The sequence below is a fragment of the Elephas maximus genome, chromosome 7, assembly GCF_024166365.1.
Source record: "Elephas maximus indicus isolate mEleMax1 chromosome 7, mEleMax1 primary haplotype, whole genome shotgun sequence".
Lineage (NCBI taxonomy): Eukaryota > Metazoa > Chordata > Mammalia > Proboscidea > Elephantidae > Elephas > Elephas maximus.
The window spans coordinates 108,211,095-108,283,183 of record NC_064825.1 but is presented as its reverse complement, the minus strand read 5'-3'; the positions used below and the strand labels follow the sequence as shown (position 1 = coordinate 108,283,183).

General features: G+C 35.9%; 4 protein-coding genes across 4 annotated transcripts in view; 1 reads left to right on the top strand and 3 right to left on the bottom strand.

The window, feature by feature from the left end:
- LOC126079437 (olfactory receptor 10AG1-like) overlaps positions 1-915 on the bottom strand; it is a 957-nt gene extending 42 nt beyond the window's left edge. The window contains exon 1 of the mRNA XM_049890433.1: positions 1-915. This exon is cut by the window's left edge and continues 42 nt beyond it. Within this exon, the coding sequence (XP_049746390.1) occupies positions 1-900 (900 nt within the window). The 5' untranslated portion in view covers positions 901-915.
- A 17,290-nt stretch (positions 916-18,205) lies between these two features.
- On the bottom strand, positions 18,206-18,976 carry LOC126080278 (olfactory receptor 10AG1-like). The gene has a single exon (XM_049891534.1). It carries the CDS (start codon positions 18,974-18,976, stop codon positions 18,206-18,208), a length of 771 nt encoding a protein of 256 aa, XP_049747491.1.
- A 27,825-nt stretch (positions 18,977-46,801) lies between these two features.
- LOC126080277 (olfactory receptor 10AG1-like) lies at positions 46,802-47,743 on the top strand. The gene has a single exon (XM_049891533.1). It carries the CDS (start codon positions 46,802-46,804, stop codon positions 47,741-47,743), a length of 942 nt encoding a protein of 313 aa, XP_049747490.1.
- Positions 47,744-57,347: 9,604 nt separating this feature from the next.
- On the bottom strand, positions 57,348-58,289 carry LOC126080276 (olfactory receptor 10AG1-like). Its single transcript, XM_049891531.1, has one exon. The coding sequence runs from the start codon at positions 58,287-58,289 to the stop codon at positions 57,348-57,350; it is 942 nt and encodes a 313-aa protein (XP_049747488.1).
- Positions 58,290-72,089: the final 13,800 nt, after the last annotated feature.

Genomic DNA, 72,089 nt, shown 5'->3' with positions numbered 1-72,089 from the left:
GTTCCTTAGACTATATATCATGGGATTAAACATAGGAGTTAGGATAGTGTAGAAAAGAGATAAAACTTTGTCAGTTCCTTCTGAGTGCCTAGTGTTGGGTCTTAAGTATGTAATCATGCCTGATCCAAAGAATAACATCACAACCATAAGATGAGATGAGCAAGTGGAGAAGGCTTTGGCTCGACTTGTGGCTGATGGCAACTTCAGGATGATGGAGATGATTTTACTGTAGGAGCCAAGTATCAACAGGAAGGGAACCATGACAAATAACACAGAAACTGTGTAGACCAACAGCTCATTTACAAAGGTGTCCCCACAAGCCAGCTTGAGTATTGGGGGAATATCACAGAAGAAGTGGTTAATTTGGTTAGATCCACAAAAAGGCAGAGAGAAAACCTGATATGTCTGCCCTATCATAACTGGGATTCCAATGGTCCAGGAGCCAGTCACCAACTGAATGCAGACCCTGTGGTTCAGGACTAGAGGATAGTGCAGAGGGTTACAAATGGCCACATAGCGGTCATAGGCCATCACTGCCAGGAGCAAACACTCTGAACCTCCAAACATGAGGACAAAGCACATCTGTGTAGCACAGGCAACTAAGGAAATTCTTCTTCTCTGGGTCCCTAGATTCATCAGCATTCTGGGGAGAGTAGTTGATACATAGCAGATTTCCAAGAAGGAAAAATTTGCCAGGAAAAAATACATAGGGCTCTGGAGAGCAGGATCCATTTTTGTTATTAGAAATATGGTGCCATTGCTCATCAGGATAATGATATAGATGATTAAAAATAATCCAAAAAGAAACCACTGGAGATGGGGCATATCAGCAAAGCCCAAGAGAACAAATGCCATCAGTTCTGTTAAGTTGTCTTCTGGTGGTTTTACTTGATGATTCATCTGTGGAAAATGTAAATTTACGTGTGCATTTCCTTTATCTTTCTGTATTTCTTTGCCTCTTCTGTAAACTGTTTTGAGGTATCTGGATTGGATTTTATGATCACTGCTATTGTTTACCCTTTAAGAATGATATTATTTATGTATATCCCAGGTCCTCCTGTTAAATCACAGTAAACAGTCCCCTCAAATTTATTTTAAGATCATTTTACTATACTTTCCAAGCACAGCCCAGGAGAGGCCAAGCTATACCTGACTCAACACAGGCACTGGAGCAATTGACAACTGCTGGAGATGAACTCTCAGCTTTGCCATCTAATCTCACTTTAATTACATGTCTTGACAATCCTATTGTACTTCTCTATGCATTCTCTCAGTCAAGCTTCTCAAACACTATTCCATAAACTGTCTTCTCACATACATTTTCAACTGACTATGAATGCTTCACTCTCCCATCACTTGATGACTTTAAGCACAGAGGTTCCTATTACACAGTTCATATTAAATAGTTTTGAAAGAAAATTGAGAGAATATTTCATTTTGTATGGGGGAATAAAACAAATATCTTTTGGTAGTATATTAAGTAGGTAAGAGGATATTTTTTTTTCAGGGAAAGTAGCCTGGGTACACTGATTCAGGTAAAAAAAAAATGAATGTAGTCACCCTGGAAAAACAGGGGTAACATGGAGAGTATTTTTTACCTGTGTTTATGTGTGTGGGACAGGAGGAGGAAAGACATTGGCTGTTATGTTATTTATACCCATTGTGCTGTGTACACCTGCCATTATTTTTGTTGTTACTCAAAAAAAATAACACTTTAGTTAACTGTTTCTAAACTCATTTTTCTTTAGATATAAAAATATTGAGGCCCACTAAGTGAGGCACACAGGTTTTATGACTGCAAGTCAGTATTTTTTTAATTTTTTTTAATGGACTTGAGTTTGACTCCTATCTCCATGATTTATTATCCATGTGATATTAGGCAATTATTTAAATTTTCTAAGGTTTACTTCTTTGTGAGAATTAAATGAGATAATATTAGTAAGATCTATTCCTTACTTACGAATTTTAAGCTATTTACTTTTTAGTTATGTTTGTATAATTATGATTATGATAGTATGTTATTTAAGCCTGTAGCCCTAGGATTTAACAGATTGCCTCGTTAAGAAGGTATTTGAAAGAGTGGTTTTGAGCCATTGTTGGCAATTGTTTTTCCCACCATTCCCTTGCATCAGAGTCAGGACAAGAACTAGTCAGTGAAGCTCCTAAGGTGCAAAACGTAAGGAGGCTTTCAGGGCCATCTTTGCACTTGCACAATCCTGAAAGTGAGTGCCTCCTTAAATTTTACAAGAGTCAAGATGCCTTTTGGCTCACGCTGATTTTCATGTCTCCATCCTGATGGGTTTGGACCTTGTCCACTAAGGAAAGCAGAATATGGTGCCATGGTTAAAAATAGTAATAATAAAAAAAAAAAACCAAACCCATTGCCAAGGAGTCAATTCTGAGTCATAGCCAGGACATAAATCTTTAGGGAAGCAGACTGCCACAACTTTATTCCAAGGGGCAGCAGTTTGGTTTGAACCACTGGCATTTTGATTAGCAGCTGAGCACTTAACCACTGAGCCACCAGGTCTCCATGCCCATGATTAAATAACAGTGTTTCCCAGATGGACTGGAATTGAATTATAGCTCCAACAACATCTAGCTGTGTGATGACTTCATGCAAGTTAATTAATCTTGCTGCTTCACAGTTTTTTCAGCTGTTAAATGGCTAGCAACTATACCAACATTTAGTGTTGTTACATAAACTAAATCATTTAATATAAGTAAAATACCTTGAAGAAGTCCTGACATTAATAAGAGGCTATTATTACTGTTATCTACTGTTATCAACAGTTATATCATCTATTTATTATTATTATTATTAAAACTAATTGTAATTTATTCTTCTGAATGTTACTCATTATGCTATACAATGTGAACAATACTCTATTTTCTTTTTGTATCACAGGGTTATTGTGGGAATGAAGTGAGATCTTAAATCAATTATGAAAGTGTAATGAAACTTCAAAAAACATTCAGCTCTCAAGTTGCAGTTTTTCCATGATTTCTCTTCTAATATTTGGGTTTATAGCATTATCTCTAGTTTGTGGACAGTAACACCTATAGTACCCATCACTGCTCAGCACTTAGAATTGCAATTATGGTAATAGCCTTTGTATGCATTTTCTTTTACTGATACTCAACGATCTGACAGGTAAAGGCTGTGACTATTTTCCCACTTTAAATGATCCTAGAAAATGGGCGTATATCTAATACGTTACTCAGGATTTGTTTATGAACTGAAATAAAGAATAGGCATTATTAAAAGGAAAGCATCACTCCTAAGAGGGAGAGAAGAATTAAGACTCACAAGAGGGCAAGAGTCAAATATGTATGTATTATTTTATGAATGACAGCATTTAATAAAAAGTAATTTAATTCTTGTTAATTGAATAAAATGACTTTGAGTGCTAAATGAAATAGCATTTCTAATTGTACAAACTCAGCTCTTTGGTGATGAAATTACCCATGTATAACACCAAATACATAAGATTTGTCTGTGTTTTTCTTAAGAGGACAGGGTAGAGAGAGCAGTGATTTACCCTGTGTGTTCTCCCAAAACTATCGATCTTACTCTTCTTTCTTGGAAATATTTAAGTTCTCATTTAAGGGAAATACAACTCAATGTTACTATATTTTTATTCAAAATCTAAGCATCCATTCCCCAGAAAAAATAGAAATGATTAAGGAATGCATAACAGTACTCTGACGGAGTCCTGGTGGCACAGTGCTTAAGTGCTTGGCTGCTAACCAAAATGTCAGTGGTTCAAATTCACCAGCCACTTGGCCTCCATAAAGGTTTACTGCCTTGGAAACCACTGAGGCAGTTCTACTCTAACCTATATGGTCGTTATGAGTTTGATTCCACTTGAAGTCAATGAGTTTGGCTTTGGTTAATAATATCCTAATTTAGACAGATACTTATCACTGTCAGCATCCCCAATCTACCCTAAACCTAAGTTATGTTTGTAGTTTTAATACAAATTAGAAACTTACCCTGAAACTAATTTTAAAAACAATATAAACTTAAAAATTTACATTGCTTAATAAATTTTTTAACATAAATATATTATTTTCTTCAAAATAAATGTCTTTTGGATTCCTCAATTGTTGCAAATTTATTTCCTAGAATGTTTACTTTAAATATCTTATTAAAATATCATCAGAACTAAAATACATTAATATAATGCTCATTCACTACAAAGTCTTTTCTGGAATTGAAGTTTCCCTCTAATATCATTTAGTATTCTTACAAAAACATAGCAGTTTTTCAAAGTTTCAGTGTTTCAAAGTAATCAAACTTCACTATTTAAGTTCATTGTTTAAAGTAAGTTGTATTTACCAGAGATATAAAGGAGCTACTTTAATAAAGTAGCATATTTGCTACTCTATATTAAATATTAATTTTAATAATATCAGGAACTAAAGTTGAATATTAAGAAAACATTTCATATTTACCTTCCTGAATTTCAAAAATAAGAATGGTTAAAGGGCTCGGCTCTCTATCCAAGAGGTCAGCCGTTAGAACCCACCATCTGATCCATGGGAGAAAGTTGTGGCTGTCGGCTTCCTTAAAGATTTATAGGCTTGGAAACCTGATGAGGCAGTTCTACTCTGTCCTGAAGGGTCGTTGTGGGTCAGAATCTACTTGACCTCTGTGGGTTAGTGTTTTGGTTTGTTTGTGATAATCTTGTTTCTTCCCCACCGAAGAGGGTTTACATACTTAAGTATTTAAATTCTTTGGCTGAAATAACTTGTTTCATCAATGGTATTTAACTTACCTTTAAAACACTTTGTTCATTTTGAACATGGACTGCTCTTCATGTACAAAACAGTTATCTCTACCCCTGGGATCTCTTCCACATGACACAGTTAAATTTCTAATTAAACAAATCTCTTTGGCACTCTCTGATTTAGTTTATTTATTTGTTTTCCCAGATATCTCTCACTCTACCCAGAATACTTTTCCTCTGCAGCCTCTCAATGGAATAGAGTATGCAGAAAGTTTTATTTCTTAGATTTGAATAGGGTCCTGGATTACCCTTAACTGAATGATACCACAGAAGGCCATCCAAAATTGACTCAAATCCAGTTCTCCCCTTATCTATTATGACTGCTTCGTATGGATCCTCTATTCCTGTTAGACTAAGCTTCTGTCACATTTTCCCGAAGTTTTTGTGTATTTTGTCCTCTGAAATGTGTGCCTTGATCCAAATTCCAGAGCTGGCCTCTAAGATTTGCAATAAATATTCTGGAAACAAAGAATATCTTTACCTACAAATCATGTAATATATAATTTATTTCTTCAGGACTACCTGGGCAAACTGAGAACTGGCTTTTGGATATATTAAATCTAGTACAAAAGCTTTTTTTTTTTTTTTTTGCCCCAAGATTAATCCCAACAAAGTGACTTTTTCTTTTCCCTGCAGCATTCTACCATATTTGTCCAACATCATTCCCTCTGTGAACCCTCTTTTAAGGTGTAAATCCTATTAAACTTCATTTAGTAGAAAATAAGAATATGGTATAATTCCAGCTGAGATGAGAGGCAAGATTCTAGGAGAATAGTCAGTCTATTGTTACAAAATACTTCTTCAAGACTTCATATCTGAATAACAATTAGGTAGTGTGATCTTTAAGATTGTGCGCCAACTTGGCTGAGACATGATTCTCAGTGTCTTGGCAATTATGGAGTAGTTTGGCAGTCGTATAATGATGTAATCACCACCATGATGAGATCTGATATATTGTGATCACTTCCATGATGGGATCTACTGTAAGTAGCCAATCAATTAAAAGGGAGTTTTCTTAGGTTGTTACATGTATACAGTATATCTGGACCTTCTGGCAAAGCTTACTGGCTTTTACTCTGCCCTGGATCCAGTATTTGGCTCATCATCATCTGACCTCCAATTCTTGGGATTTGGGCCTGCAGCAGCCTGCCACCTCACCTGCCGGTCTTGGATTGTAGGCCTTTGCAGCTGTGAGCCAGCATGCTGTGGACCGACCTATGGATCTTGGGTTCATCATGCCCTGATGCTGACCCAGGTATTTGGGACTTGCCAAGAAAAGCAAGTACGTTGTTATAATAAAAGTCAAACTTGTGCTTATTGCTGGGAAGGAATGGTGGTGTGATCAGGAAAGTCTTGGTAATTGACTTCTATAGTGATGGTGATGTTCTATGAATCAATCTACTTGGGGGTTACACGGGTATTTAATTTTTTTTAATTAATTTGCAATAAAAAAAATTTGCAATATATATACATAAATAATGTTTTTTTTTGAATTTTTGGTGAAAGTTTACACTGCAAGTGAGGTTCCCATTGACAATTTCCATACAAATTGTTTGGTGACATTAGTCACATATATCAAAATACGCCAACATTCTCTTTGTGTTCTGTTTTTCCATTTCTAATAGTCTACTTTCCTTGCCCCCTTATCTTCTCATATTGCTTGTAAGTAATTGCTGACTTTTTGGTCTCAAACTGATGGTTTTTAAGCAGAGCACCAATCTTATACATAACTTCCTTTATTTTGTGTGCCACACTGCTTTTTTGCTAAATGCTAATCTCAAGGGATAAGGTCAGTGATAGGTTGGAAGAGTGTCTCAGGGTGATAGTCTCAGGGAATCCTCTGTTCTCCACTGTTCGGTTCTCTTTTTTTTTAGTAGGAATTTGAGTTCTGCTCCACATTTTTCTCCCATTCTATTTGGGACCATCTGTTGTGACCTGGGCACCATTTAATACTTCTGGTAGTAGGGTAGATGAGTTTGTGGCCCGTGTAGACTTGTTTGATCTCTGAACTTTTGCTTATTTTCTTACTGTTTTGTTTCTAGGGATTAGAGACTTGTAATTGTACCATAGATAGCTGTTTTGCAAGTTTAGGACCCCAGATACTGCTCACTTCACTAGGATGCAGATGATGATTTTTGTAGACTATGTTATGCCTATTGACTCAGTTGTCTTATAAGACTATGGTCCTAAGTTTTCATACCCAGAAAACCAATCTTAAAAGGAGGTTGGTTATATCTGTGGAGTATCTGTATTTGTGTCTCCAATGAGTATATGTGCCCACACCCACATATTTGTATTTACACATACTGCTGGAGCCCTGTTGAGCAATGGTTAAGAGGTCAGACTGCTAACCAAAAGGTTGTCAGTTCTAATCTACCAGCCACTCTTTGGAAACCCTATGTGGCTGTTCTACTCTGTCCTATAGGGTCACTCGGAGTCAAAAAAGACTGGATGGCAACCAGTATTTTTGTGTTTACAGATACATCTATCTGCTCTCGCTTACGCACACAGTTGTACCTACCCATATAGCAATATGCCTATACCCCTCCATATGTCCTCAAACACTCGTTTTTACTTCGGTTGTGCTGTGCTCACTACATCCATATTAGGTGCCACTTTTCCCATCACCAAAAAATAACTACAAATCTCTTTGATCAAATGTGTACTTTCCCCTCTCTCTGGTTACCTCCAAAGGACATTGCTTTCTCTGTATGTATCTTTCTTGTGTTCTTATAAGACAGGGAACACATAATATTAGTCTATATGTTTGACTTACTTTTCACTTAGCATTATGCCCTACAGGCCCGTCCATCTTATAATATATTTCACAGGCTCATCTTTGTTCTTTACGGTCATAGAGTATTCATCTTGGTTCTTTATGGTCATAGAATATTCCATTTTATATATGTACCACAAATTGTTTATCCATTCATCTGTTGATAGGCAGTATGGTTGTTTCTATTTATTTGCTATTGTGAATAAAGCAGCAATGAACATTGTTGTCTATACGTCTGTTCATGTCATTATTTTGAGGTCTCTAGGGTATATACGTGCAGACTTGGTGGTGTAGTGGTTAAGAGCTCAGCTGCTAATAAAAAGCTCTGCAGTTCGAATTCACCAGCCAGCCACTCCTTGAAAACTGTGTGGGGCAGTTCTACTCTGTCTCATGGGCTGGCTATGAGTCAGAATTGATTAGACTGCAATGGGTGTACATACCTAGGAGTGGGATTGCTGGATCATAGGTTAGTTCTATTTCTAGTTTTTTGAGAAAGTGCCATACTGTTTTTCACAGAAGGTGTACTGTTTTACAGTCCCACCAGCAGTGGATATAAGTTCCAATTTCCCTGCAAGTTCACCACAAGGTTTGTTGTTATCTTTTTTTTTCATCAGTGCTATTTTAGCTGGGATAAGATTGTATCTCATAGTAGTTCTGAGTTGCATGCCTTAAATGTGTAATATTTCTGAGTATGTTCTCATGTTTGTTTTCTGCTTAGATGAACTCTGGTAAACTGCTCATTTCCTTTGCCTAATTTGTGAATGTGTCATTTGCAATTTTTTTGTTGACTTATTGCAACTTTCTACAGATGTTAGGGATTAGACATTTATCAGGTAAGTCATTTCTGAAGATATTTACTTAATCTGTTATCTGCCTATTTACTCTTTTAATAAAATCTCTTGAGGATCAATAGTTTTTTTTTTTTTTTTTTAATTTCTGTGAGGTCCCATTTCTCTATTTTGCATTCTTTTATTTGTGTTTTTGTGGTTATATTTGTTATCCTATTTTTAGAAAAGCTTAGGTCCCACAGTTTTCTCCCTGTGTGTTCTTTTACAAAAATTGATATTTTCACTATAATAAGTCTACCAATCCATCGATATTCTAGGCTTTAGTGAGCTGAAATGGACTGGTATTGGTCATTTTGAATCAGACAATCATACAGTCTACTATGCCGACAATGACACCTTAAAAATGAATGGCCTTGCATTCATTGTCAAAAAGAATATTTCAAGATCTCTCCTGAAGTACAGCACTGTAGTTGGTAGGATAGTATTCATATGTATACAAGGAAGACAAGTTAATATGACTATTATCCAAATTTACACACCAATCACTAAGGCCACTGAAAATTCAAGATATTTACCAGCTTCTGCAGTCTAAAATTGATTGAACATGCAATCAGGATGCATTGATAATTACTGGTGATTGGAATGTGAAAGATGGAAACAAAGAAGAAGGGATGGTAGTTGGAAAATATGGCATTGGTGATAGACGCAATGCCAGAGACAGCATGATAGAATTTTTGCAAGACCAAAGACTTCTTCATTGCAAATACCATTTTGCACCAACATAAACGGTGACTATACATGTATGCTACGAGTTGGAATTGACTCTAGGGCACTGGGTTTTTTTTTTTTTTGGGGGGGGAGGTTTATACATGTGGACCTCTCCAGATGTAATACAGGGGAATCCAATCAACTACATCTGTGGGAAGAGACAATGAAAAAGCTCAATATTATCAGTCAGAACCAGGCCAGGGACCAACTGCAGAACAGACCATCAGTTGGCCATATGGAATTTCAAGTTGAGCTGAAGAAATCAGAAAAAGTCAACGAGAGCCAAAGTACAATTTTCAGTATATCCCACCTGAATTTAGAGACTGTCTCAAGAATAGATTTGATGCCTTGAATACTGATGACTGAGGACCAGACAAGTTGTGGAATGACATCAAGGACATCATCCATGAGGGAAACAAAAAATCATTAAAAAGAAAAGAAACAGAGACCAAAAGTGATGTCAGAAGACTCTGAAACTTGCTCTTGAACATTGAGCAGCTAAAGCAAAAGGAAGAAATGATGAAGTAAAAGAACTGAACACAAGAGTTCAAAGGGCAGCTCAAGAAAACAAAGTATTATAATGACATGTGCAAAGACCTGGAGATAGAAAACCAAAATGGAAGAACATGCTCAGCATTTCTCAAGTTGAAAGAACTGGAGAAAAAATTCAAGCCTCAATTTGCAATAGTGAAGGATTCCATGGGGAAAATATTAAAGAACAATGGAAGCATCAAAAGAAGATGGAAAGAATACACAGAGTCATTATACCAAAAAGAATTGGATGACATTCAACCATTTCAAAAGGTAGCATGTGATAAGGGACCAATGGTACCGAAGGAAGAAGTCCGAGTTACACTGAAGTCATTATGAAAACAAGGCCCCAGGAATCAGCTGAGATGTTTCAACAAATGGATACAGCACTGGAAGTACTCACTCCTCTATGCCAGGAGTTTTGGAAGATGGCTACCTGGCCAACTGACTGGAAGAGATCCATAATTCTTCCCAAGAATGGTGAATCAACTGAATGTGGAAATTATCAAACAATACCATTAATATCACATGCAAGCAAAATTTTGCTGAAGATCATTCAAGGGTAGCTGCAACAGTATATCAACAGGAAGCTGCCAGAAATTCAGGCTAGATTTAGAAGATAATGTGGAACCAGGGATCTCATTGCTGATGTCAGATGAATTCTAGATGAAAGCAGAGGATACCAGAAAGATATTTTCCTGTGTTCTATTGGCTATGCAAAGGCATTTGATTGTGTGGATCATAAGAAATTCTGGATAACATTACAAAGAATAGGAATTCTGGAATACTTAAGTGTGCTCATGAGGAATCTGTACATAGATCAAGAGGAAGTTGTTCAAACAGAACATGGGGATACTTCATGGTTTAAAGTCAGGAAAGCTGTGCCTCAGGGTTGTATCCTTTTGCCATACCTATTCAATCTGTATGCTAAGCAGATAATCCAAGAGGTGGCCTGTATGAAGAAGAACAGGGCATCAGGCTTGGAGAAAAATTCATTAACAACCTGCTTTATGCAGATGACACAACCTTGCTTGTTGAAAGTGAGGAGGACTTGAAGCACCACCAATGAAGATCAAAGACCACAGCCTTCAGTATGGATTATTCCTCAACATAAAGAAGACCAGAATTCTCACAATCAGACCAATAAGCAACATCATGATAAACAGAGAAAATATTGAAGTTGTCAAGGATTTCATTTTACTTGGATCCACAATCAACACCCATGGAAGCAACAGTCAATAAGTCAAGAGATGCATTACGTTCGGCAAATCTGCTGTGAAAGACTTCTTTAAGGTGTTGAAAAACAAAGATGTCACTTGAAGACTAAAGTGCACCTGACCCAAGCCGTGGTGTTTTCAGTCACATCTTATGCAGGCAAAAGCTGGACAACAAATAAGGAAAACTGAAGAAGAATTGTTGGCTTTGAATTGTGGTCTTGGAGAAGAATATTAAATGTACCATGGACTGCCAAAAGAACCAACAATTCTGTCTTGGAAGAAGTAAAATCAGAATGCCTCTTAGAAGCAAGGATGGTGAGACTTAATCTTGCATACTTTGGACATTTTGTCAGGAGAGATCAGTCCCTGGAGAAGGACATCATGCTTGTTAGAGTTCACGGTCAGTAGAAAAAAAGAAGACCTTCAATGAGATGCATTGACCCAGTGGCTGCAACAATGGGCTCGAACATAACAATGATTGTTAGCATGGCACAGGACCAGGCAGTGTTTCCTTCTGTGGTGCATAGGGCCTCTATGAGTTGGAATGGGCTCGATGGCACCTAACAACAACAACAAACAATCCATGGGCACTAGATGTATTTTCATTTTTGTAAGTCTTTTTTAGTCTCTTGAAGTTATGTTTTATAATTTTCATTACATCAGAATTTTATGTGCCTGGCTAGGTTAATTCCTAAGTATTTTTTCCGTTTGGGGGCTATTGAAAATTGTACTATTTTCTTCATTTTGTGGGGAAGGGTAGTAATATTTGTTAGTGTAGAGGAATACAACTGATTTTTGTGTGTTGATCTGGTACCCTGCAACATTGCTGAATTCTTTTATTCTATTAGTTCTAGCACTTTTCTTACATAATCTGTAGGGTTTTCTATGTATAGAATCATGTCATCCACAAATATAGGTAGTTTTACACTTTCTTTTCCTATTTTTTCTAATTCTCTTCTTATTGCTATTGCTAGGTTTCCAGTTTAATGCTGAATAAGATTTGACACCCTTGTCTCCTTCCAGTTCTCAAAGAGCAGGCTCGTAGCCTTTCTCTCTTGGGTATAGTGTTGGCTGTTGGTTTTGCACATATGTTCTCAATTACGTTGAGAGATTTTCCTTCTATACCTATTTTTATGAGGGTTTTATCAGGACAGGGTGTTGAATTTGATTGAATGCATTTTCTGCATCTACTAATAGGAGCATATGGTTTTTTTCTTTGTTATTTTTATTAGTGAATTAAATTGTTTTTCTAAAGTTGAATCACCCTTGATCATGAGTTCCACTTGATTATGGTGTATGGTTTTTTGATATGTGGCTGAAGTCTGTTGGCCAGAATTTAGTTGAAAAATTTGCATCTATTTTTATAAGGGATAAAAACATTTGCCTGTAATTTCATTTTTTGTGATGTTTTTGCCTGTTTTAGTTATCAGGGTAATGATGGCTTCATAGAAAGGCTTTGGTAGTGTTCCTTTCTCTTTCGTTTTTGAAGAGATTGAGTAGTATTTGTGTCAACTCTTCTCTGAATGTTTGATGGAATTATCCAGTGTAGCCGTCTGGTCCTGAGTTCTTTCTTTTTGTTGTTGTCACTCTCCTGAAGACAACTTCAACCTCTACTTTTGTAATGGGTCTGTGAAAATTTTCTACCTATGTTTGTGTTAATTTAGGTAGGTGGTGTGTTTCTAGGAATGTGTCTATTTCTTCTGGGTTTTCAGATTTGTAGGAATACAATTTTTTCATAGTAATCAATTATGATCTTCTTTATCTCTTTTGAATAGGTTGTTATGTCAGCAATTCATTCCTTAATTTGGTTATTTGCCTCTTCTAGGTGTTTTTTTTTTTTTTTTTCCAATCTAACCAGTGGTTCGTCTATTGATCATTTCAAAGAATCCGCTCCTTGTTTTGTTGATTCTTTCTGTTGGTTTTCTATTTTTTATTTAGTTTATTTTAGGCCTGATCTTTATTATTCCTTTATTCTGGTTGCTTTGGGCTTCTTTTGCTCTCTCTTTTCTACTTGTTCAAGTTGTTGGTTAAAGTTAAGCAGTTTTGGATCTTTCTTCATTTTTTAATGTAGGTACATCTTGCTATGAATTTCTCTCTGAGTACTGCTGTGTAACAAAGCTTTTTATATGCTGAGTTTTCATTCTTTCAATTTTGTAATTTCACTTATGATATTTTTTTATAACCCAATATTTTTTAGTAGGGTATAATTTAGCTCCCATGTGTTATTTATTTTTTCCTTGCTTTTTTTCTGTTATTGATTTCCAACTTCATTCTGTTATGGTCAGAGAAGATGCTTTGTTGACTCCGAATTTTTAAAATTTGTTGAGAATTATTTTATCCTACCATATGGTTTATTCCAGAAAATGACACATGTGAACTGGAGAACATGTATTGTTCTGATACTGAGTGGCATGTTCAATACATGTCCGTTAGGTCCTTTGGATTATGGTTTTATTTTTGTTCTTAATGTCCTTAGTGATCTTCTTTTTAGATGTTTTGTCTATAATTAAAAGTGGTGTTTTGAAGCCCCCTACCATTATTGTAGAGTTGTCTTTTTCATCTTTCCTGTTTTTCCGTATTTGTTTCATGTGCATTGCTGTTAGGTACACATATCTTTATAATTGTTATGTCTTCTTATTGAATTGACAGATTTATTATTATTTTAATATCCTTTTTATCTATTGTCATAGAATTTGATTTAAAATGTATTTATCTGATATTGGTATGGCAAACCCTGAACTTTTTTATTTATTCATTGCAGGGAATATTTTTCCGTACTTTTATTTTCAGTCCGTGTCCTTACGTTTGCTTTCTTTGTTCTTCTCCTTTGTTTCTCTTGAGACTTGATGAGTTTAATTATTTTGTCTTCTAGTTTATTTATTCTATCTTCTGTCTGTTTGATTTTACTGTTGAGTGTTTCTCTTGCTTTTTGTAAATGAGTTGCTTTCTTCTTCAGTTCTAATAGTTCTTTTTTTATGTTTACAGTTTCATTGTGGAATCTTATTTCCTCCCTCCATTTGTTTTCTGATCTCCACTAGTTTGTATTCTGTGTTCTTTATCTTTCTTTAAACATATTTAGCATCAGAGTCTAAAAATTATCAATTCTTTGCATTATTCTGACCTCCATAGGAGAAATCTCTTCTTCAGGTTTTGCAGTTGATAAGCTCTTCTTATCTTGTGATTTTGCACGCTTTACTATTTTTGTTGAACTGGGGCCTTTTTGTTATTTTTATTTTTTAACTATAAATTTGGTTTTCTGGTTTTTGTGGCAAAATTTTCTGATTTGGCACCCCTTTTGCACTTTAGCCAAGCTCCCGGCTGACAACCAAAAGGCCAGTGCCTTCACTGACCAGCCACTTCATGGGAGAAAATATTGGCATCCCATCTCCACAAAGACTGACATACCTGGGAACCCTTTGGGGCAACACACTTTGCCCCACAGGATCTCTATGAGTCATAATTGACCCAGCAGCAATGAACTTGGTGTCTTCTCCTGAGAACCACTAGAGGGCACTCTTATCATTAAATTTTCTTCAGTGTTTAATCATGAGTTCTGGAGGATTGATCTTTGGAAATCATTATGCATGCACAGAGAGGGGGTGATTAGCTGGTTGCCCATGATACGTAAGCTGTGGGGCTCAATTTTCCTGAGGAACAGCTGAGGGCTGTCTATGTCTTTCCCTCATGGGCATCCCCGCACAGACTCTCCTACAGTGTCCCCCTTTGGGCAGGGAGGCATTCCTTTACCTCTGTGTCACCTGTAATCTGAACTATTCCCCTCACCCTGCTGCTAGTACAGTATCTCCTGGTCCTAGTGCCCATCTGTCTTGGGCCTCATCGAAATTCAACAGCACTTGCTTGCAATGCCCCAGTCTCCCTTCAAGCCCTTTCAAACTCCCATGGACAAATTATGTTGCCTTAAAATTTGGGCTTCAGCTTCCTAAGATTAGTTCTCTTTCTGTGTTCACTGTTTGGGGTGTTGCCCAACAGTGTCCCAACATGGCTGACATGAGAAAGTGCTCCTGATGATAGAGAGTAAGTTCTTCCACTTCCGTGCCATCCCTGCTCCTACTCTCTCCTGCTTCTGGACTCACCCAGACTCTCTAACACCACAACTGCCATCTGGTTTTCAGATTTCAGTCTGTGATTGTTTTTATTCATTGTTCAGTATGCTAGTTGCCGGGTGAGTAAATGAGAGCATACACTCACTTTGTCACCTTGCTCAGCCCACTCCCACAATATATTTTATTTTAAAAAAAAAGATGAAGCCAGGGAGTTTGGCATTTTCTAAAATTTTCAAAGAGTTAGATTTTTGTCTTTAATGTAATATAAAATTACTGGATATTTGTAAATATAAAAATGAAATAAACCATTTCTTTATTATTTGAAAAAAAATCCTGTAAATAATCTGGGATTAATGGTTTCTAGGAAGTTAAGAAGTGAGACAAGTAGATTCCTTTGGTGATAAATGCTCAAGACCAACTTAATGACAATGATTGCTTAAAGAGAAAACACATGTAAAAGTGGCTGTGTTTTGGAGATATCTAGAGATACGTGTGACAGGTAATAGAATAACAAGTAACTTTTATACCTCTGTTTATGCAATTGAGCACATATGTAAATCATTTATTGATATGAAGAAGACTGATGGGAGGAATCAGTTTATGGGTGAGAATGAATCATCAAAAGGTATATTGTATTAATCTTGATTTTGATATCTCTGAGTTTTGCATGTAAGATTTGAAGAAGCAAACTGAGTTTTTCCAGATATACAGTATTATTTCCAATACTTAATTGAACTCTATTATATTTATACTCAAAAAATGAGGATACATATAGATAGTAGCTAATATTTTTAACATTTTCCTCATTAAGAACATGATAACATTTTCATAATGCAAATCTTAACTTTTCCAGTACTTGAAATAAAATAAAGTTAAGGGGAAGTAAGAAATTATGTCTATACAATTCCTGAATCAAAAGTGTTTGTTGTAAGGATACAGTAAAGGTAGTTACAATATGTTCAGTTCTTTTATTATTAACCATAACTTAAAGTAAAACAATAATAGGTACTGAGCCCCTAAATATAGACTTCTACTTCTCCATCCTGAGTGAGATAGTTTCCAATGGGAATTTTTTTAAATGTATTTTTTTTTGACACCACCTGAGAGCAAGTGAATCAGATGGATCATTTCTGTATTAAGCCAGAGACGATTGTAAAGCACGCAAAAGACTGAAAATCATAGAATAGGCAATGTTAAATTGATTTAAGGAGGAACCTAGATTGCATAAGCAGTTTACAATCAGCTGCTAGTGGAAGAGTTGGCACTCAGCAGCTCTGCAGAAAAGGCCTGCCTATCTACTTCTGTAAAGATCATCACCAATAAGACCTTATAGAGAATAGTTCTACTCTGTAACATATTGATTCACTGTGACTCAGGCTATGATTCCATGACAGCTAACAGCAACAGTAACAACTGACTTAAATCACACTTAAAAGAGAGAACAATATATATGATTTTTTTTTTTTTTTTGCAATAGAGCATAAATGAACAAGTACTTATTTGGATCATATTCAGTGTGAAAGTAGTTTGGTGATGATTAATTAACTTCCTAATTGTCTCCATGATATCTTTGTTCCTAAGGCTGTAGATAAGAGATGTTAAGGAAATTCCTTAATCGCAAATGTGATCATAATTACAGATGTAACAATGTCATATGGTAAACTAAATCAGAGGTAGGTGTGCTCTACATAATGTATTAATTTTCACACACAAAAGAAAAAAAGAATATATATATACCCATTGCCGTTGACTCCAACTCATAGCAACCCTACATAAATTTATATATTTATGCCTATACAGAGAGTCAAATATAAGAATTGACTTTGAAATATTAAAATAATTTTCCATGTCAAACAAAAACTAAAGTGATGAGGACCTAATTCAAACCCAAGTCTAGAAATAGAACATGGGTGAAAACCTAAAGTCCAAACCTGTTGCCACCAAGTCAATTCCGACTCTTAGTGACCCTAAAGGGCAGAGTAGAACCGCCCCATAGGTTTTCCAAGGGGCAGCTGGTAGATTCAAACAGCCAACATTTTATTTAGGAACACTCATTGTTTGAGTGTGGTTTACCTCATGTCTTGTCACTATTCCCTAAACAATAGTGTATAGCAACTATTTACATAGCATTTACTTCGTATTAGATATTATGAGTAACCTGGAGATGATTTATAGGAAAGGTTGTGCATAGGTTACATGCAAATATTGTGCTATTTTATATAAAGCACTTGAGCATCCACATATTTTAGTATTCTTGGGAGTCCTGGAACCTATCACCAGTGGATACCATGGGAATGCTGTATAGTTTTAATTAATGCATATTGTAAACCTGGTTTTTAAAATGGGTGTCACAACTGTATGGATACTCATGGAAATGAATGATATCATTTACACTAAGTGATACAACAGATTATACATTATAACCGACTAAATTAAATCAGCCCAAACAAAAGTTCTTAAGGAGGGAGAACATTGCACAATGAAATTATAGAGTTACTAATGGAATTATTTGCTGTCTGCTAACATGTATATTACTTAAATAATTTGAGCAGAAAGTTCTGACAGCATTGCAAGTAATTTTTAACTTGGAAATAATTTTCACTGCATGAAAAGAAAAGCTGTCTTTTTTATCAGGTGCTGCTATAACAGAAACACCAAAAGTATAATATAGCTTAAGAAAGAGAAATTTATTCACTCACAATCTAGGAGGCAGAATTCCAAACTCAGTGTGACAGTTCCAGGGGAAACTTCCTCTCTCTGTAGCCTTTGGGGGAAGGTCTTTGTCACCAATCTTCCCTTGGTATAGAAGAATCTTAGTGCAGGGACCAGGTTACAAAGGACAGGCTTCCATCTGGTTTCTTCATTCTTGGGTAGGAGGACCCCTTCTCTCTGCTCACTTCTCTCTTTTATATCTCTAAAGTGATTGACTCAAGATACAAACTAATGTTTTAGATTGAGTCCTGCCTCATTAACGTAACTGCCTATAATCCTGCCTTATTATCATTACAGATGTAAGATTTGCAATGTATAGGATAAACATCAAAACAAACCTTTTGCCTTCTATTCAATTCCGACTTATAAGACAAAACGGTGGGCAATCACACTATACTGGGAATTATGGCCTACCCAAGTTGACACACATTTTTTGGGGACACAGTTCATTCCATAAAAAAAGGTATAGTTAAACGTATACATTTGTTGAAATTTGATTAAAACTACATAAGATATCAATTTTATTACAATTTAATTGATTTTTAAATGAAGTGAATTATTTACATAACAATTTTCTCAGTGCCTTTATGACATCCTTATTCCTTAGACTATATATCATGGGATTAAACATAGGAGTTAGGATAGTATATAAAAGAGATAGCACTTTGTCAGTTCCCTCTGAGAGTCTGATGTTGGAAGTTAAGTGTGTAATAATGACTGACCCAAAGAATAACTCCACGACTGTAAGATGAGAGGAGCAGGTGGAGAAGGCTTTGGCTCGACTTGCGGCTGATGGCAACTTCAGGATGACTGATATGATTGTACTGTAAGAGCCAAGTATCAACAGAAATGGAACCATGCCAAATAACACAGCAACTATGTAGACCAACATCTCATTTACAAAGATGTCCCCACAAGCCAGCTTGAGTATTGGAGGAATGTCACAGAAGAAATGGTTAATTTGGTTTGGTCCACAAAAAGGCAGGGAGAAAATTTGGTATGTATGCCCTACCATAACTGGGATTCCAATGGTCCAGGACCCAGTCACCAACTGGATACAAACTCTGTGGTTCATGACTAGAGGATAGTTCAGAGGGCTACAAATGGCCACATAACGGTCGTAGACCATCACTGCCAGGAGCAAACACTCTGAACCTCCAAACATAAGGAAAAAGCACATCTGTGTAGCACAGGCAACTAAGGAAATTCTTCTCTGGGTTCCTAGATTCATGAGCATTCTGGGGAGAATAGCTGATACATAGCAGATTTCCAAGAAGGAAAAATTTGCCAGGAAAAAATACATAGGGCTCTGGAGAACAGGATCCATTTTTGTTATTAGAAATATGGTGCCATTGTTCATCAGGATAATGATATAGATGATAAAAAATAATCCAAAAAAAAAAAACACTGGAGATGGGGCATATCAGCAAAGTCCAAGAGAACGAATTCCATCAGTTCAGTTAGATTTTCTTCTGGTGGTTTTCCTTGATAATTCATCTGTGGAAAAGGTAAATTTACATGTGCATTTCCTTTACCTTCCTGTATCTCTTTGCCTCTTCTCTAAACTGTATTAAGGTGTCTGCACTGGATTTTATGATCACTGCTATTGTTTGCACTTTAAGAATGATACTACTTATATATGTTCCAGGTTCCCCTGTTAAATCACAGTAAACAGTCCTATCAAATTTATTTTAAGGTCATTTCACTGTACTTTTGGAGCACAGACCAGAATAAATTAAGCCATACCTGACTCAGCAGAGGGATTAGAGCAATTGTCAACTACTGGAGATGAGCTTTGCCATCTAATCTCACTTTAAATTAATAACATGTCTTGACAATCCTATTGTACTTCTCTATGCATTTTCTCGTCACGCTTCTCAAACACTGTATCATAAAGTGTCTTCTCACATACATTTTCAATTGCCTAAATCAATGCTTCATTCTTCCATATTTGACCATTTTAAGCATATACAACAAACAAGCATATAGGTTCCCCATATTAGGTAGTTTAAAAGAAAACTGAAAGAATATTTCATTCTGCATAGAGGAATAAAACAAATATCTTTTGGTAGGATATGAACTGGGTAAGATAAGAGGATTCTGTTCAGGGTACTTAGCCTGGGTACATTGATTCAGATATAAAGAATAAATGTAGTCACCCTGGAAAAACAGAGATAGCATGGAGGGTATTTGTTACCTGTGTGTATGTGTGTGGGACAGGAGAAGGAAAGATATTGACCATTATACCCATTGTGCTGTGTACACTTGCTATTATTTTTGTTGTTACTCAGAAAATAACACTTCAGATAACTGTTTCTGAACTCACTTTTCCTTAGATATAAGGATATTTAGATTAACTAAGTGTGGGCAATTCCAGCAATTGCATATACATTTTGTGACTGCATTTTTTTTTAATAGACTTGAGTTTGACTTCTGTCTATGATTTATTATTTGTGTGATTTAAAGCAATTATTTAAAGTTTTTAAGGTTTACTTCTTTGTTTTTGAGAACTGAATGAGTTAATATTGGTACAATGTATCGGCTACCTACCAATTTTAAACCGTTTATTTTTTAGTTCTGGTTCTATAGTTATGATTATGATAGCATGTTCTTTAAACCTGTAGCCCTAGGATTTAATAGATTGGCTAGTTAAGTAGGTATTTGATAAAGTGGTTTTGAGTTCATTTATTGGTAATTTTTTTCTCACCATTCCCTTCTTCAGCGTCAGCACAAAGACTAGTCATTGAAGCTCCTGAGGTGCAAAATTTAAGGAGGCATTCAGGACCATCATTGCACTTGCAGAATCGTGAAAACGAGTGCTGCCTTAAATTTTGAAAGAGGCAAGGTACCTATTGTCTCACCTGATTTTAACTTCTCCATCCTAATGTTCGCACCATATCCACTAAGAAGAGGAGAAGTATGGAGCCATGGTTAAAAAAAAAAAAAAAAAAAACTTGCCGAGGAGTAGATTCCAAGTCATAGCAACGCTATAGGGCAAACTGAACTGCCCCATACAGTTTCCAAGGCTGTAAATTTTGGGGAAAGCAGAACACCAAGTCTTTATTACAATGAGCAGCCACTTGGTTTGAACCACTGGCTCTTTTGGTAGCAGTGAAGTGGTTAAATGCAGATCCACCAGGGCTCCATGCCCACGTTAAAGAACAGTATTTCCCACATGTACTCGAATTATAGCTCCAACAAAATCTAGCTATGTGATGACTTCATGCAAGTTAATTAATCTTTCTGTGTCACAGTTTGGTCAGCTCTTAAATGGCTAGCAACTATATCGACATACAGTGATGTTATATGAATTAAACTATTTAATATATGTAAAACACCTGAAGAAGTCTTGGCATTTGTTAAAAAACTATTATTATTGTTATGAACAGTTATTTATTATCATCCATTTATAATTATTACTATTAAAACTAATTTTAATTTATTCTTCTGAATTTTACCCACTGTGCTCTACAACATGAACAATACCCTCTCTCTAATTTATTTTCCTTTCGTATCACAGGAATATTGTGGAAATGAAGTGAGACTTAAAAGTAATTATTGTAATGTAAAAAAACTCCAAAAAAATTCAACACTTAAGTTGTTATTTCTCCATGAATTCTGTCAATATTTGGGTTTATATCATTACTTCTACTTTATAGACTGTTACCCATCACTGCTCAACACTTAGAATTGCAATTAGGGTAATGGTCTTTGTATGCATTTTCTTTTTCTGATACTAAATGATCTGAGAAGTAAAGGCTGTGACTATTTTCCTACTTTAAATCAATATAGATCCTAGAAAAGATTTGTTTCTGAACTAAAACAAAGGAACAGATGTTTTTAAAATGAAAGCATTACTCTTAAGAGGGAGAGAAGAATTAAGACTCACAAGAGGACAAAAGTGCCAAATCTTTATGTATAAATGACATACATAATGAATGACAACATTTAATAAAAAATAATTTAATTATTGTTTGAATAAAATATCTTTGAGTGCTAAATAAAACAGCATTTCTAATTATACGAACTCAAGTTCTTAGTGATGAAATTACCCATGTATAACATCAAATATGTAAGATTCGCCTATGTTTTGATAAAGAAGACAGGGTAGAAAGTGCAGAAATTAACGCTGTGTGTTCTCCCAAGTCTATCTACATTACTCTTCATTCTTGAAGATGTTTGAGTTCTTTTCACTTAGGGAAATAAAGCCTAAGGCTATCATATTTTAATTTAAAATCTAAGCATCCATTCCCTGGAAAAAGTCCAAATGATTATGGAATGCTGAGCAATATTCTGACTGAATCCTGGTTGCACAGTGCTTAAGCGCTCAGTTGCTAACCAAAAGGTCAGTGTTTTAAACCCACCAGCCACTCTGAGGAAGGAAGATGTTGGCAGTCAGCTTCCGTAAAGATTTACAGCCTTGGAAACCCTAAGAGACAGTTCTACCCTAACTGTAGGGTCTTTAGGAGTCAGAATCCACTTGAAGACCATGGGTTTGGATTTGGTTAACAATATTCTGATTCAGCTAGGACAGAGTAGAACTGCCCCATAGAGTTTCTAAGGAGTGGCTGGTAGAGTTCAACTGCTAACCATTTTTTTTTTTTTTTTTTGGTTAGCAGCCTGAGCTCTTATTCACCATGCCATCAGGGCTTCCAGTTAGATATAAGTCACTGTCAATGTCCCCAATCTAGCTAAGCCTCAGTTATGTTTGTAGTTTTATATATATTAGAAACAGAAACTCTGAAATTAATTTGAAAAACATTAAGAATTTAAAACTTTATTATTTTATAAATTCTTACTTTAAAAACATTTTCTCTAAAATAAATGTTTCTTGGTTTTCTCAATGGTTTTAAATTTATTTCAAGGATTGTTTTACTTTCATATCTTATTGAAATATCATCAGAACTAAAATACATAAATATAAAGCTTATTTGCTAGAAAGTCTTTGCTGGAAATGAAGTTTTCCTATAGTATTATTTAGCATTCTTACCAAAACATAGCAATTTTTCAAATTGCCAGTGTTTCAGAGTAATTTAGTATCACTATTTAAAGTCACTGTTTAAGGTAAATTATATTTAATAGATTCAGAAATACAAAGGAGCTGCTTTAGCAAAATAACACATTCACTACTCTGTGGTAAATATTAATTGTATCATCAACTAAAAAAAAAGAAAAGAACTAAAGTTGAATATTAATATATAACATTCCATACTTACCTTCTTATTTGGGATACTAGGAGCCCTGGTAGTGCAGTTACTGAAGCGCTCAGCTGGTAGTCAAAAGTTTGACAATTCCAACCCACCAGCCGACCTGTGGGAGAAAGATATGGCAGTCTGCTTCCATAAAGATTCACAGCCTTGAAAACAATATAGGGCAGTTCTCCTCTGTCCTGTAGGGTCACTCTGAGTCAGGATCAACTCAATGGTAGTCGGTTTGGGTTTTGATTTATTTGAGATAATCTTGTTTTTTCCTCACTGAAGAGGGTTTATGTTTAAATTACTTTAGCTAAAATAATTTGTTTCCTCAAAGATATTCAATCCACCTTTAAAACAGTCAGTTCATTTTGAACAAGCAATGTTCTTTAAATAAATAAATAATAGTTATCTCTTTCCCTTTGGGATCTCTTCCACCAGGCACAGGCAAGATACTTAATTTACCATCCATTTATGATATTATTTCAGGAACTCTGCCCAGTTTATCTATCCTTAATGTCTTGCTATCTGCCATTTATTCTCATAAAATGTATCATTTCAATAATATGTCTGAAATGAAACACCTGGAAATCAACATTGTACTGTATAAACTATTATAAAATATAATTTTAACATCATTTTCAAAAAGGCCAATAGCAGAGAATACCCATTTTAACCAGAGACCATGTGAGCAAGTATATTTTGATAGGGAGTTATAAGACATGCAGAACTTCAATAACTTTTTCGGGTATTGAGATCTAGGTGGATAACACAGGAATTAAAGGAGGAAGGCAATTAATAACAACACAGCAGTAGATAAAAATATATATATATATAGCATCTGGGAAAAGAGAAGAGAAGCTGGTGTGTATGTCAAGTGATTACCATAATATTTTATCATTTATTTCTCAAATGCTTTTCTTTAGTTAAGTGTTAATGTTCTCATGTTATTTTTTAGATGAAGAAACATAGACTGAAAGAGTTTGCATATGTGTTGCTACGTCACACACATGCTAGAATTTCAACTCCCTACTCAAGCTCTTTTTCTAGACCTAGGTTAGAACTAGGCTTCCAGTACTTATAGTTTTTAGTTGACCTGGGCCATTATTTAAATATTTTGAGTCATTTTTTTATATTAAAAAAAGGACCTAAATAACTCATAGAATTGTGAGATTTAAGAAGTTATAAATATTTTATCTAAAATTTATTTAGTTTATTAAATGACATGTTATATTCTGTAATTACTATTACATTTGAGATTCAGAAACATTCAGGTCATAGCAGCATAAGACAAGTGTCAATAAAAAATTGTTGAACAAAATTGTTAAGTATTCAAATTATCCACTGTTGTCTTACCTGATACATCACTTCCATCCTTACTACTTTTTACATTGACTCTCACTCATGTTTTCTTTAGTTTTGCATCTAATATTTACCAAGTTGTTCTGTTTGCCATAAAGTCAGTTTTCTCTTTGCTTCCACATATCTATATAAAATGTCATTCTAAGACATGTAATAAAACTACACACTGAAGATATTGACTAATATGAGACCAGATGTGGTTTATATATGTGGGTCTCAATTATATACCTTATGTATTTAAATAGTATTACTCATGTTACATAATATTCAAAATTAAATAATCAGAAGTAAATAAATGTAAAATTATTTTACTCCCCAACTGGGATGACTTCCATCAATTTCTTAAGTTTCAGTGTGATTACAGTCTCTATCTTTTTACTTCTAAACTGTGTGTCACTCACTGACACTTGATTTTAGGGGAATTTATGCCTGTGTCTTATCTTTCCCTATCCCGACAACATTCCACAACACAGGAGTGTTTTTCATATTCCACAATGTTCCCCTATATTAAACTAACAGAATGTGGGACATGTAATAATTTTAAACTGTCATACTAAATTTAATTTAATGTAATATACTGTAAGATTCATTATCTATGCTAAAAAGAGAGAGAACAATAAGAAGTCCTGACTAAACTTATAATTTCATATAAGACTCAAGAAAATATCTATCCAGATATGAATAAAGAAAATGGTTTCCAGTGCTAGTTATTACAGAAAAAGGAGCCAGACCAAGAGAACCCACTTTTATGTCACTATCATTTTTCATTATGTGCCTGATGTCAGTTGGTTAGGGTTTTATCCTATCCGATGGCAGCTGTAACTGGAAACACTGGACATTGTCCCAATTTCGTCAACTCTAGTTTTCTGTAATTCCATAATTTGTTAATACTTCCCAAGAAAACTGAAGTGTTGGCTTAAAACTTTTTAGCACCTCTTTTAAGATATAAAGTACCATGCTGTCAGAAAAAAATAAATAAATAAACAAGAACTGCTATGTTTCTAAATTATTATTATTCCTTAATTCTGTCGTTCTAAACAGGAAAATATTTCTAGAAAGCAATATGTTTGAGAAAAATCAATGATTGACTTTCTATTAAAATAGCAAGCACATAATTGTGTAGTGGTCATACAAGCATATATAAATAAAGGTGAACTAATGTCTTGCTTATTAGAAGTGATTTACTCCAAATAACACTTTCAGTAATTTATTTGATCTATTTTATCATTAAATGTGATGTTTTAGTACCAATGTTGTTTTTATTTTACTTCATAATTAGAAAAGTCAGAAATTCTAATTTGCAAGCCCTGAGTGCCCATTTTTTAGCTTAAAATTATTTTTTTATGTTATCTGTTGAACTCTGATTCTCAGTTTTATAGTGTTCTAAAATAAACACAGAATACCAACACAAAAGTCATACCAACACAGAAAGTTTCATACTTACTCTGTTAGATTTGACTATAGTTGCTTTATTTTTTTCCCCAAGTAGAACTTAGTAAGCCCAATGATTTTAAATGTATATACGTATAGGTTTTAATAAATTTTTGCTTTATTAAGAATTTATTTTCTTCCTAACTGGAACTGACATCTCTTTCAGAATACATGTGCAATCAAATCAACAAGTTCTCTTCAAATAAAAATATCCACCCTGTTATAATAGTTTATCTCCTTTATCATATGTCACCTCAATATTTAATAGATGCCTCTTTTTTTTTTTTTTTCTCTGCTTGCCATTCATTCTGATTTGTTTTTCTAGAAACTCTGGCTAAAGCTGACTTTCTTATTGCTCCCCATGGAATTCAGGTCCTCATTCCAACTAGACCTTGGCAGAGTGCATGAATGCCCTAGACAGAGCAATACCACTTATCCACAGGAGGCTATTCACCATCAAAGTTGTATGTTTTAGGCCCTTTCTGACCTCCACTTTCTTAATATTGCTCTCTTGACTCCACTACTTGGACCTTGGAATATAGCACTCTAGGTTTCTCTCACAATTACATGTCCACGATTTATTTATTGTGGTCTACCTTAAAAAAAAAAAAAAAAAAAAAACTAACAATACCCTGGCTGGAGAACCAATAAGTTCATATTTTTTTGTCATGGACTGTATAGGTACTACATCAAAGTATGCCTCTAAACTGTGTTAAATATAAGTATTTTAAATCTGGAATATTGTATATCAAAGGAAAAAAATAACTGTAGAGTACACACTCATTTCTAACCAACTTTTATGATCAGTATAAAAATAACTTAGTAGACACAACTGAGGTTTCTGTACTTACACCTATATTTTATCCTAATTTGGGACCAAATGTTATTTGATCCATTTTCTCTCTCTCTCTCTATTTGTTTTTAAGACTAACTTCTCATATTTGACTGTCTCTTCTATCCTTGATTGTGTTTAGAAATATGCCTACTACATTTCCATTGTAATATATTATTTCTTAGTGCATTCATCAGTTTACAATGGAACAGATTATAAAATTCAAAAATAAATTAACATTACATGGTTAATCAATTTTCAACAAATTGCAATGGCAATTCAATGGAAAAAGGATAAGCTTCAATAATTTGTGGTGGAATAATTACATTTTTCTATTAAAAAATGAATTTAGAGCCATTCCTCATACCACTACAAAAGTAAAAATTAACAAGTTGGGACCAATGACTTAAAAACAAAGCCTAAAATTCTAAAATTTCTAGAAGAAAACATAGGAGAAAATCGTTGTTGCCTGGGGTTAGGCAAAACTTTTTTAGAAACAGTAAATAGCACTGTCCTTCTTTGGTTGATATCTAATATCTTGATTGCTGGTGTTTCATAAATTTTTTTCTGGACTTTAAAATATTTAAGTTTTGACATAAATCAGGTCATGTTACTCCATCTTTGCTGAAAGTAGAAGTCTCGCTATCACAAACTCATTAAGCTAGTTATATTCCCTTATCTTCAGAAGTTACATTATTATTACAACTGCAGCTACCCCACTTTGCTTTCAACACATTTTCAGACAACATAAGGGGATGTGTTTCATATAAAATTGAACTGGAAAATAAATAACAAATCTTTATAAAACACAGAATTAAGCATGTCACTTTATTGTGAAAAGATAGGGAAATAGCACAGAAGAGCAGTGTTTTATTTTGATAATGTAATCAATTTTGGGGGGGTTACTATTTTTTATATGAAAGTAAGAATTTTTTTTTCAATTCACCTTCACTATTTTGCATTGATTTATTATTGTGATAAATTATATTGTGCCCTTGAAATGGCACCTGACTCATCATCAACATCAAGTAACATTTTCTTGAATTCAAATGCATTAATAGATTTAAAAATATTCAGTTATGCAAAACTTTGGTCATGATGATAATTGCTGAGGGTTTCTACTAGAATTATATATGTATGTATGTATATGTCTATGTATTTGTGGATTTGATATTCCACTTTCAGTAAAGGACAGACTTCTAGAAAGAAACTTAACAAAGATACAGAAGAGCTAAAGGGCACAATCAGCCAACTTGACCACATATACGTATATAAAACGCTCCACCCAACAACTGCAAAGTATGTATTCTTTTCCAGTGCACGTGGAAGTTCTCCAGAATAGACCACATCTTAGGCTATAGGGCAACCCTCAACAAAATCCAAAACACTGAGATAATACCAAGTACCATCTCTGACTACAACACCATCAAAGTTGAAATAAGCAGCAGAAAGAGGAAGGAAAAAAAAATCAACTACATGGAAACCGAATAATACCCTGCTTAAAAACCACTGGGTAATAGAAGAAATCACAGCTGGAATAAAAAATTCCTAGAATCAAATGAGAATGAAAACACATCATACCAAAACCTTTGGGGCATAGCAAAGGCAGTGCTCAGAGGTCAATTTATAGCAATAGATACACACATCAAAAAAGAAGAAAAGGACAAAATCAAAATATTAGCTACACAACTTGAAGAAATAAAAAAAGAACAACAGAAGAAGCCCACAGCCACCAGAAGAAAGGAGCAGAAATGAACAAACAATAGAAAGAATCAACAGAACCAAAAGTTGGTTTTTTGAAAGGATCAACAAAATTGACAAACCATGGGCCAAACTGACAAAAGAAAAACATGAGAAGACACAAATAACCCAAATAAGAAGTGAAATGGGAGACATTATAACAGAGCCAACTGAAATAAAAAATATCATAATAGAGTGTTAAGAAAAACTATACTCCAAAAAATTTGAAAACCTAGGGGAAATGAACAAATTTCTGGAAACACACTACCTACCCAAACTAACACAAAGTCATGGTGAAAAACTGAACAGACTCATAACAAGAGAAGATATTGAAAAGGTAAAAAAAAAAAAAACTCACTCTCCAAAAAAAGCCCTAGCCCAGATGGCTTTTATTGGAGAATTCTTCCAAATATTCAGAGAAGAGCTTATGCCAGTGCTACTCAAACTATTTCAGAACATAGAAAAGAAGGTGATAACTCCAAATCAATGCTATGAAGCCAGCATAACCCTGGAACCAAAACCAGGCAAAGACACCACACAAAAAAAAGGAAAAAAAATTACAAACCAATATCTCTCATGAACATAGATGCAAAAATTCTCAACAAAATTCAAGCTGATAGAATTCAGCATCATATATATATATATATATATATGTATATACACACACACACACATCATGATCAAGTAGGATTCATACCAGCTATGCAAGGATGGTTCAACATTAGAAAATCAAACGACAGAATCCACCACATAAGTAAAAGGAAAGGAAAGAATCACATGATCATCTCTATTGGCACAGAAAAGGCATTTCACAAAGTCCAGCACCCATTCCTGATAAAAACTCTCAATAAAATAGGTATAGAAGGGAAATTTCTCAACATGATAAACGGCATCTAGCAAAGCCAACAAACAACATCGTTCTTGTTGGAGAAAGGCTGAAAACATTTCCCTTGAGAACAGGAAGACAAACATGTCCTTTATCACCACTCCTATTTAACATAGTGCTGGAAGTTCTAGCTAGAGCAATAAGGCAAGAAAAAGTAATAAAGGGCATCCAAATTGGTAATGAAGAACTTAAACTCTCCCTATTTGCTGATGATATGATTCTGTACCTAGAAAACCCATAAGACTCCACGAGAGAAATACTAGAACTGATAGAATCATCAGAGTAGCAGGATACAAGATAAACATAAAAAAATCAGTAGGATTCCTATACACCGCTAAAGAAAACAAGGAAAAGGAAATCGCACAAACAATACCATTTATAATGGACCCTAAAAAATAAAATACTTAGGGATAAATCTAACCAGGGATGCAAAGGACCTATACAAAGAAAACTACAAAACACTACTGTGAAACACTACTACAAAACCCAGAGCTCTATATAAATGGAAAACCATACCATCCCCTTGGATAGGTAGACTCAACATTGTGAAAATGATAATTCTGCCCAAAACAATTTACAAATAAAATGCAATTCCGATCCAAATATCAAAAGCATTCTTTAAAAGATAGAAAAACTTATCATTAACTTTATATGGAAAGGAAAGAAACCCCAGATAAGTAAAACACTACTGGAAGAAGAAAAATGAAGTAGGAAGACTCACAATACTTGACCTCAGAATCTACTGTACAGCTATGGTAGTCAAAACAGCGTGGTACTGGTACAACAACAGATACATGACCAGTGGAGCAGAAATGAGAACCCAGATGTAAACCCATCCACCTATGGTCACCTGATCTTCAACAAGGGCCTAACGTCCATCAAATGGGGGAAAGACAGTCTTTTTAACAAACGGTTCTGGAAAAACTGGATGTCCATCTGCAAAAAAATGAAATAGGGCCCATAACTCATACGGTATACAAAAACTAACTCAAAATGTATCAAAGGCCTAGATATAAAGCCAAAAACTAAGAACTTCATAGAAGAAAAAATAGGATCAATGCTAGAAGCCCTAATACATGGCATTAACAAGATACAAACAACAAACAACAACACACAAACTCTAGAATATAAGCTAGATAACTGAGATCTTCTAAAAATTAAACACTTATGCTCATCAAAAGACTTTACCAAAAAAGTAAAAAGAACCTACAGACTGGGGAAAAAAATTTGGCTATTACGAATCAGACAATGGTCTAATCTCTAAAATCTACAAGAAAATCCAACACTCAGACAACAAAAAGACAAATAATTCAATAAAAAATCGGGCAAAGGAAATGAACAGACACTTCACCAAAGAAGACATTCAAGTGGCCAACAGACACATGAGGAAATGCTTGCGATAACTAGCCTTTAAAGAAATGCAAATCAAAACCACAATGAGATATCATCTCACCCAGGCATTAGTGGCACGAATAAAATAAACAGGAAATAAGCAATGTTGGAGAAGCTGTGGGAAGATCAGAACTCTTATGCACTTCTCGTGGGAATGCAAAATGATACAAGCATTTTGGAAAACGATATAGTACTTCCTTAGAAATCTAGAAATAAAAATATCATAAAAACCCACCATATGATTCAGCAATTCCACTCCTAGGAATATATCCAAGAGAAATAAGAGCTGTCACACGAATAGACATATACACACCCATGTTCATTGCAGCATTGTTCACAATAGCAAAAAGATGGAAACAAGCTAGATGTCCATCAACAGACGAATGGAAAATCAAACTGTGGTACATACACATGATGGAGTATTAAGTAACAATAAAGAACAACAATGAGTCTGTGAAGCATCTCACAACATGGATGAATCTGGAGGACATTACGCTGAGTTAAATCAATCACAAAAGGACAGATATTGTATGAGACCATTACTGTAAAAAATCATGAAAAGATTTACGCACGAAAAGAAACAATCTTTGACGGTTATTACGGATGAGAGGGGTGGGGATGGAAAAACACTAAATAGACAATAGATAAGTAGTAACTTTAGTGAAGAGTAATACAGTACACAATACTGAAGAAGCCAGCAGAACTTGTACAAGTCAAGATCGTGGAAACACCACAGACACATTCAAACTCCCTGAGGGACCGAATTGCTGGGCTGAGGGTTGTGTGGACCATGGTCCCGGGGAACATCTAGCTCAACTGGCATAACATAGTTTACAAAGGATATGTTCCGAATTCTATTTTGGTGAGTAGCCTCTGGGGTCTTAAAAGCCTGTAAGCAGCCATCTAGGATACTCCAGTGGTCTCACCCCTTCGGGAGCAAGGAAGAATAAAGAAAACTAAAGACACAAGGGAAAGATTAGTCCAAAGGACTAATGGATCACACCTACCACAGCCTCCACCAGGCTGAGTCCACTAACCAGATGATACCCAGCTACTACCACTGACTGCTCTGACAAGGATCATAATACAAGGTCCTGGAGAGAGCTGGAGAAAAATGTAGAAAAAAATTCAAGTTTAAAAAGAAAGACCAGATTTGATGGCCTAACAGAAATTGGAGAAACCCTGAGAGTATGGTCCCTGGACACCCCCTCAGTAATGGAGTGACTTCTGAGGTTCACCCTTCAACCAAAGATTGGACAGACCCATAAAACAAAATGAGACTAACGGGACACACCAGCACAGGGGCAAGGACTAGAAGGCAGGAGGAAACAGGAAAGCTGGTAATAGAGAACCCAAGGTTTAGAAGGGAGTTGACATGTTGTGAGGTTCTTAACCAATGTCATAAAACAATATGTGTACTAAATGTTTAGTGAGAAACTAGTTAGCTCTGTAAACCTTCATCTAAAGTACAAATAAATAAAATATCACCCTTTTTTATAATGCTGAATGTATTTTCATACGTTTAAGTGATGATTTTACTTTTTATGTGAAGTGTTATATGTTTGATATATTTTTCTATTTTATTTTTCACTTCTTGATACTTAAGGTTATTTTATTTAAAAGGGAAATGAGCACTTTATCTGAGATATGATCTATAAACATTTTCCCCACCTTATTAATTATATTTTGGCATGACTTTTTCTACTTGTTTATTTTTAACCTGTGGAAATATTTACTTTTACATATTTGATTTCTGATCAATCACTTGTGTTCTTCATTCTAATTTTAGTCATAACTAGACAGACCTTTATTACTCCAAAATTTTATTTTAAGAAATCTTTCATTTAGAATTATTTTATTGTTTAGCTCTCTAAGTTATTTAAACAAATATACCATTTGGAGTCTTCCCTGCTATAGTGTAAAATATTAACAAAAATTTATCCTTTTTCCTCGAAGACTGCCCAAGTATCCAAATAACATTTATTTTAAAAGTCCATATTTCACCTATTTCATTTGCTATCTTTATTCTATGATCAATTCTCATTTGTATTTGAGTCTTCCATTTATGGAATCAGAAGATCTTGCTACTTACACACAATGAAACACTGATCAAGTTATGAGATTTTAGAATTCTCTTTTATCTGAATTACTTCTGGGATGTACATTATTGTAGTTCAAGCCTGGCTGACATTTCACCCCATTGCTATGCTCTGTCACACCTTATTCCCATGGAAGGCCTTGGTCACCACCCACTCTTCATTTATCATCCTAGTTTTCAAGTCATAATTCCTGATATCTTTCAATTAATTCCTCTAATCACTCTCTGTTATTAAAATATTATAGGGGTTTCCTATCCTGGAGATGGTAGATAGATAGATGATAGACAGACACTTTATACAACATTTTGGTTAGTAGTAGAAACATATATAATATGCCATAAATTTCAGGGTTGATGGTAAATATAAACTCTTAGAAATCACTATTTACTGAATTATAGGAAGTAGCATCCTATTTGCACAAGGGGAAATTTGACTTCAAGCCAACATTCTTAGAGTACTAAGTTTCAAGCAGATTTAAAGTCTTGAAGCTAAAGTATTTTATAACAATAGACATACTATTGCCCTGGAATCTTGCCTCTCATCTCAGCTGGAATTATATAAGAATCTAATCTTCTCCTAGAAAAACTCTGGCGATGTAGTGGTTAAGAGCTACATCTGCTAACCAAAAGGTCGGCAGTTCAAATCCACCTGGCACTCCTTGGAAACTCTGTGGGGCAGTTCTACTATGACCTATAGGGTTGCTATGAGTCAGAATCGACTCGATGGCAATGGGTTTAGTTTTTCTGGTTTTAATCTTCTCCTAAATGAAGTTTAATAGGATTCATATCTTAAAAATGGGTCCTGAGAGTAAGGAGAGGCAGAACCAAGATGGCGGAATAGACAGATGCTTCTGTCGAGCCCTCTTTACAACAAAGACCCAAAAAAACAAGTGAAATGAGTATATTTGTGACAAGTTGGGAGCCCTGAGCATCAAAGGCAAGCTTAGACAATGAAGTGAGGGGCAGGGGAAGGAAGAGACTGTTCAGAAGCGGAGAGGAGTTGCCAGACCTGAATCGCGGGGAGCCCTCAGGCACCATTCCCAGAGCGGCTGTGGCAGCGGCAGCGGCAGCAGGGGGCTGGTCCTAGCATTCAGCCGCAGTTTCCTCAGGGAGAAGCACCAGCCACACAGCCCACTCACACCTCCAGAACCTGAGCAGAAGGGAGCTCTCAGCAAAGCTAAGTACTTGCGTATATTTTACCGCTCCCCCACCCCCAACCCAGCTTCAGCGGCTGAATGTCTAGGCCTGAGATAGACCCTGGTGAGCACCTGGAGCCATCCTCCCGGCCTTGGGGAAGGAAAAAATTTCCAGCTGGGGGGAAAAGATAATTTGCTAGCTCCATTAACTGGAGGAGCTCAGGACAGAAGCAGCTCCTGTCCAGGCATAAACCATCCATGGACCTTGAGCACCTTTCCTTCTGCATGGATCTGTGTGGGCCTATTTTGGGAGAATAGGCCCTTGTTGGCAAACTCCAACCATTTCGGCGGTGTGGTGGAGAGGTAGGTGTTTGACGTTTGACATTGCTTTGCCTATTAAACAAGGTCCTCAACTACCCACAACAGGGACCTAAGGACTGATGGCTCCACTCAAGTCACACAGACACCCGTGACAGGGGTCTAGGGATAACTGGTACCTCCCAGTCCTTACAACAAAAACTTTGGGTGCCCATGGTCCCCCTGCAGAGCCCACCCACCAGCACACCCTAGGGAACAGAAATGCATTTTCCTCAGAGACACTTGGGGGTCGGTTCTCAGCCCCCTGCCTTGTTCAGAGCATGACCCACCTGCTGCAATCAGATACGGGTATATACGTCAATCACCCCTGCCCCTCTAAGACTGTAGGGCAGAGCCTGTACCACACACTTGATATCAGCTACCTGGAAACCTGAGCTGAATCCATACAGGAAAACTGAATGGACTCCTAGACTGATATACCTGATAACAGCCCTAGCCAGCTGGGAACAGGACACTAGAGTTCCAAAGGCAAAAATAATCAAGCTAAGCTCACTCAAGCAATCCATAGGGGTATACCAAAACAAAACAAAGCAAGCAGCTACGACACAGTAAGCAAGCATAAACTAATACAATAACTTATAGATGGCTCAGAGACAACAGTCAATACCAAGTCACATAAAGAAACAGGCCATGATCACCTCAACAGTCTCTCAAAACAAAGAATCCAGGGATCTTTTAGATGAAAGTGCATTCCTGGAATTACCAGATGCAGAGTACAAAAGTTTAATATACAAAACCCTTCAAGACATCAGGAAGGAAAAGAGGCAATACACATAACAAACCAAGGAACACACAGATAAAGCAACTGAAGAAATCAGAAAGATTATTCAGAAACATAATGAAAAGTTTAATAAGCTGGAAAAATCCATAGACAGACAGCAATCAGAAATTCAGAAGATTAACAATAAAATTACAGAATTAGATAATTCAGTAGAAAGTCAAAGGAACAGAATTCAGCAAGTAGAAGCTAGAAATTCTGAACTCGAAGATAAATCACTTGGCACTAATATATTTGAAGACAAATCAGATAAAAGAATTAAAAAAAATGAAGAAACCTTAAGAATCATGTGGGAATCTATCAAAAGAAAGAACCTAAGAGTGATTGGAGTACCAGAACAGGGAGGGATAACAGAAAATACAGAGAAAATTGTTGAGGATTTGTTGGCAGAAAACTTCCCTGATATTGTGAAAGATGAGAAGATATCTATCCAAGATGCTCATCGAACTCCACATAAGGTAGACCTTAAAAGAAAGTCACCAAGACATGTTATAATCAAGCTTGCCATAACCAAAGATAAAGAGACAATTATAAGAGCAGCGAGGGTTAAAAGAAAAGTCACCTACAAAGCAGAGCCAATAAGAATAAGCTTGGACTACTCGACAGAATCCATGCAGGCAAGAAGGCAATGGGATGACATATTTAAAAAATTGAAGGAAAAAAATGGCCTGCCAAGAATCATATAGCCATCAAAATTGTCTCTTAAACATGAAAGTGAAATTAAGACATTTCCAGATAAACACAAGATGAGGGAATTTGTAAAAACCAAACCAAAACTACAAACACTAAAGGGAGTTCTTTCGTTAGAAAATCAATAATATCAGGTATCGACCCAAGACTAGAACACTGGGCAGAGCAGCCAGAAGTCAATCCAGACAGAGAAATCCAAAAAAAACAAAGCAAGATTAAAAAAAAAAAAAAAAGCCCAACACAGGTTAACAGCGATGTTACATAAAAGAAGGCAACATTAAAATAATAAAGAGGGACTAAGAAATGTAATCATACATCTTCCATATAAACAGGAAGACACGGCGATACAAAGAAATAAAAGTTAGTTTTAAATTTAGAAAAGTTTTAAATTTAGAAAAATAGGGGTAAATCATAAGGTAACCACAAAGGAGACAAACTATCCTACTCATTGAAATAAAATACAAGGGAAAAATACAGACTCAGCAGAAACAAAATCAACAACAACAAATATGAGGAAAGGACAATATGTAAAGAAAATCTACTCAGCACATAAAATCAAGTGGGAAAAAGAAACTGTCAACACACAAAAAAAGACATCAAAATGATAGCACTGAATTCATACCTGTCCATAATTACACTGAATGTAAATGTACTAAATGCACCAAGAAAGAGACAGAGAGTGGCAGAATAGATTAAAAAACAAGATCCGTCTATATGCTGCCTACAAGAGACGCACCTTAGACTTAGAGACACAAACAAACTAAAACTCAAAGGATGGAAAAAAATATATCAAACAAAAAATAATCAAAAAAAGCAAGAGTGGCAATATTAATTTCTGACAAAATAGACTTTAAAGTTAAATCCATCAGAAAGGATAAGGAAGGACACTATATAATGATTAAAGGGACAGTACACCAAGAAGATACAACCATATTAAATATTTATGCACCTAATGACAGGGCTGCAAGATACATGAAACAAACTCTATCAGTATTTAAAAGTGAGATAGACAGCTCCGCAATAATAGTAGGAGACTTCAACACACCACTTTCGGTGAAGGACAGGACATCCAGAAAGAAGCTCAATAAAGACACGGAAGATCTAAATGCCATAAACAACCAACTTGACCTTGTAGACATACAGAACACTCCACCCAACAGCAACCAACTATACTTCTTTTCTAGTGCACATGGAACATTCTCTAGAATAGACCACATATTAGGTCATAAAGCAAGACTTAGCAGAATCCAAAACGTTGAAATATTACAAAGCATCTTCGCTGACCATAAGGCCATAAAACTGGAAATCAATAACAGGAAAAGAAGTCAAACACTTGGAAACTGAACGATACCCTTCTCAAAAAAGACTGCAGTATAGAAGACGTTAAGGATGTTATAAAGAAATTCATAGAACCCAATAAGAATGAAAACACTTCCTTTCAGAACCTTTGGGACACAGCAAAACTGGTGCTCAGAGGCCAATTTATATCAATAAATGCACACATCCAAAAAAAAGAAAGGGCCAAAAATAAAAGAACTATCCCTACAACTTGAACAAATAAACAGAAACAAAAGAAACACACAGGCACCAGAAGAAAACAAATAATAAAAATTAGAGCTTAACTAAATGAAATAGAAAACAGAAAAACAATTGAAAAAATTAACAAGACCAAAAGCTTGTTTTTTGAAAAACTCAACAAAATTGATAAACCATTGGCCAAACTGACAAAAGAAAAACAGGAGAGGAAGCAAATAATCCGAATAAGATATGAGATGGGCGATGTTACAACAGACCCAACTGAAATTAAAAGAATCATATCAGATTACTGTGAAAAACTATATTCAAACAAATTTGAAAACCTAGAACTGGATGAATTCCTAGAAACACACTACCTACCTAAACTAATACAAACAGCAGTAGAACAACTAAATAGACCCATAACAAAAGAAGAGATTGAAAAGGCAATCAAAAAACTCCCAACAAAAAAAAAGCCCTGGTCTGGACTGCTTCACTACAGAGTTCTACCAAACTTTCAGAGAAGAGTTAACACCACTACTACCAAAGGTATTTCAGAGCATAGAAAAGGAGGGAATACTACCAAACTCATTCTATGAAGCCACCATCTCCCTGATACCAAAACCAGGTAAAGACGCCACAAGAAAAGAAAATTATAGGCCTATATCCCTCATGAATGTAGATGCAAAAATCCTCAACAAAATTCTAGCCAATAGAATTCAACAACATATCAAAAAGAAATAATAATTCACCATGACCAAATGTATTTATACCAGGTTTGTAGGAATGGTTCAACATTAGAAAAACAATTAATGTACTCTACCACATAAATAAAACAAAAGCCAAGAATCACATGATTTTATCAATTGATGCAGAAAACGCATTTGACAAAGTTCAACACTCATTCATGATAAAAACTCTCAGCAAAATAGGAATAGAAGGAAAATTTCTCAACATAATAAAGGGCGTTTATACAAAGCCAACAGCCAACATCATCCTAAATGGAGAAAGCCTGAAAGCATTCCCCTTTAGATCAGGAAACAGACAAGGATGCCCTTTATCACCACTCTTATTCAACATTGTTCTGGAAGTCCTAGCCAGAGCAATTAGGCTAGATAAAAAATAAAGTGTATCCAGATTGGCAAGGAAGAATTCAAAGTATCTCTATTTGAAGATGACATGATCTTATACCCAGAAAACCTTAAGGAATCCTCCAGAAAACTACTGAAACTAGTAGAAGAGTTCAGCAGAGTATCGGGATACAACATAAACATACAAAAATCAGTTGGATTCCTCTACACCAACAAAAAGAACATCGAAGAGCAAATCATCAAACCAATGCAATTTACAGTAGCCCCCAAGAAGATAAAATACTTAGGAATAAATCTTACCAGAGATATAAAGGACTTATACAAAGAAAACTACAGTACCCTTCTGCAAGAAACCAAAAGAGACTTACATAAGTGGAAGAACATACTTTGCTCGTGGATAGGAAGACTTAACATTATAAAAATGTTTATTCTACCAAAAGTGATCTATACATTTAATGCAATTCCAATCCAAATCCCAAGGACATTCTTTAATGAGATGGAGAAACAAATCACCAATTTCATATGGAAGGGCAAGAGGCCCCGGATAAATAAGGCATTACTGAAAAAGAAGAACAAAGTGGGAGGCCTTACTTTACCTGATTTAAGAACCTATTATACTGCCACAGTAGTGAAAACAGCCTGGTACTGGTACAACAACAGATACATGGACCAATGGAACAGAATTGAGAATCCAGACATAAATCCATCCATATATGAGCAGTTGATATTTGACAAAGTCCCCAAAACAGTGAACTGGGGAAAAGACAGTCTTTTTAAAAAATGGTGGTAGAATAACTGGATATCCATCTGCAAAAAAATGAAACAAGACCCATATCTAACTCCATGTACAACAACTAACTCAAAATGGATCAAAGACCTAAATATAAAATCTAAAATGATAAAGATCATGGAAGAAAAAATAGGGACAATGTTATGAGCCCTAATACATGGCATAAAGAGTATACAAAACATTATAAAGAACGTAGAAGAAAAACTAGATAACTGGGAGCTCCTAAAATCAAACACTTAGGCTCATCCAAAGACTTCATCAAAAGAGTAAAAAGACTACATAAAAAAGACTACCTACAGACTGAGAAAAAGTTTTCAGCTATGACATTTCTGATCAGTGCCTGATCTCTAAAATCTACATGATATTGCAAACACTCAACTGCAAAAAGACAAATAACCCAATTAAAAAATGGGTAAAGATATGAATAGACACTTCATTAAAGAAGACATTCAGGTAGCTAACATATATGAGGAAATGTTCATGATCATTGGCCATTAGAGAAATGCAGATCAAAGCTACAATGAGATTTCATCTCACTCCAACAAGGCTGGCATTAATTCAAAATACACAAAATAATAAATGTTGGAGAGGCTGTGGAGAGATTGGAATACTTCTACATTGCTGGTGGGAATGTCAAATGGTACAACCACTTTGGAAATTGATTTGGTGCTTCCTTAAAAAGTTAGAAATAGAACTACCATAGGATCCAGCAGTCCCACTCCTTGGAATATATCCTAGAGAAATAAGAGCCTTTACACGAACAGATATAAGCACACACATGTTTATTGCAGCACTGCTTACAATAGCAAAAAGGTGGAAGCAATCAAGGTGCCCATCAACAGAAGAATGGATAAATTATGGTATATTCACACAATGGAATACTAGGCATCGATGAAGAACAGTGATGAATCTGTGAAACATTTCATAATATGGAGGAATCTAGAAGGCACTTTGCTGAGTGAAATTAGTCAGTTGCAAAAGGACAAATATTGTATAAGACCAGTATTACAAGAACGCAAGAAATAGTTTAAACAGAAAAGAAAATATTCTCTTGTGGTTACCAGAGAGGGGAGGAGAGAGGATGGGAGAGGGGTATGCACTAATTAGATAGTAGATAAGAACTACTTTAGGTGAAGGGAAAGACAACACACAATACAGGGGAGGTCAGCACAATTGGACTAAACCAAAAGCAAAGAAGTTTTCTGAATAAATTGAATGCTTCGAAGGCCAGTGTAGCAGGGGCATGGGTCTGGGGACCATGGTTTCAGGGGACATCTAACTCAATTGGCATAATAAAATCTTTTAAGAAAACATTCTGTATCCCGCTTTGAAGAGTGGCATCTGGGGTCTTAAATATTACAAGCAGCCATCTAAGTTGCATCAATTGGTCTCAACCCACCTGGATCAAAGGAGAATGAAGAACACCAAGGACACAAGGTGATTACGAGCCCAAGAGACAGAAAGGGCCACATGAACCAGCGACTACATCATCCTGAGACCAGAAGAACTAGATGGTGCCCGGCTACAACCGATGACTGCCCTGACAGGGAACACAACAGAGAACCCCTGAGGAAGCAGGAGAGCAGTGGGATGCAGACTCTAAATTCTCATAAGACCAGACTTAATGGTCTGACTGAGACTGGAAGGACCCTGGTGGACATGGCCCCCAGACCTTCTGTTGGCCCAGGACAGGAACCATTCCAGAAGCCAACTCTTCAGACATGGATTGGACTGGACAATGGGTTGGAGAGGGATGCTGGTGAGGAGTGAGCTTCTTGGATCAGGTGGACACTTGAGAATATGTTGGCATCTCCTGCCTGGAGCAGAGATGAGAGGGTGGAGGGGGTTAGAAACTGACGAAAAGGACAGGAAAAGAGAGAGTGGGGGGAGAGAGCAGGCTGTCTCATTAGGGGGAGAGTAATCGGGAGTGTGTAGCAAGGTGTATAGGGGTTTTTGTGTGAGAGACTGACTTGATTTGTAAACTTTCACTTAAAGCACAATAAAAATTATTTAAAAAAATGGGTTCAGAGAGGGAATGAAATTGGGGAATGGTAGTGGAATGCAAGGAAAATAAAAAGTCCCCCTGTGGGGATTAATCTTGGGACAAAAAAAAAAAAGAAATATATATATATATATATCCAATAGCTAGTTATCAGTTGGCTTGGGTAGTCTTGGAGAAATAAATTATACATGTTTTGCAGGTCAAAAAAGAATTTTGTTGTTGTTGTCAGAATATTTATTACAACTCTCTCATAAGCCAGCCCCTGAATGTGGATTAAAGCACTCATTTCAGAGGAGAAAATAAGCGAAATAACTTGAGAAAAATGTGACAGGAGTTCAGCCTGGTAGGAAAAGAGGGTCGATATGAAGCAGTCATAATAGATAAGGGGAGAATTGGTTTGTGTTAATTTTGGATGGCCGCCAATGGTATTGCTCAGTGAAGGGCAATCCAGGACCCCTTCCGAATCTAAGAAATAAAACTTTCTTCACACTCTATTCCATTGAGAGGTTGCAGAGGAAGAGTCTTCTGGGTATAGTGAGAGCTCTCTGGGAAAATATATAAATAAACCAAATCACAAAATCCCAAAGAGATTTGTTTAATTAGCAATTTAGTTCTGTCAGGTAGAAGAGATTCTAGGGGGCAGAGATAACTATTTTGTATTTAAAGAGCACTCCATGTTTGAAATGAACAGGCTGTTTTAAAGGTTGGTTGAATACCTTTGATGAAACAAATTATTTCAGCTAAAATAATTTAAATACTTAAATATACATACCCTGTTCAGTGAGGAAAAAACGAGATTATCCCAATTAAGCCAAAACCCAAACCCACTAATACTGAGTTAATTCCAACTCATTGTGACCCTACAGGGCAGAGTAGGACTGCCCTGTAGGGTTTTCAATGTTGTGAATGTTTATGGAAGCAGACTACCACATCTTTTTCCCATGGATTGCCTGGTCGGTTCAAATTGCCAATTTTTGGTTAGCAGTCGAGAACTTTAGCAACTATACCTTCAGGGCTCCTAGAATCCCCAACAAGAAAGGTAAATACGAATTTTTTCATATTAATATTCAACTTTAGTTCATGATGTTAAAATTAATATTTAATATAGAATATCCAATGTGATGTTTTATTAATGCAGCTTCTTTATATTTCTGACTCTATTAAATACAATTTACCTTAAACAATGATTTAAAAAAAAAACTTTTAAATAGTAATGTTTAATTACTTTGAAACACTGGAAATTTGAAAAATTTCTATATTTTTGTAAGAATACTAAATATTATTATAGGAAATCTGCAATTCTAGCAAAGACTTTTTAGCAAATAAACATTATATTTATGTATTTTAGTCCTGATGACATTTTAACAAGGTATTTAAAGTAAAACAATCCATGGAATAAATTTACAATCATTGCAAATTCCAAGGAAGATTTGTTTTAAAGAAAATAATACATTTTAATTTAAAGAATTCATAAAACAATAAAGATTTATGTTCATATTGTTTTTCAAAATAATTTCAGGGTTTGTTTCTAATGTATATAAAGAATACAAACGTAGCTGAGATTTAGGTATATTGGGGACATTGACAGGGACTAATATGTAACTGTAAACTCTGGTGGTACAGTGGTTAAGAGTTCAGCTATTAACCAAACGGTCAGCAGTTCAAATCCACTAGGCGCTCCTTGGAAACTCTGTGGGGCAGTTCTGCTTTTTCCTATAAGGTCGCTATGAATCAGAATCAACTCAAAGGCAATGGGTTGGATTAGTAATATCTAACTGAATCAGAATGTTGTTAACCAAAGCCAAACCCGTTGCCTTCGAGTGGATTCCAACTCAAAATGACCCTATAGGATAGTGTAGAACTGCCTCAAGATGTTTCCAAAGCTATAAATCTTTACAGAAGCAGACTGTCACATCTTCCTGCCACAGAGTGACTGGTGAATTTGAACCACCGACCTTTTGATTAGCAGCCAAACGCTTAACCACTGTGTCACCAAGGCTCCGTCAGAATATCGTTATGCATTCCTTAGTTACTTGGATTTCTTCCAGGGAAAGGATGCTTAGATTAAAAATAAATATGATAGCATTAAGTTTTATTTCCCTTAAGTAAAAAGAACTTAAACATTTTCAAGAAAGAAGAGTAATATAGTTTTGGGAGAACACGCAGAGTAAATCTCTGCTGTTTGTACCCTGTTCTCTGGAAAAAACAGATAAATCTTAAATATTTGATGTTATACGTGGATAATTTCATCACCAAAAAGTTGTTGGTATAATTAGAAATGCTGTTTCATTTAGCACTCAGAGTCATTGTATTCAATTAACAAGAATTAAATTATTTATTCATTCATTTATTTATTTATTAAATGCTGTCATTCAGAGAACACTATATAAAGATTTGGCGTTTTTGTCCTTTTGTGAGTCTTAATTCTTCTCTTCCTTTTAAGAGTGATGCTTTCATTTTAACAGTGTCTATTCCTTTACTTCAGTTTAGAATCAAATCCTGAGTACCTTGTTGTGTGAACACCCATTTTCTAGGATCTGTAATGATTTCAAGTAGAAAAATAGTCACAGCCTTTACCTCTCATATCATTGTGTATCAGTATGAAGAAAATGCATACAAGGAGTATTACCCTAATTACAATTCTACGTGCTGAGCAGTAATGGGTCCTATAGGTGTTACAGTACACAAAGTAGAGATAATGATATAAACCCAAACGTTAGCAGAGAATTCATGGAGAAATTGCAACTTGAGAGGTCAAATTTTTTTTTTTTTTTTTTGTGGAGTTTTGTAACAATTTGGTAACTGCTTTTAAAATTTCTTTGTTCCCTCAATAATCATGTAATACAAAAGAAAATTCAAGAGTATTATTCATGTTGTATAGAATACTGAGTAAAATCAGAAAAAATTAAAATTGTTTTTAATACTACTAATAGTTAACAGATGATAATAATAATGAGCAACTGTTAATCATAATAATTATAGACAATAATGATAATAGTCTTCGATAAATGCCAGGACTTCTTCAAGATGCTTTACTTATATTAAATGATTTAATTCACGTAACAACACTAAATGTTGGTATAGTTGTTAACCATTTAAAAAAAAATTTTTTTTTCTTAAAATTGTGACCCAGGAAGATTAATTAATTTACATGAAGTCATCACACAGGTAGATGATGTTGGAGCTCTAATTCAAAATTCCTATCCATCAAGGGAATACTGTTCTTTAACCATGGCCCCAATCCCTGGTGGTGCAGTGGTTAAGTGCTTGTCTGCCACCCAAAAGTTCAGGGTTTAAACCCACCAGCTACTCCAAGGGAGAAAGAGGTGGTGGTCTGCTTCTGTAAAGATTCACAGCCTTGGAAACACTTTGGGACAGTTCTCCTCTGTCTTATAGGGTCCCTCATGGTTGGAATCAACTCCCCTGAAAAGAATTTTTTTTTTTTTTTTTTAAATCATGACACCATACTTCTCCTCCGCTTAGTGGACAAGGTGCAAAGCCATTAGAATGGAGAGATGAAAAGGAAGGTGAGGCAAGAGATGCAAGGGATGCAAAATTTAAGGAGGCACCCACTCTTGGGATTGTGCAAGTACGAGGATGGCCCTGAATTCCTCCTTATATTTTGCCCTTAGGAGCCTAACTGACTAGTCTTTGTTCTGGCCCTGATGAAAGGGAACGGTGGGAAAACTAATCGCCCAAAAATGAACTTTAAAGCGCTTTATCAACCTATTTTACTAGGCAATTTGTTAAACTACATGCTTAAAGAACATATTATCGTAACTGTAATGATAGAGCCAAGGAAGGGAACAGTTTAAAATTGGTAGACAGGTGATAAATTTTACCAATATTATCTCATTTAATTCTCACAAAGAAGCAAACCTTAGAAACTTTAAATAATTCACATCAAACAGAGAACAGAGGCACATGTAGGAGATGCCGCGGCTTCCTTCCCGATGACCTCAGGCAGGCCTTCCGGGTAACTAGCTGCAGCTTCTACGCCGGCACCTGCTGCTCCACCTGGTGTTTTCATGTTGTGGAGCTGGCTTCTCTCCTTAAACCTCATGAACCAATCTCTGCTGGATTCGAACTTCTCTTCTGCAGCTTCCTCACTCTCTCAGGCTTCAGAGAATTTAGGTTAGAGACTTGCTCTGGATTAGGCTTTGGCTTAAGGGAATGTTGTGGCTGGTTTGATCTTCCATCCAGACCTCTAAAACGTCCTCCATATCGGCAATAAGGATGTTTCATTTTCTTATCGTTTATGTGTTCACTGGAGTAGCAGTTTTAATTTCCTTCCAGAACTTTTCCTTGGCATTCAGAACTTAGCTAACTGGTGCTAGAGGCTTAGCTTTAGGTCTACCTCAGCTTTCGACATACCTTCCTCACTAAGCTTAATCATTTCTAACTTTTGATTTAAAGTGAGAGACATGAGAGTCTTCCTTTCACTTTAACACTTAGAGGCCATCGTAGGGATATTAATTGGTCTCATTTCAATATTGTCGTGTTTCACGGAATAGTGAGGCTCCAGGAGAGGGACAGGGAAGGGAGAATGCAAGGTCGCTGAAACAGAACACAGGATTAAGTTCACGGTCTTGCATGAGTGCAGTCGGTGGCACCCCAAAACAATTGCAATGGTAACATCAAAGATCACTGATTACAGATCACCATAACAGATAAAATAATAATGAAAAACCTTGCAATATTGTAAGAATTACCCAAATGTGACACAGAGAAACAAAGTGAACACATGTTGTTGGAAAAATGGTGCAGATAGAGTTGTTCCATGCAGGGCTGTCAGAACCTTTCAATTAAAAAAAAATGCAAAATATGCAAGGTGCAATAAAGCAAAGTATAATAAAACTAGGTACACCTGTAAATCATGGAGACTGGAGTCAAACCCAAGTACGCTGAAAAAGAAAAACATATACTGACTTGTACTCACAAAACCTATGCGCAATTGGTCAAATTATTCACACTGAGTTAATCTCAATATCTTTACAGTACAGAAAATGGAGTTTAGAAACAGTTATCTGAAGTGCTGTGTTTTGAGGAACAACAAAAACAAAGGCAGGTGCACACAGCACAATGGGAATAACATAACAGCTAATATCTTTCCTCCTCCTGTCCGGCACACATGCCTGCTGGTAACAAATACCCTCCGTGCTATCCCAGTTTTTCCAGGGAGACTACGTTTATCATTCATGTCTGAATCAATGTTCCGAGGCTAATTTCCCTGAATAAAATCCTCTGTCTTATCCACTTAATATCCTACGAAAAGATATTTGTCTTATTCCCCTATGTAAAATGAAATAGTCTCACAATTTTCTTTCTAAACTATCTAATATGAATTGTATAATAGGAACTTATATGCTTAAAATTATCAAATGATGGGAGAATGAAGCGATGAAAGGCAGTTGAAAATGTGTGTTAAAAGACAGTTTATAATATAGTGGTTGGGAAGATTAACTGAGAAAATGCAGACAGGTACAATTGGATAGTCAAGGAGTATAATTAATTTAAAGTGAGATTAGATGGCAAAGTTGAGGGTCCATCTCCAGCCGTCATCAATTGCTCCAGTGTTTGCGCTGAGTCAGGTATAGCTTGATCTATCCTGGGCTGTTCTCCGAAAGTATAGTGAAAGATCTTAAAATAAATGTGAGGGGACTGTTTACTGTGATTTAATAGGGAGACGTGGGATATACATAAACTGTATCATTCTTAAAGTACCAACAGTTGCAGTGATCATAATTTCCAACCTGGACACCTCAATACAATTTAGAGAAGAGACAAAGAGATACAGGAAGGTGAAGGAAATGCTCATGTAAATTTACCTTTTCCGCAGATGAATCATCAAGAAAAACCTCCAGAAGATAATCTAACTGAGCTGATGGATTTTGTTCTCTTGGGCTTTACTAACATGCCCCATGTCCAGTGGTTTCTTTTTGGATTATTTTTAATCATCTATATCATTATCCTGTTGAGCAATGGCACCATATTTCTAATAACAAAAAGGGATCCCACTCTTCAGAGCCCTATGTATTTTTTCTTGGCCAATTTTTCCTTCTTGGAAATCTGCTATACATCAACCACTCTCCCCAGAATGCTGATGAATCTTGGGACCCAGAGAAGAAGAATTTCTTTAGTTGCCTGTGCTACACAGATGTACTTTTGCCTTATGTTCGGAGTCACAGAGTGTTTGCTCCTGGCAGTGATGGCCTATGACCGCTATGTGGCCATTTGTAACCCTCTGCACTATCCTCTAGTCATGAACCACAGAGTCTGCATCCAGTTGGTGACTGGGTCCTGGACCATTGGAATCCCATTTCTTATAGAGTACACGTATCAGATTTTCTCTCTGTCTTTTTGTGGATCTAACCAAATCAACCACTTCTTCTGTGATGTTTTCCCAATACTCAAGCTGGCTTGTGGGGACACATTTGTAAATGAGATGTTGGCCTATACGGTTGCTGTGCTATTTGGCATGGTTCCATTTCTGTTGATACTTGGCTCCTACAGTAAACTCATCTCCATCATCCTGAAGTTGCCATCAGCCACAGGCCAAGCCAAAGCCTTCTCCACCTGCTCATCTCATCTTATGGTTGTGATATTATTCTTTGGATCAGCCATTATCACATACTTAAGGCCCAACACTAGACACTCAGAGGGAACTGGCAAAGTTCTATCTCTTTTCTACACTATCTTAACTCCTATGTTTAATCCCATGATATATAGCCTAAGGAACAAGGATGTCATAATTGCACTCAGAAAATTGCTGTGTAAATAATTCACTTCATTAAATAATGAGCTAAATGTATAAGAATTGTTTTCTTATATATTTTAAATCAAATTTCAATAGCTATATATACATTTATCTATACCTTGTGTTATGGATTGAATTATGCCCACAAAAATGTGTTTTAACTTGGCTAGGCCATGATTCCTAGAATTGTGTGATTGTCCACCGTTTTGTCCTATGAGTCTGAATATTCTAGAAGGCAAAGGGTTTGATGTGGATATTTTCCTTAGGGTTGTAAATCTCAAGTCTATGTTGTTAAAGATAAAGAATTAGAGGCAGTTATGTTAATGAGGTAGGACTCAATCTACAACATTAGGTTGTATCTTTAGTCAGTCTGTTTTGGAATAAAAGAGAGAAGTGACTGGGGAAATTCCCACCACCAAGAATAAAGAACAAGGAGGAGAGTGCATCCTTGGTCCTGGAGTCCCTGCATTGAGAAACTCCTAAACCAGAGGAGGATTGATGACAAGGACCTTCCCCCAGAGCCAACAGAGAAAGAAAGCTTCCCCTGGAGCTATCCCCCTGAATCTGGACTTCTAGCCTCCTGGGCTATGAGAATAGATTTTTCTTTGTTAAGCGATACACTTGGGGTATTTCTTTTATAGAAGCAAGAAATTACTAAGGTACCTTGTCTTTCCATGCAGTGAAATTATTTCCAAATTTAAAATCACTTCTAATGTTGTCAAAACTTTCTGCTCAAATTATATAAGTAATATATGTATTAGCAGATAGCAAATCAATCCATTAGTAATTCTATAATTTCTTTGTTCCATCAATTTCAGACTGCAGAAGGTGGTAAAAACCTTCAATTTCTTCTTCTCTGGCCTTAGTGGTTGGTGTATAAGTTTGAATAAGAAGTCGTATTAACTGGTTTTCCTTGAAGGCCTATGGATATTTTCCTATCACTGACAGCATTGTACTTCAGGATAGCTCTTGAAATGTTCTTTTTGAAGACGAATGCAACACCATTCCTCTTCAACTTGTCATTCCCAGAATAGTAGACCATATAATTTTCCAAGTCAAAATGGCCAATATCAGTCCATTTCAGCTCACTAATGCTGAAGATATCAATGTTTATGCATCCCATTTCATTTTTGATGACTTCTAATTTTCCTAGATTCATACTTTGTACATTCCACATTCCAATTATTAATGGATTCTTGCAGCTGTTTCTTCTCATTTTTATTCGTGCCACATCTGCAAATGGAAGTCCCAAAAGCTTGACTCCATTCACATCATTAAGGACAACTCTACTTTGAGGAGGCAGTCATACTTTGAGTGCCTTCCAACCTGTGGGGCTTGTCTTCTGGCATTATAACAATGTCCTGCTGTTATTAGTAAGGTTTTCACTAGCTAAATATTTTCAGAAGTAGACTTCCCTGTCCTTCTTCCTAGCCTGTCTTAGTCTGGAAGCTCAGCTGAAACCCATCCACCATGCATGACCCTGCTGGTATTTCAATGTTGGTGGCATAGCTTCCAGCATCACAGCAACACACAACCCCACACAGTATCACAAACTGGCAGACATGTGTTGGCAGGGAAATTAGAGTACTGGAAATGGAATAAACAACATAATTAAAGGGAACGTTGACATATTATTGTAATAAATGTACCTAATGTCACTAACAATTTGTGTGGAAATTGTCAAACTGGAACCTAACTTGCTATGTAAACTTTCATCAAAAACTTAATAAAATATTATTTTAAAAAATGTGTATTGCAAATTAATTGAAAAAAATCTTAAAAAAAATACTCATGTAATTCTAAAGCAAATGGATTCATAGAACATCACCACCCATCAATTACCAACCATGTCCTGGTCACACTAACCCCAACCCAACAGCAATCCCGAGTTTGACATTTATTATAATCATGCACTTATTTTTCTACATATATTCCACTATGTAACTATGTCTATGAAAAAATACAAATCAATATTCCCTCTGCACTTTATGTAAAACAAGTCGTGTGGTTTGTGTTCTGTGCATTTTAATTTCATCAATGAGCATTGTATTTTAGAAATCATTCATATTATTGCACATGCTTACAGCTTGTTCAGTTTTGTTCCTATCATTTCAGGTATAAATATTCAGAGTTTTGAAAAATTCCTTCTACTATGGTGAACATTTGGGATGTTTCCATTTTGGGACATGCGTACTTTTGCTTTGCACATAAGAACTCATTAGAATGGGGTTTTTACCTAAAAGTATCAGGCATTTATTTAGCTCTCAAATAATTTTTCAGAGCAGATGTATCAGTTTATACTTGTAATAGCAACGTTTGTAAGTACCAATGTGATATTCCACTTCATGACCAGAACTCACTATTATCATCCTTTACAATTTTTACCCATTAGCTTGATATAGGATGTCATTGTAGTTTCAATTTGAATGGTTATTGATGTTGAGGTAGGACGTATTTTAATATGTTTATGGATTTTTCTCTTTTAAAGGGCATGCAAGTGTCAATTGATCAATTTTCTTTTGAATTATTTGTCTTTATTATTATCTATTTGACCTTTTCTTTTATATTGGGGACATAATCTCTTTGTCAGTTATATATCCTAAAACTATTTTCACATTCATTAGCTTTACTTTTAACTCCCTAAATGTACTTTAATAAATAGCTATCTAAATTTAAGTTTAGGCATATGAATCAATTTGAAGAAACAAACTAAAATGTTTATGAACGAGTAGACTTAAAACCAAATCTCATATAGTTTCCAACATTTAAAACAAAGAAAACACTTCCATTTCTGATTAAGTTTCAGCGGCTCACAGAAAGCCAGTATTTCTGCTTCAGCCACTAGAAAAACCTGGATACATTTTTTTTAAATTATTTTAAGAGGCATCCTATAGATGTGAAAGAAAAAAAGGCTTATGAGAATATTATAATGAAAACTCATAAAGTCGGAGAAAGACAAACCATTTAACAATTCTAGTTTAATTGGCTTACAATCTTTTGCAATTACAAACAATGTTGCAATACAGATTAATGGGATAATTTCATATGTGTGCAAGTTCTATTGGTTCAAAGACTAAATAAAACAAAAAAACACTTATGTCAAATAGATTCCAAATCATGGACACCCCGTGTGTTAAAGAACAGAACTTCTCTATAGGGCTTTCTTGCTTGTACTCTTAACAGAAGCAGATCGCCAGACCTTTCTTCTGCTGTGTTGACAGTGGGCTCAAACCACCAACCTGTAGGTTAGTACCCAAAACAACTGAGTGTGATTAGGTTATGCCTGGAGTTAATCTTTTTGTGTCTCTTCTGATTGGGATTTGTGTAGCTTCCTATAGTTTCAGACTTGATTCTCTGTTTGGATTTGGGAAACTCTCTCTGATTATATCTTGGAAAATCATTTCTATGTTTCTATTTTTTTCGTGGAGTTCTGGGACCCCAATAATTCTAATGTTAGATTTCTTCATTGAATGCCATATTCCTTTTTGGTTTTTTTTTTTTCGCTTTTCTTTTGTTTCCCTTCAGACTTGATAAGTTCAGTCATTTTGTCTTCTCTTTTATTCCAGCTTCTGTCTGTTCAATTCTATTGTTGAGTGTTTCTCTTGCTTTTTCTAAATCAGTTGCTTTATTCTCCAGTTCCAATGGTTCTCTTTGTTTTATTTTTTGAATGTTTTGATTTCATCGTTGAATCTTACTTTGTTCCTCCATTTGTTTCCGGATCGTTGCTAGTTTGTATTCTGTATGCTTTTATCTTTCTTTGAACATATTTAGCACCATCGTCTGAAAATTATTAATTCTTTGCCTTAGGCTGACCTCCGTAGGGGAAATTTCCTCTTCTTCATGTTTCGCTTTGGATTGGTTTTTCTTATACTGTGATTTTTGTGTGCTTTACTATTTTCTGTTTAACTTGAGCCTTTTGTTATTATTTTTTATGCTAAATTTGGTATTCTGGTTTTTGTGATAAAGTTTTCTGATTGGGTGCCCTGGTGGTGCAGTAGCTAGGCTGACAATCGAAAGGTTGGCACCTCCATCCACAAGCCACTTTGTGGGAGAAACATGGAGAATTCTACCTCCACAAAGACTCACAGCACTGAAAACCACTTAGGGCAGCTCCACTCCGCCCCACAGTGTCACCGTGAGTTAGATTCAATCCAGCAGCAGTGAACTTGGTGTCTTCTCCTCAAAACCACTGGAAGGTACTCATCCTTACGTTTTTTTCAGTGCTTATTCAGTTCTGGATGATTGTTTTTGGAAGTCATTACGCATACATGGGAGAGGGAGGGTTAGCTGGTCGCAGACACTGACGTAAATAGTGGGCCTCAACTTCCCTGTGGCAAAGTTTAGGGCTCTCTATGTGTTTCCATCATGGGTGTCCCTGTACAGACTCTCCCACAGTGTCCCCCCGTGGGCAGGGAACCAACTGTTTCCCTCTGTGTTGCCTGTCAGGCTAAAGTATTTCCCTTGCCATGCTGCCCATTCAGTTCCTCCTGGTCCTAGTGCCCATCTGTCTCAGACCTCGGTGAGATTCAACAGCTCCCTCTTGCAGTGCCACAGTCTCCTTTCACAGCCTCCCAATTTGAGTGGCCAGGTTGTGCTGCCTTAATAAATCTAGCTACAGCTTCCTAAGATTAGCTCCCTTTCTGTGTTCCCTGTTTGGAGTGTTGCCCAGTCCTTTCCCAAACTGACTGCAATGAGCAAGTACCCCCAATGGTAATAGGTATGTTCTTCCAGCTTCTGTGCCAGCCCTGATCTTCTCTCTTGCTTATGGACTCACCCTGACTCTACAACACATCAGCTGCTGTCCTGAGTTCTGAATTCTCAGTATGTGCTTGTTTTTATTCATTGGTCAGTATGTTAGTTACTGGGGGAGTAAATGGGAACATCCCCTCATTTCATCATCTTGCTCCACCCCTCCTGATTGTTGGACATTTTCTCAATTTTGCAAAGAGGTTTTTGCCCTTAATGCATTACAAAACTATTGAGTATTTGTAACTAGAGAAGTGAAATAAATTATTTCTCTAGTTTTCTTTAAAATCCATATAGATAATCTGGGATTAATGGCTTATAAGAGGTTAAGAAATAGGACTCTTCGAGTCTCCATTTTATTATCTATAAACTAATGTGAGAACATTAACACTTTATATATAAATACATGTAAATGTATATATTCGAATACCAAAGCCACAGTCTTCAAGCCAATTCTGACTTATAGAGACCATACACACACACACACACACACAGGTACATATACATGCATATATAATCAAATATCATTTATCATTACCATTTATAATTAATAATATAAAGTATGTATACTATGTACTATATTATATATCATATATCATACATTATTTATTCATATATATGTGTGTGTGTGTATGTGAGTGTGTTTCTGGGCATATACAACTGGTCCTCCACATCTGTGCATTCCGCATTCACAGATTCAACCAACTGTGGAATGAAAATATTTGAGGAGGAAAAAAAAGGAAGTTCTAAAGAGCAAAGCTTGAATTTGCCTGGAGCCGAGTGCTATGCTGAATCCATGCTAAAATAATGATGTGTAAGCATACCTTGATGTAGCCTCCCACCGTTTCACAGATTCTCAGTCTCTCTTCTGTACTCGTCTGAGCACTGTTCACCTTGCATCTTGTCGTTATTCTCTAAAAAATACACTACTGTATAACGACTATTTACATAGCTTTTACATTGCATTAGGTATTACAATGATTTAAAGTATACAGGAGAATGCATATACATTATATTCAAATACTATGCCATTTTATAGCCACGTGTATCCTAGAACCAATCCCCTGCAGATACCAAGGGACAATTTAATATCTATCTATCATCTATCTATCTATCTATCTATCTATCTATCTATCTATCTATCTATCTATCTATCTATCTATCTATCTATCTATCTATCTATCTATCTATCATCTATCTATCTATCTATCTATCTATCATCTATCTATCTATCTATCAATCATCTATCTATCTATCTATCTATCTATCTATCTATCTATCTATCTATCTATCTATCAATCATCTATCTATCTATCTATCTATCATCTATCAATCATCTATCTATCTATCATCTATCTATCTATCTATCTATCATCTATCTATCTATCTATCATCTATCTATCTATCATCTATCTATCATCTATCTATCATCTATCTATCATCTATCATCTATCATTTACCTATCATCTATCTATACATCAAATCAAATACCACCATAAAATGCAGTAGATTGCTGCTTAATATGCTTCCCATTCCATATGATTCTTGTTTCAAGGCTGGGTTTGTAATTTTAAGTTACTTAAACACATGAAAGATTCATTACCGCACCCATCACCCTCTACACTATTGTTCTAGGAGCTTGAATTCTTCATTATTTCTTAAGTATTCTCTGTAAAAACAAACAAATAAACAATGAACTCCTTGCTCTTGATCTGAGTCAAGCTCATAACTACTCTGTAGGACAGAGTAGGAATGGTTGGTGGATTTGAAGCACTGTAAGTGTTCTCTAAAGAAAATCTTAAGCATTTTCATGGATTACCATTATATTTGGAATAATTCACATTTCTTTCCAGGGAATTGAAAACTGCTATATAACTTGGCCCCTGCCTTTATTTCCAGTCTTATCTGCAGAGACATTTTTCCCTAGGCAATCAGTTCTTCAGGGTTCCGAGAATATAAAGGGTCTTCCTTTGCTTTTTCATCTGCCTAGAATGTTCTTTGCATAGTTCCTTCTAACTATTTAGGACTCAGCTCAAATGTTACTTCTTCAGAGACCTTTCCAGGTTTATCACAGAGATTGTATTATTGTTGTTATTGTGTCACTGAATCCATGTGAATGATGTGATGTGCAGGCATACCCTGCTGTAGCCTCCTGCCATTTCACGGATCTTCAGTCTCTCTAGCACTTGTTGGCACATTTTTTTGCCTTGAATCTTGTCGTTTCTCCTAACCTACACTGTGTAAGAACCATTTACACAGTATTTACATTGTTTTAGGTTGTTGTTAGGTGCCATCGAGCCGGTTCAGACTCATAGCGACCCTATGCACAACAGAACGAAACACTGCCCAGTCCTGCACCATCCTTGCAATCATTGTTATGCTGGAGCCCATTGTTGCAGCCACTGTGTCAATCCATCTCATTGAGGGCCTTCCTCTTTTCCTCTGATCCTGTACCCTGCCAAGCATGATGTCCATCTACAGGGACTGATCCCTCCTGACAACATGTCCAATGTATGTGAGACAAGGCCTCGCCATCCTTGCCTCTAAGGAGCATTCTGGCTGCACTTCCTCCAAGACAGATTTGTTTGTTCTTTTGGCAGTCCATGGTATATTCAATATCCTTCGCCAACACCACAGTTCGAAGGTGTCAACTCTTCTTCGGTCTTCCTTATTCATTGTCCAGCTTTCACATGCATATGATGTGATTGAAAATATCACGGCTTGGGTCAGGCACACCTTAGTCTTCAGGGTGACATCTTTGCTCTTCAACACTTTGAAGAAGTCCTTTGCAACAGACTTACCCAATGCAATGTGTCTTTTGATTTCTCTACTGCTGCTTCCATTGCTGTTGAATGTGGATCCAAGTAAAATGAAATCCTTGACAACTTCGATCTTTTCTCCATTTATCATGATGTTGCTCATTGGTCCAGTTGTGAGGATTTTTGTTTTCTTTATGTTGATGTGCAGTCCATACTGAAGGCTGTGGTCTTTGATCCTCATCTGTAAGTGCTTCAAGTCCTCTTCACTTTCAGCAAGCAAGGTTGTGTCATCTGCATAACGCAGGTTGTTAATGAGTCTTCCTCCAATCTTGATGCCATGTTCTTCTTCATATAGCCCAGCTTCTTGTATTATTTGTTCAGCATACACATTAAATAGGTATGGTGAAAGAATACGGCCCTGACGCACACCTTTCCTGACTTTAAACCGATCAGTATCCCGTTGTTCTGTCCGAACAACTGCCTCTTGGCCTATGTAAAGGTTCTTCATGAGCACAATTAAGTGTTCTGGAATTTCCATTCTTCCCAGTGTTATCCATAGTTTGTTATAATCCACACAGTCGAATGCCTTTGCATAGTCAATAAAACACAAGTAAACATCCTTCTGGTATTTTCTACCTTCAGCCAGGATCCACCTGACATCAGCAATGATATCCCTGGTTCCACATCCTCTTCTGAAACCAGCCTGAATTTCTGGCAGTTCCCTGTCGATACACTTTTGCAGCCTTTTTTGAATGATCTTCAGCAAAATTTTGTTTGTGTGTGATATTAATGACATTGTTCTATAATTTCCACATTCAGTTGGATCACCTTTCTTGGGAATAGGCATAAAGATGGATCTCTTCCAGTCAGTTGGCTAGGAAACTGTCTTCCGTATTTCTTGGCATAGACCTCCAGCACTGCATCTGTTTGTTGAAACATCTCAATTGATATTCCATCAATTCCTGGAGTCTTGTTTTTCGCCAATGCCTTCAGAGCAGCTTGGACTTCTTCCTTCAGTACTATCAGTTCCTGATCATATGCTCCCTCTTGAAATGGTTGAATATCAACTAATTCTTTTTGGTATGATGACTCTGTGTACTCCTTCCATCTTCTTTTGATGCTTCCAGTGTCGTTTAATATTTTCCCCATGGAATCCTTCACTATTGCAACTCGAGGCTTGAATTTTTTCTTCAGGTCTTTCAGCTCGAGAAACGCCGAGCTTGTTCTTCCCTTTTGGTTTTCTATCTCCAGCTCTTTGCACATGTCATTATAATACTTTACTTTATCTTCTCAAGAGGCCTTTTGAAATGTTCCGTTCAGTTCTTTTACCTCATCAATTCTTCCTTTTCCTTTAGCTGCTCGACGCTCAAGAGCAATTTCCAGAGTCTCCTCTGACATCCAACTTGGTGTTTTCTTTCTTTCCTGTCTTTTTGGTGACCTCTTGCTTTCTTTATGGATGATGTCCTTGATGTCATTCCACAACTCGTCTGGTCTTCAGTCACTAGTGTTCAGTGCGTCAAATCTATTCTTGAGATGGTCTCTAAATTCAGGTGCGATATACTCAAGGGCATTATAAGATAGAGGTGGTTTAAAGTATACAGAAGGTGGTGTGTGGGTTATATGAAAACATTTAGCCACTTTATATAAGAGACTTGAGCACCAACAGATTTTGGTATTCATGGGGATCCTGCATCCAGTGCCACTAGGGACCACTGTATATTTTGATTAATGCATATCACCAACCTGGCTTTTAAAATCTGTGTCACAACTGTGTGGACACTCATGGAAATGAATTGAATGTTTTCCAATAAGTGATATAATAAGTTATATATTACAAGCGACTGGATTAAATCAATCCCTGCAAAAGTTTTTATTGAGGAAAAACATCATGCAATGAAGTTTTAGATTTACTAATGGAATGATTTTCTATCAGATGACACATATATTATTTACATAACTTGAGCAGAAAGGTCTAACAATATTACAAGTAATTTTTAGTTTGAAAATAATTGCATCAGTATGAAAGACAAGGTATAGATAAGGGTATACATCTATTGAAATTGGACAAAAAATATGTAAGAAAGCAATTCTTATACATTTAACTCATTCGTTAATGAAGAGAATTATTTACACAGCAATTTTTTCAGTACTATTATGTCATCCTTGTTCCTTAGACTATATATCACGGGATTAAACAAAGGTGTTAGGATAGTGTAGAAAAGAGAAAGCATTTTGTCAGTTCCATCTGAATGTCTGGTGTTGGGTCTTAAGTATGTAATAATACATGATTCAAAGAATAACACCACAACCATAAGATGAGATGAGCAAGTGAAGAAGGCTTTAGCTTGACTTGTGGCTGATGGCAACTTCAGGATGATGGAGATGATTTCACTATAGGAGCAAAGAATCAACAGAAATGGAACCATGACAAATAACACAGTAACTATGTAGACCAACATCTCATTTACAAATGTGTCCCCACAAGCTAGCTTGAGTATTGGGGGAATGTCACGGAAGAAATGGTTAATTTGTTTAGATCTACAAAAAGGCAGAGAGAAAATCTGATACGTATGTCCTATCATAACTGGGATTCCAGTGGTCCAGGACCCAGTCACCAACTGGATACAGACCCTGTGGTTCATGACTAGAGGATAGTGCAGAGGGTTACAAATGGCCACATAGCGATCATAGGCCATTACTGCCAGGAGCAAAGACTCTGTACCTCCGAACAGAAGAACAAAGCACATCTGTGTAGCACAGGCAACTAAAGAAATTCTTCTTCTCTGGGTCCCTAGATTCATCAGCATTCTGGGGAGAGTAGCTGATACATAGCATATTTCCAAGAAGGAAAAATTTGCCAGGAAAAAATACACAGGACTCTGGAGAGTAGGATCCATTTTTGTTATTAGAAATATGGTGCCATTGCTCATCAGGGTAATGATATAGATGACTAAAAACAATCCAAAGAGGAACCACTGGAGATGGGGCATGTCAGCAAAGCCTAAGAGGGCAAATTCCATCATTTCAGTTAGATTTTCTTCTGGTGGTTTTTCCTGATGATTCATATGTGGAAAAGGTAAATTTATATGTGCATTTCCTTTACCTTCCTGTATCTCTTTGCCTGTTCTCTAAACTGTATTGAGGTGTCTGAGCTGGATTTTATGATCATTGCAGTTGTTCGCACTTTGAGAATGATACTAATTATGTATGCCCCATGTCCTCCTGTTAAATCACAGTTAACAATCCCCTCAAAAAAATTTTTTTTAAGATCATTTCCTTAAACTTTTGGAGCACAGCCCGTGATGGATCAAGTTACACTGACTCAGCACAGGCACTGGAGCAACTGACAACTGCTGGAAATGGACCCTCAGTTTTGCCATCTAATCTCACTTTAAATTAATTACGTACCTTGACAATCTTATTTTATTTCTCTATGTATTTTCTCATCAAGCTTGTCAAACACTATATCATAAACTGTCTTCTCACATACATGTTCAAATGCCTGTTTCAATGCTTCATTTTCTCATCTCTTGACGACTTTAAGCATATAGGTTCCTATTAAAAAAAAAAACAAACCTATTACACAGTTCATATTAGGTAGTTTAGAAAGAAAATTGACAGAATATTTCATTTTGGATAGGGGAATAAGACAAATATCTTTTATCAGGATATTAAGTAGATAAGAGGTTTTTTTTTTTTTTTTTTTTTCCAGGAAAATTAGCCTGGGTATATTGATTCAGACACAACAATATATGTAGTCACCCTGGACAAGCAGGGAAGTATGAAGGGTATTTGTTACCTGCGATTATGTGTGTGAGTCAAGAGGAGGGAAGATATTGGCTGTTACATCATTTGTACCCAATGTGCTGTGTGCCCCTGTCATTATTTTTGCTGTTACTCAAAAAATAACATTTCACTTAACTGTTTCTGAACTGACTCTTCTTTAGAAACAAAGTTATTGAGACTCAATAAGTGTAGACAATCCGACGAATTGGGCACAGGTTTTATGATTGCAAGTCAGTATCATTTTTTTTTAATGGACTTGAATTTGACTCCTATCCCTGTGATTTATTATCTGTGCGATATTAGGCATTTATTTATATTTTCTAAGTTTTACTTCTTTGTGAGAAGTAAATGAGATAATGTTGGTAAAACCTATCCTCTACCTACCAATTTAAACTGTTTACTTTTTAGTTATGGTTCTATAATTATGATTATGACAGTATGTTCTTTAAGCCTGTAGCCCTAGGATTTAACAGATTGCCTAGTTAATTAGATATTTGATAAAGTGGTTTTCAGTTCCTTTGTTGGCAATTGTTTTTCCCACCATCCCCTTTCATCAGAGTCAGGACAAGAACTAGTCAGTGAAGCTCCTAAGGTACAAAATGTAAGGAGGCATTCAGGGCCATCCTTGTACTTGCACAATCCTGACAGTGAGTGCCTCATTAAATTTTTCCAGAGTCAAGGTGCCTCTTGTCTCACCCTGCTTTTCATCTCTTTATCCTAATGCGTTTGCACCTTGTCCACTAAGAAAAGAAGAATATGGTGCCATGGTTAAAAAAAAAAAAAAAAAAACCAAACCCATTGCCAAAGAGTCAATTTTGAGTTACAAGGACCCTATACAACAGAGTAGAACTGCCCCATAGGGTTTTCAGTACATAAATCTTTAGGGTAGTAGACTACCACATCTCTATTCCAAGGGGCAGCAGTTTGAACCACTGGCCTTTTGGTTAGTAGCCGGATGTTTAACCATGGAGCTACCAGGTCTCCATACCCATCATTAGAGAATAGTATTTCCCAGATGGACTGTAGCTGAATTATAGCTCCAGCAACATTTAGCTGTGTGATGACTTAAAAAACAAAAACTCAGTGCTGATGACTTTACGCAAGTTAATCTTCCCACTTCACAGTTTGCTCAGCTGTTAAATCATTAGTAACTATACCAACATTTAGTGTTGTTATGTGAACTAAATCATTTAGTATAAGTTAAAAACCTTGAAGAAGTCCAGGCATTTATAAAAGGCCATTATTTTTGTTACCTATTATTATTATTGCTGTCAACAGTTGCTTATTATTAAATTTTTTTTATTATTAGCATCCATTTATTATTATTATTAACACTAATTTTAATTTATTCTTCTGAAAGTTACTCAGTATGCTATATAACGTGAGTAATGCCTCTAATTTATTTTCCTTTTGTATCACAGGATTATTGCAGAAATGAAGTGAGATCTTTAAAGCAATTATCAACTTGTACCAAAACCCAAAAAACATTCAACTCTCAAGTTGCAATTTCTCCATTAATTCTCTGCTAATATTTAGGTTTATATCATTATCTCTACTTTGTGGACTGCATACCTATAGTCCACGAATACAGTTCACTATAATACCTATACTTCATGAATGCCAGTATTTAATAAAAACAGTTCAATTTTTGTTAGTTGAATAAAATTACTTTGAGTGCTCAATGAAATAATACTTCTAATTGTACAAACTTCACTCCTTGGTGATGAAATTATCCATGTATAACATTAAATATGTGAGATTTGTCTATGTTTTTCTCAAGAAGGCAGGATAGCAAGAGCAGAGATTTACCCTGTGTGTTCTCCCAAATCCTTCTATATTGCTCTTCATTTTTGAAATGTTTTAAGTTCTTTTTATTATAAGGAAAATAAAACTCAGTTTTATCATTTTTTTTTTTCCAATCTAAGCATCCATTCACTGGAAAAAATCCAAGTAATTAAGGAATGTGTAACAAAATTCTGACAGACTCCTGGTGGCACAGTGGTCTCATGCTTGGCTGCTAACCAAAAGGCTGGTGTTTCAAATCCACCAGCCACTCTGTGGGAGGAAGATGTGGCAGTCTGCTTCCATAAAGATTTACAGCTTTGGAGACCATATGAGGCAGTTCTATCCTAACCTATATGGTCATTATGAGTCTGATTCCACTTGAAGTCAACATATTTGACTTTGGTTAAGAATATCCTGATTTAGATAGATCTTTATCACTTTCAACATCCCCAATCTACCCTAAATCTGTTTATTTGTATTTTTGATGTAAATTAGAAACATAAACCCTGAAATTAATTTGAAAAACAATATTAATGTAACCCTTTAATTTGTTTCATAAATTCTTTAACATAAAAATATTATTTTCTTTCAAACAAATGTTTTTTGGATTCCTCAATGTTTATAAATTTATTTCATGGATTGTTTTACTTTAATTACCTTATTAAAATATCATCAGGACTAAAATACATAAATATAATGCTTATTTGCCACAAAGTCTTTGCTTAAATTGAAGTTTCTCTACAATATTGTTTAGTATTTTTACAAAAACCTAGCAGTTTTTCAAAGTTTCAGTGTTTCAAAGTAATTTAATATCCCTACGTAAATTCATTGTTTAAGGTATCTAACAGAGTCAGAAATATAAAGGAGCTACTTTAATAAAATAGCATCTTTGCTGTTCTACATTAAATATTAATTTTAGTAATACCGTGAACTGAAGTTGAACATTAATATAAAACATTTCATATTTACCTTTCTTAATTTCAAAAATAGGAGACCTGGTCGCACAGTGGTTAAAGTGCTTGGCTGTCTGCCCAAAAGGTCTTCAGTTAGAACCCACCATCTCATCCGTGGGAGAAAGCTGTGGTGGTCAGCCTCCTTAAAGATGTATAGCCTTGGAAACCTGGTGGGGTAGTTCTACTCTGTCCTGAAGGGTTGCTGTGGGTCAGAATCTATTTGACTTCCGTGGGCTTGTGTTTTAGTTTGTTTGTAATAATCTAGATTCTTCCTCAATGAAGAGGGTTTACATATTTAAGTGTTTAAATTACTCTGGCTGAAACAACTTGTCTCATCAATGGTACTCAACCTAACTTTAAAACACTCAGTTCATTTAGGACATGGAGTGCTCTTTATATACCAAATAGTTATCTCCACTCCTGGGGTGTCTTCCACCTGACACAGTTAAATTTCTAACTAAACAAATCCCTTTGGTACTCTCTGATTTAGTTTATTTATTTTCCTATAGAGCTCTCACTCTACCCAGAAAACTCTTCCTCTGCAGCCTCTCAATGGAATAGAGTGTGCAGAAAATCTTATTTCTTAGACTTGAATAGGGTACTGAGTTACCCTTAACTGAGCAACACCATTGGAGGCCATCCAAACTTGACACAAAAACAATTCTCCCGTTACCTATTATGACTGCTTTATATGGGCCCTCTGTTCCTATTAGACTGAGCTCCTGTCACATTTTCCTCAAGTTATTTTGCTTGTTTTCTCCTCTGAAATGGGAGCCTTGATCCACATTCAGGGTCTGGCCTACATGTAAGAGTTGTAATAAATATTCTGACAACAAAAAATAATTTTACCTACAAAACATATAACATATGATTTATTTCTTCAAGATTACCTGGAGAAACTGAGAAGTGGTTGTTGGATATATTAAATCTAGTGCATTTTTTCTTTATTTAGCCCAAGATTAATTCCCACAGGGGGATTTTTTTTTTCTTTGCAGGATTCCACCATTCTTCCCCAGTTTCATTCCCTCTATCAACCCACTTTCAAGATGTGAATCCTATTAAACTTCACTTAGGAGATGAAAATATTCTGATATAATTTCAGCTGAGATGAGTGGCAAGATTTCAGGACAATAGTCTGTCTATTGTTCTAAAATACTTCCACTTCAAGACTTTAAATCTGTGTAACATTTAGTAGTTTAAGAACATTGGCTTGAAGCAAAATTTCCCTTGTGAAAATAAGAGATAACTTCCTGTTATTTAGTAAATAGGAATTTCTAAGGATTTATATTTACCATCAACCTTGAGATTAGTAGTAGATTACATATATTTCTACTACTAAACTAAAGGTTGTATTAAGTATCTATTTGTCTGTCTATCCATCTATCTGTCCTTCCGTCCATCTGTCAATCCAACCATCAATCATCCACCCACCCACCCATCCATCCGTCCATCCATCCATCCATCCTTCTTTATCTAATCTAACATCTATGTATCTATCTCTACCTATCATCTATCTATCTATCTATCTATCTATCTATCTATCTATCTATCTATCTATCTATCTATCTATCTATCTATCTATCTATCTATCATCTATCTATCTATCTATCTATCTATCTATCTATCTATCTATCTATATCTATACCTATCTATCTATCATCTATCTCTCTCTCTATCTATCATCTATCTATCTATCATTCATCTATCATCTCCAGGAGAAGGAAACCCTATAATATTATAATAATAGAGAGTGATTAGGGAAGTTATTTGAAAGATATTTGGAACTATGACCTTGAACACATGGAAGGTGAGTGAAGGGTGCGTGGTGAACAAGGCCTCCCACGGGAATCAGATGTGGCAGAGCATAGCAATGGGGTGAAATGTCAGCCAGGCCTGATCTACAGTAGGTGCACATCCCAAGTAACTAAGCTAAAAGGTAATTCTAAACTCCCATAATCTCATCTGGATTATATTGTGTATCTTTTGATGCCATAAAAGGAAGACTCAAATACAAACAAGAACTGACTGTAGAATAAAGACATCAAATGAAATAGGTAAAATATGGACTTTTAAAATAAATGTTATTTGGATATTTGGGCAATCTTTTAGCAAAATAGATAAATTTTTGTTCATACTTTATGCTACAGCAGGAAAGACTCCAAGAGGCACACTAGTTTAAATATTTTAGAAAATTAAACAATAAAATAATTCTAAGAGAAAGATTTTTGAAATATAATTTTGGAGTAATAAAGATTTTTCTAGTTATGACTAAAAATTTTTAACGCAAGACACAAATAACTGATAAAAATCAACTATGTAAAATTAAATACCTATGCTAAAGATGAAGAAATAGAGGATTTTTATCAGCTGCTGCAGTCTGAAATTGAGCAAACATGCAATCAAGATGCATTGATAATTACTGGCCACTGGAATGCAAAAGTTCAAAATGAAGAAGGATCAGTAGTTGGAAAATATGGCCTTGGTGATAGAAACAATGCCAGAGATCGAATGATAGAATTTTGCAAGACCAACGACTTCTTCATTGCAAATACCTTCTTTCACCAACATAAACAGTGACTATACACATGGATCTCATCAGATGGAACGCACAGAAATCAAATTGACTACACCTGTGGAAAGAGACGATGGAAAAGCTCAATATCCTCAGTCAGAACAAGGCCAGAAGCTGACTGTGCAATAGACCATCAATTGCTCATATGCAAGTTCAAGCTGAAACTTAAGAAAATCAGAGCAAGTCCATAAGAGCCAAAATATGACCTTGAGTACATCCCACCTGAATTTAGAGACCACCTGAAGAATAGATTTGACACATTGAGCGCTAGTGATGGAAGACCAGACAAGTTGTGGAATGACATCAAGGACATCATACATGAGGAAAGCAAGAGGTCATTGAAAAGACAGGAAAGAAAGAAAAGACCATGATAGATGTCAGAGGAGACTCTGAAACTTACCCTTGAAAGTCGAGTAGCTAAAGCAAAGGGAAGAATTGATGAAGTAAAAGAACTGAACAGAAGATTTCAAAGGGAATCTCGAGAAGACAAAGTAAAGTATTATAACAACATGTGCAAAGAGCTGGAGACAGAAAACCAAAAAGCAAGAACACGCTCAGTGTTTCTCAAGCTGAAAGAACTGAAGAAAAAAATCAAGCCTCGAGTTGCAATAGTGAAGGATTCTATGGGGAAAATACTAAACAACGCTGGGAGCATCAAAAGAAGATGGAAGGAATACACAGAGTTATTATACCAAAAAGAACTACTCGATGTTCAACCATTTCAAGAGGGAGCATGTGATCAGTAACTGATAGTACTGAAGGAAGAAGTCCAAGCTGCTCTGAAGGCACTGGCGAAAAACAAAGCTCCAGGAATTGATGGAATATCAATTGAGATGTTTCAACAAACAGATGCAGGGCTGGAGGTGCTCACTTCTCTAAGCCAAGAAATATGTAAGACAGCTTCCTGGCCAACTGACTGGAAAAGATCCATATTTATGCCTATTCCCAAGAAAGGTGATCCAACCGAATGTGGAAATTATAGAACAGTATCATTAATATCACAAGCAAGCAAAATTTTGCTGAAGATCATTCAAAAACGGCTCCAGCAGTATATCCACAGGAACTGCCAGAAATTCAGGCCAGTGTCAGAAGAGGACGTGGAGCCAGGAATATCATTGCTGATGTCAGATGGATCCTGGCTGAAAGCAGAGAATACCAGAAGGATGTTTACCTGTGTTTTATTGACTACGTAAAGGCATTCAACTGTGTGGATCATAACAAATTATGGATAACATTGTGAAGAATGGGAATTCCAGAACACTTAATTGTGCTCATGAGAAACCTTTACAGAGATCAAGAGGCAGTTGTTTGGATAGAACAAGGGGATACTGAATGGTTTAAATCAGGAAAGGTGTGCACCAGGGTTGTATTCTTTCACCACGCCTACTCAATCTGTATGCTGCGCAAGTAATACGAAAAGCTGGACTATATGAAGGATAGGGCATCAGGATTGGATAGAGACTCATTAACAACCTGCATTATGCAGATGACACAATCTTGCTTGCTGAAGCACTTGAAGCACTTACTAATGAAGATCAAAGACTACAGCCTTCAGTATGGATTGCAACTCAACATAAAGAAAACAAAAATCCTCACAACTGGACCAATGAGCAACATCATGATAAATGGAGAAAAGATTGAAGTTGTCAAGGATTTCATTTTACTTAGATCTACAATCAACGGCCATGGAAGCAGCAGTCAAGAAATCAAAAGACACATTGCATTTGGTAAGTCTGCTGCAAAAGACCTCTCTAAAGTATTGAAGAGCAAAGATGTCACCTTGAAGACTAAGGTGCAGCTGATCTAAGCCATGGTATTTTCAGTTGCATCATATGCATATCAAAGCTGAACAATAAATAAAGAAGACTGAAGAAGAATTGACGTCTTTGAACTGTGGTGTTGGGGAAGAATATTGAACATACCACAGACTGCCAAAAGAACAAACCAATCTGTCTTGGAGGAAGTACAACCAGAATGCTCCTTAGAAACAAGGATGACGAGACTACATCTTACATACTTGGGACATGTTGTCAGGAGGGATCAGTCCCTGGAGAAGGACATCATGCTTGGCAGAGTACAGGCTCAGTGGAAAAGAGGAAGACCCTCAATGAGGTGGATTGACACAGTGGCTGCCACAATGAGCTCAAACATAACAAAGATTTTAAGGACGGCTCAGGACCGGGCAGTGTTTCCTTCTGTTGTGCATAGGGTCGCTATGAGTTGGAACCAACTCAACGGCACCTAACAACATGCACGTTAAAAATAAACAAGCACCAAAAGTAATCCAAAAATATAATTAATAAAATGGAGAAAAATAATTCTAAATTATATCTCAGATAAAATATTAACTTCCCTTATAAATAAAATATTCTTAAGTATCAAGGAGAAGTGAAAAATACAAATAAAAAAATGGACCAAACATATAAGATAACACTTCACATAAAAAGGGAGTAAAATCATCCCTTAAACATATGAAAATATGTTCAACATCATAAAAAAGAGTAACATTTAAACTGCACATAATTTAGTTTATAAAAATAGGCATTTTCTTGGGGAAACATGCATGCTTTACATACTTCTTGGAAAAGTGCAAAAATGGTTCAAGTCCTGTGAAGAGGAATTGGGCACCACTGATTAATATTACAGTCGCATCTAGTCTTTGGTGGCACAAATGATTTGTGCTCCACTACTGACCTAAACGTTGGCGGTTTGAACCCACTCTGCAACACAGCTAAAGAAAGGTCTGATGACCTGCTTCTCTTAACAGTACATGAAAAACACCCCATAGAGTGGTTCTACTCTGTAACACGAGGAGTTTCCATCAGTCCGCATCAACTTGACAGCAATGGATTTTCAGGTTATATAGTCTTCGAATCAATAAAACATGCACACATATGAAATTATTCAATAAATTTACGTTGTAGCATTGTTTGCAATTATGTAAATAAAGTTCGGATTGCTAGATAGGTTGTCTTTCTCTTACTTAATTAATATTTATTTTAATATTTTCTTCCTTCCTCTTTCAGGCTATTTGATGCCTCTGAAAAAAATGATTTTTTTTTTTAAACGTATCCAGATTTTTTTTCCAATGGTTGAAGCAGGGACATTGGTTTGCTGTAACCCACTGAACCATAACTTGAAATGAAGTGCTTTGTTTTAAATGTTGGAAACGATCTACAATTTGGTATTAAGTCAGTTCATTCATAAACATTTTGGTTTATTTCTTCAAATTGATTTGTTTGTCAAAATTAAAATTTAGGTTGCTACTTATCAAAAGACATTCAGGGAGTGAAAAGTAAAGCCAATGAATGGGAAGATAGGTTCAAGATATATAACTGACAAAGAGGTTATTTGCCTAATATAAAAGAAAATGTCTAATAAATAAGATTAAAGACAAATAATTCAAAATAAAATTGATCAAACAGCACCTGAAAGCACTTTACAACAGAGAAAATCCATAAACATATTAAAATGTGCCTTACCTCAATAATCATAAACATTCAGATTCAAACTACAGTAACATATTCTACATCTAGCTAATGGGTAAAAATCATAAAGGATGAGAATACTGGGTGCTGGGCAGGAAGTGGAACATCACACTGGAGCTTTCAAATATTGCTATTACAAGTATAAATTGGTATATCCACTTTGAAAAATTATTTGAGAGCTAAACAAATGCCCAGTATTTTGGGGAGTACACCCCACTCCAATGAGTTCCTATGTGCAGTGCGACAGCATGCATGTCCCGGAATGAAAACATCCCAAATGTCCACCATAGGAGAATGTATTTTTAAAAACTCAGTATTTATACTGTAAAATCACAAATACAAACAAAATTGAAGAAATGTACATATGTGCTACAATATGAAATATTTATAAAAATAAAATATTTATTGATGAAATTAAAACATAGAATACATACCGCCTGACTTACATAAAGTTTGCAAAGAGGAGATATTAATTTGTATTTTTTGGCAGGCACGGTTACACAGTGAAAATAGATAGAAAAGTAAATGCATGAGTGTAATAAAAGCCACACTTGTGGTTATTGCTGGGACAGGAGGGAGCTGTGATCAGGAGAGGGTTGGTAATTGACTTCTACACTGTTGTTAATGTTCTGAAACCCTGGTGGTGAGGTGGTTAAGACCTCAGCTGCTAGCCAAAACGTCAGTAGTTCCAACCCACCAGCCTCTCCTTGGAAACCCTATGGGGCAGTTCTACTCTGTCCTGTAAAGTTGCTATGGTTTGGAATCAATTGTACGACAATGGGTTTGGTTTGGTTTTTGGTTCTATGGCCAACGATTTTGAACACTCTTTCATGTGTTTCACATCCACTTGAATGTCCTCTTTGTTGAAGATTCTGTTCCTGTCCTTTTTCCATTTTATAATTGGGTTTTTTAACTTTTTGTTTTTGAATTGCAGTTTTCTGTAGACTTTCAAGTTTAGACGCTAATGAGATACATCAATTCTGAAGATTTTTTTCCCTGTCTGTAGGTTGTCTTTTTACTCTTTTAGAAAGTCTTTGATGAGCATGTTTTAAACTTTTGTGAGGCCTCAATTTATCTATTTTGTCTTCTATTTGTGCATTTGTTGTTATGTTTGTGATCCTATTTTTGCAAAAGATTAGATTCCATCATTTTCTCCCAATGTTTTTCTTCAGGGAATTTCATGGTTTTAGGTTTAACATTTAGGTCTTTGATCCATTTTAAGTTAGTTTTTTGTGTGTATTGTGAGTTATGGGTCCTGTTTCATTTTTCTGCAGGTGGATATTCAGTTTTGCTAGCACCATTTATTAAAGAGACTGTTTTTGCCCCCACTAAATGTATTTGATCCCTTGTTGAAAATCAGTTATCCATAGATGGCTGGATTTAATTGTGAAGTTTCGTTTCTCTTCCACTGGTCTGTGTCTATCATTTATCCAATACTAGGCTGTTTTGTTTACAGTGGCTATATAGTACATTTTAATATCAGGAAGTGTGAGGTCTCCTGATTTTTTCTTTCTTCAATTTGCTTTGTCTATTTGGGGTTTCTTTCATTTCCATATGAAGTTGGTCATTAATTTTTCCATTTCAGTAAAGAATGTGGTTGAAATTTGTATTGGGTTTGCATTGTATGTGAAGATAGCTTTTGGTAGAATCAATATTTTCAATATATTAAGTTTTCCAATCCATGAACACAGGATGTATATTCATTTTTTATGTCTCTTTTAGTTTCTTGTAGTAATGTTTTATAATTTCTGTTATGTAAGTCTTTTCTGTCCCTGGTTAGGTTAATTACTAGTTATTTTATCTATGTGGGGCTATTACACATGGTATTGTTTTCTTGATTTCTTTGTCAGAGTAGTCGTTGTTAGTGTAGAGGAACCCAACTGATTTTTTTGTGTTGATTTTGTACTCTGCAATGTGGCTAACTTCTCTTAGTTCCAGCAGTTTTCTTGTGGAATCAATCCCTAGGGTCTTTTACATATAGGATCACATCATTTGCAAACAGAGGTGGTTTTACTTCTTCCCTTCCAATTTGGATACTATTTATTTTTCATGTCTTATTGCTCTGGCTAGGTCATCAAGTACAATGCTGAATAAGAAAGGTGATAATAGGGAACCTTTTCTAGTTCCCATTCTCCATGAGAAGGCTTTCATCCTTTCTCCCTTGATTGTAATGTTGGCTGTTTATTTTTCACATAATCTCTTAACTATGTTGAGAAATTTTCCTTCTATTCCTCTTTTACTAAGAATTTTTATCTGAAAAACTCTTGCATTTTTATCAAATGCCTTTTCTGCATCAATTGATGTGATCATATGACTCTTTGTTTTATTTTCCTGGTGGATTACAATGAATGATTTTCTGATTTTGAATCATGCTTATTAGCCTCGTATGTACCTGATTTGATCATGGTGTGTGATTTATTTGATGTGTTGCTAAAGTCTGTTGACCAGAATTTTTTAAAATTATTTGGAATATTGGTCTATAATTTTATTTATTTTGTGATGTCTTTGGTTAAGTTATCAGAGATACGCTGGTTTTTTTGAAAGAACTCAGTAGTGTTCCTTTCTGTTATATGTTTTTGGAGAGATTGAGTAGTATTGGTGTTAATCTTTCTCTGAAAGTTTTGAAAGTTTGGAAGAATTCTCCAGTGTAGCCATCTGGTCCTAGGCTACTTTTTTATTGGCAGTTTATTTATGAAATTTTCAATCTCTTCTTTTGTAATGAGTCTCTGGAAATTTTCTACCTCTGTTTGTGTTAGTTGGGTAGGTAGTGTGTTTCTAAGAATTTGTACATTTCTTTTAGGTTTCCAAATTTATTGGAGTACGATTTTTCATAGTAATCAGTTATGGCCTTCTTTATCTCTGTAGTATAGGTCATAATGTCACCAATTTCATTTTTTAATTTGGCTTTTTGCCTGTTTTTTTTTTTTTTAATCAATTTAGCAAGTGTTTTTTCTCTTTTATTCATCCTTTCAAAGAATCAACTCTGCTTTTGTTATTTCTTTCTGATGTTTTTCTATTTAGTTTTATTTCTGTCCTGATCTTTATTATTTCCTTTTTTTCTGGTAGATTTTGGCTTCTTTTGCCCTTCCTTTTCTATTTGTTCAACCTGTCAGTTCAAGTGAATGATTTCGGATATTTCTTCTTTTTTAATGTAGGCCTTTATTGCTATAAAATTCCCTCTGAGTACTGCTTTTGCTGTGTCTCAAAGGTTTTGATACATTGTTTGGATTTTCATTTGATTCTAGACATTTTGTGATTTCCTCTTTGATTTCTTCTGTGAACCAATCATTTTTAGTAGTGTGTTATTTAGTTCCCTTGTATTTTTTTTCCTTATTCTTCCAGTTGCTGATTTCTAACTTCATACTGTTACAGTCAGAGAAGATGCTTCATATGATTTTAATGTTTTTAAATTTGCTAAAACTTGTTTTGTGCCCTGCCATATAGTGTATTCAGGAAAATGATCCATGTGCCCTGGAGAAGAGTGTGTATTGTTCTGATGCTGGGTGGAGTGTTCGATATGTGTGTTAGGTTCAGTAGGCTAATTGTTTTATTTAAGTTCTCAGTGTTGTAGATCATCTTCCTTTTAGATGTTCTGTCTATAACTGTACTAAAATATTCTGATTGGGTGCCCTGGTGACATAGCGGACAAGTGTTCAGCTGACAATCAAAACACTGATGACTCAACCCATCAGCCATTCTGTAGGAGAAAGTTTTGGCATCCTGCCTCCACAAAAGCTCACACTCCTGGGAACCCCACAGGGTACCTCCACTCCACTCCACAGCGTTGCTATGTCTCAGAAACAACCCAGAGTCAGTGGGCTTGGTATCTTCTGCTGAGAACCACTAGAGTACACTCTTATCTTTTTTTTTTCTGTATTTTCTCAGGAGTTCTGGATGCTCCATCTCTGGAAGTCAATATTCATGTGTGGGAGTGGGGCATTTAGCTGGTCACGGATGCTGAAGTAAGTGGTGGGGCTCAACTTTCCTGTGGTGAAGCTGAGGAGTTTTCTATGTCTTTCCTACATGGCCACCCCTGCACAGGCTCCCCCATGGCTTCCCACTATGGGCCGGGAGCCAACCATTCCCCTTTATCTTTCCAGTCATTCTGAGCTATTCCCTTTGCCCTGATGTCTGTGCAGTTCTGCCTGTTCCTAGTGCCCGTCCCTATCAGACTTCAGAGAGATTCAACATCATTATCAGTATCACTATTTCCCTTCACCCCCTCCCAATTGTATGACCCATGAACTTCCATGGCCAATTTGTATCATCTTAAAAATTGGG

Bases quoted from the DNA above. Each gene is read 5' to 3' on its own strand.
- LOC126080278 (XM_049891534.1), bottom strand. From the start codon at position 18,976: ATGGATCCTGTTCTCCAGAGCCCTATGTATTTTTTCCTGGCAAATTTT.
- LOC126080276 (XM_049891531.1), bottom strand. From the start codon at position 58,289: ATGAATCATCAGGAAAAACCACCAGAAGAAAATCTAACTGAAATGATG.
- LOC126080277 (XM_049891533.1), top strand. From the start codon at position 46,802: ATGAATCATCAAGAAAAACCTCCAGAAGATAATCTAACTGAGCTGATG.